This window comes from Dryas octopetala, chromosome 2 (assembly GCF_963921425.1).
Source record: "Dryas octopetala chromosome 2, drDryOcto1.1, whole genome shotgun sequence".
Classification (NCBI taxonomy): domain Eukaryota; kingdom Viridiplantae; phylum Streptophyta; class Magnoliopsida; order Rosales; family Rosaceae; genus Dryas; species Dryas octopetala.
This window is the reverse complement of record NC_141367.1, coordinates 276,397-348,485: the sequence shown is the minus strand read 5'-3', so window position 1 is coordinate 348,485 and position 72,089 is coordinate 276,397. Positions and strand designations below refer to the sequence as shown.

The following is a 72,089-nucleotide window of genomic DNA, read 5'->3' as shown; positions in this document are numbered from 1 at the left end:
AAGATCAATCGTGCAAAAAATCGGCCAAATCAAAATTCATCTACCCGTTCGATTATCATTAGAAAAGCCACAATCGTTCATAAGTTCGACCACCGTTACCTAACTTCTACAACTCTGATTGGGCCGATTTTTTGCAAGGATGATCTTTGAGTGGGGAACTAAAAAATGTACGGTTCGGATCATTTGAAACATGATCGAGATGTGAGCTTCTATATATATAAATACACTTGAAAAGTATTGTGCTATTAACTTTTTCATTGAAACCTTGTCGTTTCAATAATTGTGAAGACCACAACGTGATTTAAATGATCAGATCCGTTCATTTTCTACGTTTATACTCAAAGATCAATCCTGCAAAATATCATCCCAATTGGAATTCATCACCCATTCGATTATTATTAGAAAAATCACAATCGTTCATAAGTTCGACCACTGTTACCTAACTTCTATATCTCTAATTGACCCAATTTTTTACTGGGATGATGTTTGAGTGGGGAATTAAACAATAAACGGTTCAGATCGTTGGAAACACGATTAAGATGTGAGTTTCTACATATAAATACGAATTATTTTTTCTTAGCCTATACTCTTGTAAATAGGCAACAAATTCTTTTTTTCCTTGCCGATAACAGTAATGGGCAACGAACGACACGTTGCCTATTATTTGAAAGTTGTTGCCTATGTATCGTTCCATATCTAATGTTCAATCGTTGCCCATGACCAACAATTAATTTTGCGGCGTTGCCTATTATTCTGTTGCCATTCTAAGTTTTCTTGTAAATAGGATTTGTTGCTGATGAGTTTTTCAATACCAAATTCAGATTGGTTGCCTATGTGCAACTATTCCTTGCCTATTCCCAGAATAGGCATCGAATTTTAATTCCTTGCCTATTATTTTGTTGCCTATTTTGTTGCCTATTCCATATTTTCATGTTCGTTGTCTATTATAGAGTAGTCGTTGCCAAAATTTATAGACAACAAATCCAATTTGTTGCCTAAACTCTTGCAAATTCATTGCCTATACGCATAGGCAACACCAATAACAGTCGTTGTCTATTTTATATTTATTATGGCGCCGAAATTTCCCGCCAAATGAATAGGCAACCACTTGAAAACAATAGGCAACGACCTTGTCGTTGTGAAACTTCACGTCTCTTTCCCGCCAAATTATAAGCAACCCCCTTTTTATTTCCTTGCTTATTCTCATAATCAGCAACCAAAAAATTGTTGCCTATTCTATATAGTTCGTTGTCTATTAATTATCCAAGATTAGGTACAAGGTTGTTGCCTATGTAGAAAAATTTGTTGCCTATTCACGTAATAGGCAACGAAATTAAAGGTGTTGCCTATTATTCCGTTGCCTAATCCCAAATTTCTTGTAGTGATTATAACCCATAATCATCCCAAAATTCTCCAAAAACTCTCTGTCATCTAAAAACTCTTCAAAAACCCCCTAACTATCCCAAAATTCTCCAAAAACCCTCTGTCATCTAAAAACTCTTAAAAAACCCCCTAACTATCCCAAAACTCTTGCAAAACCCCCTCCCTAACTATCCCAAAACCCCCTATCATCCGTTACTCTTCATGAAAAAAACAATTGCAATAAAAAAATAATTATAGTAAAAAATCAAGTGGCATCCACCCAAGAGGGCCCCGCCCACCTCTATTAGAGAAATGGTATATTAAGATGGATCAGATGGTACACTTAGATGATCCCCTAGTATGACCCTAAAAAAAAAAAAAAAAAAAAAGGGAGGTGCTATTTGCACTCCCAAAAGACATCCTGCACTCCTCCTTTATTTTTTATTCTTTTTATTTTATTTTATTTATTCAATTTTCAAATTTACCTTCACTTTTCTTTCTATTTCTTCTTATCATGCCCCCCCCCCCTTCCCCACCCCCTTTTCTTTCTTTTCATTTTTTCTTCCTTTCCTCTCCTATCACTTTCTCTTCCCCGACTCTCTGCAACTCTCTGTTACAGATTACTCTCTCTCTCTCTCTCTACAACACTCTCTAGAATTTTTTCAGCCTCCTCCCCTTCTAACATTCTAGACCAGCACAACTACCACAAAACAACACAAAGTTCACAAACAGAAAAAAAACGTCGTTGGCTTATCAGCTTCGATTCATGAGCTACGGTGGTCCGATGATCGATCCAAAGGCACCAACATGCTCAAAACAACGAGAGGATCCAATTGGGGGTGGTCCGACCTTGCATCGCTGCCGGGAACAGAAAGTCAACGGTGGAGCCCGACGGCCTTTCCCTTCGAATCGCCGACGTCGCAGCTCAGATGACCAAATTGAAGGTGCCAAGGGACTCGCCGTGCCGAGGGGGGAGAACCCAGTGGTTCGGCGATGCAACATGGCCAGAAATGGCCCAACGCCGGCGTGGCTGGCTTTTGAAGCTGATGAAGACCAGGAGAAGGGAGGAAGGCGCTCCCTTTGCCGGGGAGATCGCTGCCAAACTCGCCAGAGAGAGAGAGAGTTGGAAAGATTCGGGGAAGAGAAAGAGATAGGAGAGGAAAGGAAGAAAAGAAAAAGAAAGAATATGGGGTGGGGGGTGTGAGCGTGAGAAGAAGAAAGAGAAAGGAAAGTGAGGGTAAATTTGAAAATTGAGAAAATAAAATAAAATAAAGAGCAAATTACAATTTAGTACCTCAACTTTACATGCTATTTCAATTTAGTACCTCAACTTTAAAAACTTGCAAAAAAGTATCTCAACTTTCATTTTGTGTCAAAATAGTACCTCCATTAGTTTTTCTGTCAAATAAACCGTTTTATGCTGACATGGCAGGGGTATTTTCATCTTTTTTCCTAAATTTTAAAAATAATAATATTTTTAAAAACTTTTAAATACAAAATTTTTTAAAATAATTAAAATAAAAAAATTTCATAAACTAAAAAAAACATTTCCCCCCCTCCTTCCCCACCCATACCCACGTAGAACCACCCTCATCCTCTTCCCCTCCCTAGCCCGCCCCCCATCCCTGCCCGACTCGCCCCCTGCCCTCCCTCCCTCCCCCCCACCCCACCCTCTCCCCCTCTCTTTTGGGCAGCCACCCCATCCCCCTCCCCCAGCCCCAACCCAGTCGTACCCCCTCCCCCCAACCCCAGCGTCGTCGCACCCCCCAGCCCCAACCCCCGTCACACACCCCGCCCCTACCCATCCCCATCCCCTTCCCTTCCTGCTCCCACCCAGCCCGCCCCCAGCCATCCTCCCCCCTCTCCCTGCCCGACCACCCCCAATCTCGTCACCCCTCCCCCCCTCACCCTCCTTACCCAACCCCAACCCCAACCCAACCCCCTCACCCCTTACCCAAACCCCCGACCATCCCCCTGATCTCCCCCCAATTTTTTTAAAAATATTTTTAAAGGTTTTAATTATTTTAAGAAATTTTTTATTCAAAAGTTTTTAAAAATATTATTATTTTTTAAATTTAGAGAAAAAGACGAAAATACTTCTGCCACGTCAACAGATAACGGTTTATTTGACAGAAAAACTAACGGAGGTACTATTTTGACACAAAATGAAAGTTGAGGTACTAAATTGAAATAGCATGTAAAATTGAGGTACTAAATTGTAATTTGCTCTAAAATAAAAAAGAGGACTGCTATTTGCACACCCTTTTTTTCCTTTTTACACACCCTTTTGTAAAAAAAAAAAAAAAAATCAAAAACCAAAGGAAAAGACACACTCACCCCTCACCCAACACACCCCTTATTCTCAAAAAAAAAAAAAACAACACACCCCTCATTCTCAGCCTCACCTCGACCACCTCCCCTCCTTCACCCGACCCACCCACCCAGCCCCCTCCCTTCCTCCCTCCTTCACCCGACCACCACAAGCAGCACCCGACCCTACCCCCAACCTCCTCATCTCTCTCTTTTCTTCTCTTCTCCCTCCCTCCCTCCCTTTCTTCCTTCGTCTCGCCTGCAACACCAATGGCCGAGCACATCGTCTCCAGTTAGCACCCGAGCCCCACCCTTCTCCGAGCTCGCCTGCAACATCGCGCCTCAACCTGCTGCAACCACAACGAAGCACCACTGCCAACAAAAAAATCGCAGCTGGTTCGGCGGCTATATCCTGAATGGATCGTGGATGTTCGGCGGCTACCTGGCGAATAGGTTGTGGATGTTGGATGGGTGGTTGCTGAAGGAAACTCAAATTTTCTGCAAACCAGTGCTGAATGAAGGAGAAAGCAGAGAGAGAAAAGGAGGGAGGGATGAGAGAAGAAAAGAGAGAGAGGAGAAGGTTGGGAGTGGGGTCGGGTGCTGCTTGCGGTGGTTGAGTGAGGGAGGGAGGGGGCTGGGTAGGTGGGTCGGGTGAAGAAAGGGCTGATGAGGGAGGGCTGCGTGGGTGGGTGTGGTCGGGTGAGGGAGATGAAGGGGCTGGGTGTGTGTGTTTTTTTTTGGGTCTGTTGATGGGGTGTGCAAAAGAGAGAAAATGGAGTTGGTTTTTGGGTGTGAGAAGGAGAGATCTGTCTTTTCCTTTGATTTTTGATTTTTTTTTTTACAAAAGAGTGTGCAAAAAGAAAAAAAATGGTGTGCAAATGGCAACCCTCATAAAAAATAGAGGAAGAGTGCATAATGTGTTTTGGGGAGTGCAAATAGCACTTGGAAATAAAAAACAATTACATTAGAAATTAATTATAATAAAAATAATTACAGTAAAAAACCTTTACAAGAAAAAATATTAAAATAAAAAATAATTACAGTAAAAAAACAATTACATTCAAATGGATGTCAGGAGGTTTTGGGAGAGTTTTGAAATTGCAGGGGTTTTGAAAGAGTTTTGAAATAGCTAGGGGTTTTGGAAGAGTTTTGGGGATGACCAGAGAGTTTTAAGATAGCAGGAAGTTTTGGGAGACTTTTAGGATGACTAGGGTGTTTAAAATTAATGACTCTATAAACAAACCATAGTTAGTCTTTTATAAAACACACACACACACACACACGACTCTATAAACAAACCATAGTTAGTCTTTTATAACAAACTCTCTCTCTCCCTCCCTTCCTCCCTCTCTTAATACACACATATTAAACAAATTTAATTTTAATTCATTTAGTTTTGATTGAAGGGCAATTTTGACAATTTAATTAATATAAACATATTAAATAAATTAAAAAAATGAGAGAAGTGTAGGATTACATTTTGGGAGTGTGAATAGTGTCTCCCAATAAAAATCTTACTAATAATTAGGATAGAGAAACTCATCTAACAATAAAATATTGAGGAAATTATAAAAATAGTCCATTTATTGTTCCATTTGTCTCGGTTAGGTACACGATTTTTTTTTTTCGCCATTTTGATCTATGAACTATCTGACATTTGCCATTTGGTCCATTCCGTTAAAATGTCATAAACGGACGTTAAATGAAGGGGCAAAATGGTCCATTTCGTCTCTTGTTTTCCAATTTTTCTTCTTAATTTTGACCCAACTTCTAACTATCAAATCTCAACCAAATTTAGCAAACTTATTCCACAAAGAAGCATCGACTTGGCTGAAAAGAAGTGGCTTGGGTCCTCACTTTATTCTCGAACTCATATATGTATAGAATTGTAAACCTATAGAACAATATCAAGAGTAATAGTCGTGTTATAAAAATAATAAAATAGAGATAAAAGTATTCCAAAATTGAAGGTTAGTATTCTCTTTTCATAGGTCCTTTATTTATAGGCTTCAGTAATGACTTGGGATGAACATCCAAGTCTCCTAGTTTTACATGAAGTAGAACTCCTACTATTTATATAATACATCAGAAAATAAGAAATACATCAGATTAATACATTTGACATCCATCTAATAATAATATTTATAACAAAATATACATTATATAGAGGCCCATTCCGCAATATTATATATAATCTATAAATATGAGGCCATTGCATATTGTATCTCAACGATCCGAGCAATTTATTTTGTAGGTTTCTATTCAAAATTCATCTCTATAAAAAAAAAAAAAAAAAGCAAATCGAAAACAATTAAGATATATAATTTGATTAAATAAATAGACGGAAAAAATGTTTTCAAAAAATACTTGAAATGATGACAATTTAATTAAACAATTAAATGATTTTTGATTTACCTAATTTTTTACAAAAATGATTCTTCTACGAAAACTTAAAAAAAAAAAAAGACGGTTCTAATCATTAAAATACAATGTGAATTTGGCTCCACAAGAAATCCCTAAATAATTTTATTTAAAGAATCTCTCAACGTAAGCCAAGGAATTAAATTTCGAAATTTCGTCGAAAATTTCGTTTTTTTAGGGTGTCGAAATCGAAACACATGTTTAATAATTTTTCGGGAAAATTTCGCCGAAATTTATCGAAATTTATCGAAATTTATCGAAATTATCGAAATTTTCATATTTTCTATTTTCTCCAACTTTAGAAATTTACCAAAAATAGCTCAAGACTCCAAATAATTCACCGAAAAATTCTACGAACTTGTATTGATGAGTACTAGTTTCCTATAACCTCAAAATAGTCAAATTGCTTTCAAAAAAATTATGAAAAATCCTACTCTTATAATTTAACTCTGAAAAAAATAATAATAGTCAAATTCTTGAATTTTCATTTTCTAAAATTCATTTCCACACAACTAAGCTCTAGAACCACAACCAAAGATCTAAGTTAGTTAAAATAAATTTAAAGAAATTTCTAATTCGTTTAAACAAACCTTAAAACAAATTTGAAAAATTTAAGTAACAAAATTACCATAAGCCAAAATTTGGGTTGTTACACTTAGTGAAGACAAAGCTTGGCTAAGTAAGAGACACGGGAAAAAAGGAAGGAAAGATAAAAAATAAAAAAAAGACTGAAGAGAGAGGCACGGGGAAAAAAAGTAAGGAAAGAAAAAAAAAAAAAAAAAATGAGGGGGGGTTTGGGGCCTTTGGGCAATTGGAAAGAAGAAAAAAAGTTTGAGATTTCTTTTAGTCATTTTAAATCTTAAACTTTAATACATTTCTATATAAAAAAATAATTAAAAGTATCTTAAAAATATAGAGTATATAGGGTTTAATGTATAGATTATAGAGTATAAAGAGTATTAGGGTATATAGAATATATAGAGTAGTAGGGTTTATATTTTAGTGCATAATTAAATTATACAGTATAAAGAATATACTAATTTTGTTTATTCATTATACTAATTTTATTTAACAGTATTTGCTCCAGTGCGCATTATATTCACCTTATATCACATGAAACCTACTCTATAATTTGATTTCTTCAATGTTTTTTATCAATTTAGTAGATAATATGTTAAATAAACATATGGTAAAGTTTCATTCAAAATTTCCGTATTTTGATAGCAATTTCCGTCATTTCTATCTAATTTCTGTCGAAATTTAAAAATCTTCGAAATTTCCGTCGAAATTTCCATCAAAATTTCCATCGAAATTTCTTCGAAACTCGAAATTTTATTCATTGACGTAAGCTCCCTCATATTTTATAAATATAATTTATCATATATCCTAGTCAAACTAGAATTAGAATACTAAAATATATATATATAATATATAATATTTATAAAAAATATTAAACGAGGATGAGAACTTTCTTCCCCATCCTTGAATCTGTGTTGAAGAATAAAAGAGGAAATTGCACAATTGGTACACTTATTCTTTGGAAAATTTCATATTGGTCCTCAATCGTTTTTTGTTACTTATTGGTCCACTAACTTTATGACGTTTCCCAATGTGGTCCAAATTGTCAAATTAGCAAAAATGATCGTATATTTTAGTTATGTGATGTGCACATGCATGGAGCACTATTGTGGTCCTCTTATTATTCATGTAGTTCCATATTGATCCACAAATACTGCTCCATGCTAAAATAGACGGTCGTTTGTGCTAATATGACGGTTTGGACCACAATGGAACACGTCAAAAAGTTAATGGACCAATATGAAAAAAAAAATCATAGATCAATATGAAACTAAGTGAAAAATAAGTGAATTAATGCAACAATTTCCTCGAGAATAAAATTATCCCCATCTCGATTTTTGTCCACCAAACCCACCTCATTTGGGGTGGAGCCCCACGGAGATCGAATTTGGCGGGAGAATTGCCATCCCTATTAATACATGACTGATTATCAAATAAAAGGTTATTGGGGCGATGATACTACATAGGCCGAAACCATTGTAATTTAGCCCAACCTGATATAGTCCTATTAGGCCTGGAAGTCTGGATAACGGGCCATAATGTCTTCAGCATCCTCCCATGTAGCAGCCTCAATGGGTGGACCAGCCCATTGGATAAGCCATTCGGTGACTGAGCATTCCTTGTTTTGAAAATTCTTCTCTCCAAAATTTTCTTAGGAAGATGTGGAAACTTGTACTCAAAACAAAGCCAAACCAACAAACTAAACCTAAACAAAAACTCACACCAGAAACCAAGATGAACAACAAACACAACAAGCAAAGCAAGCACAGCCAAATAAATCAAACAAGGTCACACATATCTATTCTGAAATCCAAGATAGATTGAGCTAGAGAAAATAGGGAGGAAAGGTTTTCATCTATTAACAAAAGGCACCAATACAATCTGAATGTTTTTCTTGTGTGTGTCGGCTGCTGGCTCACAAAAAGATCAAAACACACACACACACACACACACACACACACACACACATATATATATACCCATAAGACATAAAGAGGGTTAAGGTGTACAAAAGGACAAAAGACATTTAGACAATGAGTTGTGGGGCAAGACAATGACATATCAATGGCTGAGATTTGTTTACTTTCTAACAGCCTCCCTTAAACCAAGCTCAGCCAACTTCATCATCCCCAACATCTGCTTCATCTTAAAAAATGCAGCAACCTTAAGTGGCTTTGTGAAAATGTCAGCCACTTGCTCCTCTGATCGACAATACTAAATTTCAACTTCTTTTTCATTCGCCAAGTCATGGATGTAATGCATCTTCACATGAATGTGCTTGGTCCTCCCATGGAACACTGGATTCTTGCTTAATGCAATGGCTGACTTGTTGTCGCAAAATATGGTGGTTGGAGTTCTTTATTCATTCTCCAAAGAACAAAGCATTATTCGTAGCCACACTGCTTGAGTTGCACAACTGGTGGTTGCATTCTACTCTGCCTCTGCAGTGGAAAGGGCAACACAACTTGATGCTTCTTAGATGACCATGATACAACACCATAACCAATATCAAAAGCATAACTTGATGTACTCCCTGCCTTTTCAGTGTCTCCAGCCCAATCACTATTTGTATAGCCCACAAGTTCAATTGAACCATTTCTTGTATAGAAAATCCCATCATTTTGAGTGCCTTTAACATACCTCAAAATTCTCTTGGCTGCCTGCAAATGGGATTGGCGAGGGAATTCCATAAAACTGCTTATAAGACCAACTCCAAATGTAATATATGGTCTGGTGGCAGTCAAATAACGCAAGCTTCCAACTAGTTGCTTGTAATAGGTGGGATCCACCAAATCTTCAGTTCCATCCTTCTCCAACTTCAATCTTTGTTCCACTGGAGTCAACATAAGCTTGCAAAGACTCCATTATGAACCTCTCTTTAATACATCTCCAGCATACTTTCTTTGTGAAATAAAGTTTTCTTGATTATTTTGCAACACCTCAAGACCAAGGAAATAGGACACGAACCCCATATCTGTCATCTCAAATTGAGGTGTCATAGCCTCCCGAAATGTGGCCATCAACTTCAAATTTTTCCTTGTAACAATGAGGTCATCCACATACAAATATACAATAACAACATCTCCCTGCAAATTAGTTTTGACATATAGAGTGTGCTCATATGGACACCTTTGAAATCCATTCTCTAAAAATTAAGAGTCAATCCGGGTGTACCATGCCCTTGGTGCTTGTTTAAGCCCATACAAAGCCTTTTTCAGCTTGTACATTTTGTGAGCTTGCCCTTCTTTCACATACCCTGCAGGTTGCTCAAGATAAGATATACCTCCTCCTCAAGAGTTCCATTCAAGAAAGCAGATTTCACATCCATTTGAAATATTTTTCAAGCATTATGGGCAGCAAGAGACACAATCATTCTTATAGTATCAAGCCTAGCAATATATAGGTGCAAAAACTTCCAAATAATCAGTACCTGGTCTTTGCTTATAGCCTTTTGCTAGTAACCTCTCCTTGAAGCGGTCTACTTCTCTATTTGGCCTGTACTTTGTCTTGTACACCCATTTGACACTGATAGGCTTCTTTCCTTTAGGAAGTGAAGTGAGCTCCCATGTATCATTGTTTTGAATGGCATGAATTTCTTCATCCATATTCTTCATCCAATTTTAATGACGGCATGCCTCATTGAATGTGAGAGGATCACAATCTGCATACAAAGCAAAATTCACCAATTCTTCTTTTGATAAGTCATTGTCATTATCTATTTCATAGTCCTGGAAATGAGCTGGAAGGTGATGCTCACGTCGTGGGCGTTGAGATGCAGCTGCTTGTGGAGCTTGAGCTGCTGGAGTGTGAATCTCTGCATCACTTTCAATTTGTTCTTCATTTTCTTCAACTATTGGCACACATGTTAGTGGTGTGTTTTCTTCCATAGACCAATCTCAAACCTTTCCTTCATCAAAAGTCACATCTCTACTCACAATTACCTTATTTGTAATGGGATTATATAGCTTGTATCTCTTTGTGACAGTGCTATACCCAACAAATATGCACTTCACTGCCCTTTCATCAAGCTTTTTTCAATTTCATCTAGTACATGTGCAAAGGCAATGCAGCCAAATACTCTCAAGTGTTGAATATTTGGCTTTCTCCTACTCCACACTTCATATGGAGTTTTTCCATCAACATTTCTACTTGGTGACCTGTTTAGAATATATATATGCAGCACACACAATAGCTTCTGCCCAAAAGGTTTGAGGAAAATTCTTCAATTTCAATATGCATCTCACCATGTCCATAATTGTTCTGTTTTTTTCTCTCCACGACGCCATTTTGCTGAAGCGTGTACCTTGTTGTCAATTGATGCTTGATGCCACTTTTCTTCAAAAAATCATCACAAACAACATACTCTTTGCCCCGATCAGTTCTCAACACCTTAATCTTGTTCTCACTCTACTTCTCAACATAAGCCTTGAAAATTTTAAATGTATCACAAGCTTCAGACTTCTTTTTCAAAATATACACTCATGTCTTCCTACTAAAATCATCAATAAATGTAATGTAATATTTTTCATCTCCAATAGAAGAAACTTCAACAGTACACAAGTCATAGTGTATGATTTCCAGGGGCTTTTTGGCTCTAAACACATTTCCTTTGAGAAAAGTGTCTGTGTTTTTTACCAAGAACGCAAGTCTCACAAACTTGGTTAGGAGCATGAATCGGAGGCAAACTAGATACCAACTTATTGCTAGCAAGATGGTTCAAACTAGTAAAATTCAAATGACCAAACTACATATGCCACAACCAATTATCACTTTCACTCACAGAGTTAAGACAAGCTAAATTTCCACAATTAACATATAGAGGAAACAAACGATTTGAAGTCATGTTTACCTTGGCCACTAGTCCCTTTTGACCATCATTTATGGTGTAAACACCATTGTAAATACGCACATTGTACCCCTTCTTGGACAGATGCCCCATACTCAACAAGTTGTGACACAAACCAGGGACAAAGTATACATCTGATATAGTATTGAATTAACCATCCTTCTACTTGATAGAAATCTTGCCTTTTCCTTTTACTGACATCTTTGCAACATTCCCAAATGTAATCTCTGATTGCACAAACTCATTTAGTTCAACAAACAACTCTTTGTGGCCACACATATGATTGCTGCACCCTGTATCCAAAAACCACTTGCTTTTATCACTATCAGTTACAGCATTGAATGCCAACAACAAGGTCGCCTCTCTATCATCATCATCCTTTGCAATTTTGGCCTGAAACTCTTTATTTTCAGAGCTCCTCATTCTGCACTCATTCTTATAGTGCCCAAATTTTTGATAGTTGAAGCACTTGACAGAAGACTTATCACGTGGTTGGTTCCAATTCCTATCTCTTCCTCTTCCTCTTCTTCCTCCATAAGCATTATGTGACCTGTTGATGCAAATTTCCGTAAGATAGATGCAACAACTTAGAAATGGTGACTTGGCTGATCCGAAGCCTTGCTGGATGATGACGTGAGATCTTCCTGTATGAAAAATGAGGTCAAAGGAGATGGACCGGTGTGGTACCAGCCAAACACGCTCCGATGATGGAGTCAGTGATGTGTGTTTGATGATGTTTGAGTATAGTGAGGAAGAACAAGGGATGAACTTGGGAGAATGGGAAGAACAAGGTAAATGTTCTCGGTTTTTTCTCAACAAGTTGGGTATGCTCTCGGGTGAGTGAAAGTTTTGTGTAAGTATTTGTCTGGTGATGGATTGATAGCTAGATCCTTGATTTTGTGCATATGAGTTGGTATATATAGGCAAAGAAAATTGTAATGAGTAAGTTACCTGCATGTGGTTGGCTGGTTGAGAGAGATCCACGCGTTCGGTCGTGAACAGTGGCATGCACAGCTACCCACCTCCTTTGCATTCAATGCAGCATTGAATGCAAGTATGGAAGGTTTAGGTGAACTGCCTCAATGGTCATGAATGTGAGCTGAGAAGTCTCATTTGTCAGAAGATCTTGTCAGGTGCATTTATGTAACGCCCCAATCCTAGGGCCCAAAAATATACTGAAACTTTATCCTTTAAAACTCTTTTCAAAGAATGAGCCATGCACTTAACATAATAAATAAATACATTTGATAAATCAGAGTGTGAGCCCAAAAACATGTATGTAAAAATCACTGTATAAAATCAGTTAAATCAAAACAAAGTGGGTCCCACTGTCTCAACTTCTCCTCACTGCCTCCTCAGCCTGCTTAACCTGCAAAACATTAACCACACTCACCCTATCTAGGGTGCACCGGGTCATTCAAACAATTAACCCGGTAAGCTCACTAGAGCTCGTATGAATGAAATGACGTAAATATTTATCCTTGATAAGAATTCACAAGGCCTCAAAATACTATTGTCAGTTATCTCAATTTACAATCCACAAGATATTCGCAAAAAATCCAAGGCGTAACTAATTAATCCTCATAAATCCGAAATTCTTCAATCACCTAATGTTCCATCAATAATAATAATTATACTCTGACAAATCAATTGCCTAACCATCGACCATTAACCTCAACCTCAATCATTGACATCCTAATTAATATCCTCAATGCATGGACACCATCATTTCCGTCCTCACGATTCAAGCTAGACTTTACTAAGACCTAGCAAGCAAATGCACACAAGCAACCAAACAACCATCTATCTAATTTCACACACTTCGTTTCTTGGAATTTCTCCAGCTTTATAACTACTTAAAAAAATATCGTCTTTCAAAACCATTTTTAAATCCCCTCAACCGTAAATCAAACTCTGATTGAATTTATCCTTGGAAACTGATATCTCGAAACACTTATTCTTAAAACTCACATCATTCTCGTACCTGTACTGTAGACAATGTCCTGGCCACAATCCCGCCCTCGGGCAGGCCCATATCCTAGCCATAATCTCGCACATAGAGGTCATTCTGTAAGAGCAGAACCGTATCCTGGCCACAATCTCGTACGGAGGGGTCTCTCCGCACAAGCAGGCTCGTATCCTGGCCACAATCTCGTACGGAGGAGTCGTTCCCCACGAGCAGGCTCGTATCCTGGCCACAATCTCGTACGGAGAGGTCTCTCCGCACGAGCAGGCTCGTATCCTGGCCACAATCTCGTACAGAGGGTCACTCCATACGAGCAGGCTCACATCCTGGCCACAATCCCGTGTATTTTACACAGGCAGGCTCGATCGGTCAACACGTGCATTTACACAGCAGTCTTTAAATATTCTTTTCTAAATTCTCCTTATCAAACCCACTCATCAAAAGGAGGTGTCTCTCCTCAAATCACAACGTCTTAATCATCATTGTATAAATAATCAATCATAACAAAATCCACTCACTGTTTACTTCGAACTACACCGAAACCTTTCCGAGATTGATTCCTACTCACGACCCTTCACTTGTTTGTCACTCAAATCATACCAATACTTTCTCAATACCCAATTCGATCAAATCGGTATAATAATCGCCTAATCATCATTTATTTACTTCGACAATAAACATTTCTTTCCTAATTCAACAATTATCCTCAGGACAAACTCTAAATTTCCAAATTTATTTCCTTAACCTCAGATCCTCATCAATTCATTCTCATGATCCAAATCCTACCCTTAGTCTTCCTAACATAAAGCAACAAACACACAAAACAGATCATTCAATAACAGTACTCTACATTACAATCCAATAAGCATCATTCACAGTTCCACTGCTCGGATACCAAATCCGGCAGCATAACGGCATCGGGAATGAGATTTCCCGAGCTCGTGTACCTGTTAGGACCAGACAACCAACTTCAATATATACAGAAATTTCACAGAATTCTCCAAACAACCTTCGAGGGTTTCCTAGAAGTTCAATTTAGGCAAAAAGAGACAAATAACCGCTGACCCGCCGCCACAAGTGGCGGAGGCAGTGGTGGCAGCGGCGACCGATCCTAAAACAAATTGGTTTTTCAACTAAAATCAACCCCAATCAATCTAGGCACTTCAATTGGACCAAAAACAACTCAGAATTCATTCAAATATGCTCAATTCAAGGTAAACCCGAAATGGGTACAATCCTTAAAATTTCAATCTCCAAATTCTCAAAATTGACACGCAAGAACAAGGGGAAAAGAAAGCCCATACCTAGAGGATCGTTTTCCAAAACTGGACCGACGGCCAAAAGTTGCCGGAAATGGCCGAAATCGGCAGTGGAAGCCGGCGGACTTCTCAGCCACGATCCGCCGTCGCGAGAGGTTGTCGGAGCAAGGAGGTGGCACGACATGACTCGCCGTGGACTGGGGAAGAAGACCCAAGTGATCGCCGCCCTCGAACTCGCCGGAAAAGTCGCGTCGTCGTCGGAGAACTTTGTTCAAAAATCGCACCGTTGCGCCGCCGTTGCGGCTGGGTTGGCTGATCGGACCTCACTGTGAGGTCGGCGGCGTGGAGACGAGTCCAACGCCGGTCGGCTCGCTGATGTCCGACACCGGACGACCGAGGAACGATGAGAGAGAGAGGTCGTGGGGAGAGAGAAAATCGGGGAGAGTGAGAGAGAGAGAGAGAGAGAGAGAGAGAGAGAGATGCGTGAGAGAGGAGAGAGAGAGAGTCCCCCTAAAAATCTGATTTTTTGGGTTTTAAAACCTACTTTCGTAAAAATTACAAGTTTGCCACTCACTTCATATGTCCGTATCTTTCAAACCGTAACTCGAATCGACACGTGCTACGTGTCTGTGAACTCGTGGACTCGAGACCTTCCCATCAAGCCTAAAGTCAAATTCAGAAACCCACTAATTTTAAAAGTCAACTTTGGGTCAAGCCCAATTTTAAAACAAAAATTTAAAATTTAAATTCAAAACCTTTTATTTCTCAAATAAATTCCCAAAATATATATAAAAAAAAAAATTCTTTGGAACAAAATACGAAGTCTCACACTTTAATCCCCCACTACGCCTTTAAATGACCAATACGAATAAAAATAAAAATTTTAATTTCTAATGAAATTTTGGTCGGGTCGTTACAACCTTCCCCCCTTACAAAAATTTCGTCCTCGAAATTTAGCATATATCGTAATAGACAAGTGATGCCCAAACTCGTACCTCCTATCGGCCTCGCTGATCCCTCTATTGACCATGTACCGACGTGACTATTCCAAGTCTTACCACGCTTCCGTTGCGCCATTCTGATTATTCTTCTGCGCCCAAATTGTAACTAGCAATATTCAAAATAAAATTTGATCACAATTTTCAAAATCATTTGTGAATACATCCATCAAACCATTCCTTATTCCAATTATCCAAACTTCCTGAACATGATACGAAAATCTCCGAATTGATCTAACTCCACATTACCATCCGTCGAGTCATCATCAATCCTTCCAAAAATCATAGGCCCCAAGTTAAGAAAGGTTAGTGGAATCACTACAAATTTCCAGGTTCATTCTTAAATTCATTCACCACTCCACACGCTACCAACGTACCAAGTACTCCTTCCTTCTTTTTCTTTTATCAACACTACTTGTATCCACTACCTTAGGATTGTCACTTTCCAAATGCTTTCTACCTCTTTAATTTCCTTTTGTTGTAATTAATAAATTTCTAAAGTAATACCCCTTGAACCTTTGTTCTCTAACTAATAAACTTACTTCAACTTCAAACTCTTCTAAATTCAAACCTCTTACTAAGTTTCCAACTTCCACCTTTCCTGAACTTGCTGAGGAGCAGAGAGGCGATGGCATTGCAGGGGACATTTCGCAAAACTTTCTCCAACATTTTTCATGGCTCAAATAAAATACTTTTCTGAAATCACTTGAAAATCATTTTCTTTCTCAAACTAGCTTTCACAAACATTTTCTGAACTGATTTTCTCAAACTTTCTGTAACATCACCATTCCTCACCCGGGCAGTGTGAGATCACTCACTTCTCCTCACCTGGTAGCTCGCCACTGCCTCGCGCAGCCGCCCACTCAGGGTCTTGGTTCCTGGGTCTTGCAATCCACACACTTCCGGCCGGGTCTAGCTCTGATACCATCTGTAACGCCCCGATCCTAGGGCCCAAAAATATACTGAAACTTTGTCCTTTAAAACTCTTTTCAAAGAATGAGCCATGCACTTAACATAATAAATAAATACATTTGATAAATCAGAGTGTGAGCCCAAAAACATGTATGTAAAAATCACTGTATAAAATCAGTTAAATCAAAACAAAGTGGGTCTCACTGTCTCAACTTCTCCTCACTGCCTCCTCAGCCTGCTTAACCTGCAAAACATTAACCACACTCACCCTATCCAGGGTGCACCGGGTCATTCAAACAATTAACCCGGTAAGCTCACTAGAGCTCGTATGAATGAAATGACGTAAATATTTATCCTTTATAAGAATTCACAAGGCCTCAAAATACTATTGTCAGTTATCTCAATTTACAATCCACAAGATATTCGCAAAAAATCCAAGGCGTAACTAATTAATCCTCATAAATCCGAAATTCTTCAATCACCTAATGTTCCATCAATAATAATAATTATACTCTGACAAATCAATTGCCTAACCATCGACCATTAACCTCAACCTCAATCATTGACATCCTAATTAATATCCTCAATGCATGGACACCATCATTTCCGTCCTCACGATTCAAGCTAGACTTTACTAAGACCTAGCAAGCAAATGCACACAAGCAACCAAACAACCATCTATCTAATTTCACACACTTCGTTTCTTGGAATTTCTCCAGCTTTATAACTACTTAAAAAAATATCGTCTTTCAAAACCATTTTTAAATCCCCTCAACCGTAAATCAAACTCTGATTGAATTTATCCTTGGAAACTGATATCTCGAAACACTTATTCTTAAAACTCACATCATTCTCGTACCTGTACTGTAGACAATGTCCTGGCCACAATCCCGCCCTCGGGCAGGCCCATATCCTAGCCATAATCTCGCACATAGAGGTCATTCTGTAAGAGCAGAACCGTATCCTGGCCACAATCTCGTACGGAGGGGTCTCTCCGCACAAGCAGGCTCGTATCCTGGCCACAATCTCGTATCGTATCCTGGCCACAATCTCGTACGGAGGGGTCGCTCCGCACGAGCAGGCTCGTATCCTGGCCACAATCTCGTACGGAGGGGTCTCTCCGCACGAGCAGGCTCGTATCCTGGCCACAATCTCGTACAGAGGGTCACTCCATACGAGCAGGCTCACATCCTGGCCACAATCCCGTGTATTTTACACAGGCAGGCTCGATCGGTCAACACGTGCATTTACACAGCAGTCTTTAAATATTCTTTTCTAAATTCTCCTTATCAAACCCACTCATCAAAAGGAGGTGTCTCTCCTCAAATCACAACGTCTTAATCATCATTGTATAAATAATCAATCATAACAAAATCCACTCACTGTTTACTTCGAACTACACCGAAACCTTTCCGAGATTGATTCCTACTCACGACCCTTCACTTGTTTGTCACTCAAATCATACCAATACTTTCTCAATACCCAATTCGATCAAATCGGTATAATAATCGCCTAATCATCATTTATTTACTTCGACAATAAACATTTCTTTCCTAATTCAACAATTATCCTCAGGACAAACTCTAAATTTCCAAATTTATTTCCTTAACCTCAGATCCTCATCAATTCATTCTCATGATCCAAATCCTACCTTTAGTCTTCCTAACATAAAGCAACAAACACACAAAACAGATCATTCAATAACAGTACTCTACATTACAATCCAATAAGCATCATTCACAGTTCCACTGCTCGGATACCAAATCCGGCAGCATAACGGCATCGGGAATGAGATTTCCCGAGCTCGTGTACCTGTTAGGACCAGACAACCAACTTCAATATATACAGAAATTTCACAGAATTCTCCAAACAACCTTCGAGGGTTTCCTAGAAGTTCAATTTGGGCAAAAAGAGACAAATAACCGCTGACCCGCCGCCACAAGTGGCGGAGGCAGTGGTGGCAGCGGCGACCGATCCTAAAACAAATTGGTTTTTCAACTAAAATCAACCCCAATCAATCTAGGCACTTCAATTGGACCAAAAACAACTCAGAATTCATTCAAATATGCTCAATTCAAGGTAAACCCGAAATGGGTACAATCCTTAAAATTTCAATCTCCAAATTCTCAAAATTGACACGCAAGAACAAGGGGGAAAGAAAGCCCATACCTGGAGGATCATTTTCCAAAACTGGACCGACGGCCAAAAGTTGCCGGAAATGGCCGAAATCGGCAGTGGAAGCCGGCGGACTTCTCAGCCACGATCCGCCGTCGCGAGAGGTTGTCGGAGCAAGGAGGTGGCACGACATGACTCGCCGTGGACTGGGGAAGAAGAACCAAGTGATCGCCGCCCTCGAACTCGCCGGAAAAGTCGCGTCGTCGTCGGAGAACTTCGTTCAAAAATCGCACCGTTGCGCCGCCGTTGCGGCTGGGTTGGCTGATCGGACCTCACTGTGAGGTCGGCGGCGTGGAGACGAGTCCAACGCCGGTCGGCTCGCTGATGTCCGACACCGGACGACCGAGGAACGATGAGAGAGAGAGGTCGTGGGGAGAGAGAAAACCGGGGAGAGAGAGAGAGAGAGAGAGAGAGAGAGAGAGATGCGTGAGAGAGGAGAGAGAGAGAGTCCCCCTAAAAATCTGATTTTTTGGGTTTTAAAACCTACTTTCGTAAAAATTACAAGTTTGCCACTCACTTCATATGTCCGTATCTTTCAAACCGTAACTCGAATCGACACGTGCTACGTGTCTGTGAACTCGTGGACTCGAGACCTTCCCATCAAGCCTAAAGTCAAATTCAGAAACCCACTAATTTTAAAAGTCAACTTTGGGTCAAGCCCAATTTTAAAACAAAAATTTAAAATTTAAATTCAAAACCTTTTATTTCTCAAATAAATTCCCAAAATATATATAAAAAAAAAATTCTTTGGAACAAAATACGAAGTCTCACACTTTAATCCCCCACTACGCCTTTAATTGACCAATACGAATAAAAATAAAAATTTTAATTTCTAATGAAATTTTGGTCGGGTCGTTACAATTTAAGTATGGCGATTTGTCCCAACGTGATCTTCTTTGGAATGGCAACGGGGAGCCGAGCCGACCCGAATGCATGTCTTTATGTGTATACATAAAGTCCATGTGTGATCGGATCGGACATGGAGTTCCTAACCGAGCCGATCCAGTAGGTAGTGATCCCTCCGAGTCGTAGCTGGTTGTCGCTAGAACCCGAAAGGATGTTCCCTCGGCGCCGAGCCGAGCCGAACCGGGATGACCATGGAAAGATGAACACTCAATCTTTTGGAAGACCCTCGGTTCGGGTCAGACCGGACACGGAGGGCTCGCCGCGGCGATCTGGTCTGAGCTAACAGAGGAAGTGCCGAGCTGCGTGATGATGTGGAGGTCGAAGTTTGACTACTGAGAAGTCAAACACTGAAGCTGGGTTTGACCGGCCACGTGTCCAGCCATGATTGGCTGTTGGATCGGTGTGGGTTTATCCACAAACATGACCCTCTCTTATAGCTTGAATTCCAATTTTTGGAATTTGATCGTGCCTCACTACGAGAGTCCTCATTCTTCTCTCTTTTAAAATTCAGCTGCACCTGCAATGCTTCTTCAACTCCAACCTCAGACTTTTCACTCAATTTTTCCTTTTCCTTCGATCATTGCTCATAAGCTTGCAAAGAACCCATTAAATCATCAACAGACATGCCCTTTAAATAATGTGACTCTTCCATGGCAGTCACTTTTCCTTCAAATTGATCTGTAACTGTCCGAAGAATTTTTTCCACAACCTGGGTTTCTTTAATATCCTCACCAATGGTCTTCATCTGATTAAAAATGTGCAAGGTGCGTGAGAAATAATCTGAGATGGTTTCCTTCTTCTCCATTTGAAGAAGCTCGAACTGTCGTCGTAATGTCTGCCACCAAACCTTTTTCACTTTATCTCTCCCCACATAGCCCTTAATCAGCCCATCCCATACCTCTTTTGATGTAGTGGCATGGGCAACTTTCTCATAGACCACGGAGTCGATTGCACCAAAAATATACATCAAAGCTATGCTATCTTTCTTTCAATTTTGAAGCAACTCCTCTCTCTGATTCTATGCAAGCGTCGCTTGATCTCCTGGGTTTGTGAACCCATTCAACACAACTTCTGTGTAGGGGTCGGCAATGGGCCGGGGGCTGGACTCGGGCTTGAATTATAGGAGCCCAATAGGGCTTTCGAGCCGAGCCAGGCCGGGCTAGGCTTGGGCTTTAATACACAAGCCCAAGGCCCGCCCATCGGGCTTTGGCTTGCGGGCTTGGAGGGCCGGATCGGGCTAGGCCCGAACGGGTGGCCCAGAATGGGCCCAAAGCTTGTTTAGACACATATATATCTTCAATAAAAAAAATATATGATTTTTGCTATGTTGTGATTTGAACATGAGGCCTCACATAACAAACTTCAACTCTCAACCAACTGAACTGACTAGTTTATTTGTCAAGTTTGTGAATCATAACATATTTAATAGCTCTTTCGTTTGTTTACTTCAATAAATTATTAATATGTTTATTAAGTTATTATATAATATTATTATGTTAGTAATAGTGTAATGCCATAAATAATAAACTTTTAAAATTATATACAAGAGTAAATTGCACCGTTGGTCCAGTTATTTTCACTTTTTTCCCAACTTAGTCCACGATCTTTTTTTTGTATCATTTTAATCCACTTTCTTTTCAAATTGCGCCTAATTAGTCCATTCCGTCTATTATTTGCTAACTGCCGTCAAATGCCCACACGTGACCAACATGTGAGGCCCATAATGGTCTTTTCCTCCCAGATATATAGTATCCCTAACCTTTAACCTAATTTCATCACGCCATTTGCATAATTTCCACCCGCCAAATGAAGTTGATGCTTCCATCCTCTTTCTTCTATTCAACCCAGTAGATAGGGCTACCAAAACCTCAAAATCTCTCCACTTCTTTGTCCTTCGTTATGTCATCCTACTCGACATCATCAACTCACAGCGCCCATGCACCAGGTAGGTATTGCGATTGCGGAAGGCTTGCCGTTGTGAGGACGAGTTGGACGGAGTTGGACGGAGTTGAATCCGGGAAGACAGTTTGAGACCTGTTTAATACCAAGGGTAAGAAAATTTGGATAATGGGTAAATGTAATAATTCAAATCGAATGGGTATTGGAATGGGTATTTTTCTGTGCTAGCAAATTGTTTTTTTTTTTTTTTTTTGCAACGAAATGGAGGATGCAATTTTTTTAACTGGGTGGACCCTCCGATGTGCCCACGTTGTAGACAAGTGATGCTGAGATTGCGAAGAAGGATTGATCCACTAGAAGTGCAACTTCAATTGCATCGGAGAAGGGAGAAGATGCTGCGGCTTTATTTGATTTGCTCTTGGGTTTTCTTCTTTATGGTGATGGTAATGAAATAGAAAATAGCTTGTGGGTATGCTGTTTTAGGTGGTTGTGTTAAGTGATGTAGGTTGTGTAGAACTAAGAATTAACTTGTTTTGTAGTTGTATGGAACTAAGCACTAAGAATTAACTTGTATGGTAGGAGTGATTTTGGTTGTATTCAACTCCTCTGTTTTGGAAAGCTCAGTGCAGGGAAGCAAAATGTGGTGATATGATAGTGTTTTGTAATATAGATTTGGTGCATTTCTTTAATGGTTTCAATGAAATGGCAAGTGACATTTTATATTCAACTGGAAGGGTAGCAAATATATACAAAACTACCTCCAGCAAATGTATACATTTGATGTAATGGTTTTTTAAATGATTTGAAATGAATGGTTTGAAATGATTTTTGTAGCAAATATACACATTTGATGTAATGGTTTTTGAATTTTTGTCTCCATGAAAATATACACAAAAACCACTTCCAGTTAATGAATTTTGTCTCCCAGAAAATATACACAAAACTACTTCCAGCAAATATACACATTCTAATTGACCAAAAATGCCAATACCATATTTCATGCACCATAAGTATCCATCAAACATCCTTAGTACAATTCCATCAAAACACACATTTTAAGGCCTCAAAACACATTACAGCAAATGGCCTTAAGCTAAAATTACATCAAATGCAACATTTAATTGACCCAAAATGCCAATACCATATTTCATGTGCTACAAGTATCCATCAAATATCCTTACTGCAATTCCATCAAAACACACATTCTAAGGCCTCAAAACACATGTCAGGCTAAACAAAATGCACATTTAAATCAAAACTCATAACATAGAGTTCAAAATCATTTCAAGAAGCACGAACACCAATCTTGAGTCAATGTTCATGGGCTTTCCAGAACCTGCCCCTTTTTCCATTCCTCCCTTTGCCTCTGCCTCCATTATCAAATACAGACATAGATCTTCCTCTACCCCTTGCAATGCATCTTCCTCGCCCTCTCCCTCCATTATCAGATGCATACACAAATCCTCCTATTCCCCTTGCATTGCCTCTTCCTCGCCCTCTCCTTCTCCCTCTTGTCATCTGCCAATTCAAGCATAATCAACAACATGAACATTTATTTCATTAAGAAATCAGTACACAACTAATATCTCTTGTTTACCCTTGAATTATTAGGTGGCTGTTAGGCTTGAGAAGGGTGTGATTCAGTTGCTGGTTGGGCTTAGGCTTGGGATTGGTCATGTGATTGTTGATGTTGACCTTCGGCCTGCATAGTTACACACAAGACCAGATGGTACAGTTTGAAAATCGCATTAATATTAGGAAAAAAAAAACTTCATGCAATTTAACAAACAACAAACCTGCTGGTTGCTTGAGCTCCCAATCTCTCTTTTACATGTCCTGGTGTTATGATTCTCTCCTCCACACTTACTGCATCTAATGGAAATCCACAACCTTCTCAACTTGAGTGGTGGTGCTGGAGCCATTGGATTTGCATTTGAATTTTCAGGAATAGGATGTGTGGCTGGGACTTCACCTGGTCCTTTTGTTCTTACCATTTTTGGCCTCCCAGGTTGTTTTTTGAATGGTGGAGGCTCAAGTTTGTCATTGGCAGTGATTACCCAAAGATCCATACTTGGCATGGATCTTATCATAGGATCATAGGCATCTAGGTAATATTTTTTACTATAACACTCATTGACATAGTCAATAGGGTTTTCCTCTCGGTCCCAAATGCAAGCAATTGCATGGGAGCAAGGAATCCCACTAAGATCCCACCTTCTTCAGCTGCAAGTCCCTTGCCTAAGATCAACACACATCCTTGTCCCACCAGGTGCTTCAACCTCAAATTGCTTATCTCCTGCAATTTGAACACTCTGCATTCGACTGTCAGCTTTTCTCTTCTCCATGATCTTCAAGATTCTTGGGCCAACATTAGTCTTCCAACTTCTACAAGCTGCTCGCCTGTTCACCATCCTAAGCATGAGATAATGTCTAATTCCCTCAAGTAAATCTAGTATTGGCTTGTCCCTTGTGTTAAGTATAGCACTGTTAAAACTTTCACACAAATTATTTAACAATAAATCACACCTTGTCACAGTCCCAAAGTGTGATCTACTCCACTGTGTTGCAGGTTTAGCATTCAGCCATCCCCAAGCTTTGTCATTTAATCCCCTCATCTTCTCCATCTCAACCTTCCACCATGGTACACAAGTTGCTCTAGCAGCAACCCACAAGGCATTCTTTAACCCCAACCCTGGATAGGTCATTTTAAAGTTATTATGAAGATGTCTAACACACATTCGATGTTCAACATCAGGTAAGAGTTCCTCTATTGCAGGAACTAGACCCTTTTGCTTATCACTCATGAATACCCAGTCTGCCCCCTTGTCAATCTTCAAGTCATCTATCAAAATATCCAAAAACCACTTCCATGAGTCCTTATTTTCAATTTCTACTACTGCATATGCCACTGGGAATAATCCATTGTTAGGATCTACACCAACTGCTGTCAGTATTTGACCAGGATATGGACCCTTTATATGAGTCCCATCAAGGCCAATCACCCTCCTACATCCATTTAAAAACCCATCTTTGCAACCCTTCAAGCAGATGTAAATCCTTTGAAATACTTTTTGGCCATTAGGTGTCTCTCTTGAAGCAATCTTCACTGTCGAACCAACATTGGTTCGTTGCAACTCAGCTGCATAATCATGTATTCTTGCATACTGCTCTTTGTAAAATCCCTTATTCAAGACACGAGCCTTCTTCTTAGCTCTATACGCTTTGTTCTTTGAGACAGTGAGGCCAAAGTCCTTCTTGACTATATTTTGGAAGCTTAATAAGCCCCAATCAGAGTCATCTCTCAACCTCTCTTGATATTTTTCAGCAATCCAGTTGTAATCTGCATGCTTAAGTTTTCCAGAAGTGGAACAATGGTGCTCCATCTGTAGGGTCTTGATCACCCATGTATCAGAGCCACCCTTCTGAGGGTGGCATCTAACTTCGAAGGGACAGCCCTTTGTGCCAACATAAACTGCATTCAACCTTATCCTATCATTTCTTACAAACTTTAATTTTCGGCCATTTAAGATCCCCCATTCCTTAATGAACAAAATTGCATCAGCTTTGCTTGGGAAGTGTTCTCCTATTTCCATTTTTGGATCTTTCAAGTCTGTCTCTTTATTGAAAACTTTGAACTTTGGAATTTTTTTCTTCACTTTCTTTTCACCTTCACCATCAGTTGATGACTCACTGAGACTCTCAAGCTCATCAGATCTCTCACATTCATCTGATATTTCACCAGCATCGTTAATTTCATTCAGAGGGTCAATTTCTGGGTCAATCTCCTCCTCAAATACATCATCATCACTATCTTCATCTGAGAACTCATAGTCACTATCTACAAACTCATTGTCTTCATCACCATCATCAACATCCACATCATCTTGCTGCTCATTCACTGAACCAGTACCTTGTTCATTATGTTCCTCATGATCTGGCCCATCCCTTTTGCCACTCACTGCACAATTATCTTATTCATTCACAGAAGCCTGTGTTAGAAGGTTGAGTGTATCAACATCATCTATACCTAACTCATACTCTGCACCATGCAAGCTGGGCCACACAGTAGCAGACTGACTAGCATCAATATCATTCCTTGATGTAATTGGCCCTTCGTAATAGACAACAGCAACCCTAGATGCTGGTACCTTTGCAATCATTGTAAGCACTTGACTGTCAGACCCAAGATACAGAAATCCAGCTGGCCCATTAATATTTGGATCCTTGTAGTACACTTTCCATTTATTGGGCTCGATCTTTTTTCTATTCACCTCATAGCCCAACTCTTCACCAACCTTCATAAGGTCCAATAAGGTCTGCTGAAAGGTAGTCTAGCCAGCAAACAAAACCCCCCTTATATCCATCACCAATAACCTTACCACCATAGTGGATTTCTAATGTCTGCCCATCAGGATCACCTGCAAACATAGTCAAAAAAACCAAATTATGAAATTATGAGTTATATTTGATGGTGAAACTATTAAAGTCCTTGTGGTTCCACATAAAGCAAATGTAAACCACATAAATCCTAGGTTGTGGACCAAAGATAGACCTTGGATTGAGGATATATAGGAGTTCCTAAATTCAAATACTTAAACATTTAATGAATAAATTCAACACTCAAATAAGAAAAATATAAAATTCTTACATAGTCAAAATTCTTATATAAGCAGTTCATCACCCATCAACCAAAATTGAAAACATAAAAATAAATATAATAATACAAAAGAAGAGAAGTGTGTTGTTTGAATGGGAACACTGAAGATGAGACTACACATGTTAAAGGTTAGGTATTATAAAACTATGGAAAAAACAAACATTGAGGACCACACCACAGTTAAAAAATGTAGATGTGGCAAACAATTCCATCCTTTTCCCTCAAAAGATTCGCTGTAATCAAATGCCCAAAAGATTCCAGATGAAAAGGACACAAAAGTCATACTGACAAATACCCTAAACCCACCCAAAACATTCACAGTAACCAAATACAATAAACCCACAACCGAATACCATAAACCCACAGTAACCAAATACCATAAACCCACCCAAAAGATTCGCAATAACCAAATGGCCAAAAACAAAATGTAATTGCAGTAACCAAATGAAACCTAAGACAATTCCATACTTACTGTAGATGGGATTGTCTCCCTCCATTCTAAAATCAAGAACCATGCTTGATAAATGCCGAAAATGGGATTAACCCTCTGATTGGATGCCTCAGATGCCCAAATTCCAGCAAAAGGCGCGAAATTGCTTATCTCCTCCAAAAACCCTAACCATGATGAATAACAATGTGCTTAACTCAGCTTTAGGCATTCCTGTTGGGAGGAAAAGACCATTATGGGCCTCACATGTTGGTCACGTGTGGGCATGTGACGGCAGTTAACAAATAATAGACGGAATGGACTAATTAGGCGCAATTTGAAAAAAAAAGTGGATTAAAATGATACAAAAAAAAGATCGTGGACTAAGTTGGGAAAAAAGTGAAAATAACTGGACCAACAGTGCAATTTACTCTTATATACAACATTACAACTATAATAAAACATAAATGTACATATGTTTGATTATATATATATTTTATTACATATTTTTATAAATAAACGACGCAATTGTGTTTTCAACGATCCGAACAGTTCAAATTTTAGTTCCTCACTAAAAGATAATTCGTGCAAAAAATTAGCTCAATCAGAAATATAAAAGTGACATAACAGTGGTCGAATTAATGAACGATCGTGATTTTTCTAATGATGATCGAATGGGTAATTGAATTTCGATTTGGCCGATTTTTTGTAAGGATGATCTTTGACTATGAACATAGAAAATAAACGGGTCAGATTGTTGAAATCACATTGTGGTCTTCATAATTATGGAAACGACAAGATTTCAACAGGAAAGTTATTAGAATTATAATCTTCAAGTGTATTTATATGTAGAAGCTCACATATCAATCGTGTTTTCAACGATCCAAACCGTTCAAACTTTAGTTCCCCACTCAAAGAGAATCCTTGCAAAAAATTAGCTCAATCGGAAATGTAAAAGTGACGTAACGGTGTCAAATTAATAAATGATCGTGGTTTTTCTAATGATAATCAAACATTCGAATATGTAGATGAATTATTAATTTGCCAATTTTTTGTAAGGATGATCTTTAACTATCAACATATAAAACGAACGGTTCAGATGTTGAATTAATGAACGATCGTGGTTTAATAACTTTAATTATAGTTGTATTATAAAAGTTTATTATAATAACTTTAATAACTATAGTTGTAAATTTATAATGTTGTATATAATTTTAAAAGTTTATTATTTATGGTATTACACAGTTTACACTATTACTATTTACTAACATTATATGATTATAGTATTCTATAATAACTTAATAAGCATATTAATAATTTATTAGAGTATACAAACGAAAAACCTATTAAATATGTTCTGATTCATCAGTTAGACAAATAAACTAGTCAACTTAAACAAATAAACTAGTCAGCTCAGTTGGTTGAGAGTTGAAGTTTGTTCTATGAGGTGTCATGTTCGATTCACAACATAGCCAAAATCCTATATTTTTTTATTGAACATATATTGTGTGTAAATGAGCTTTGGGCCGGGTCTAAGCGGGCGGGCTTCGAGCGACTAGTGGGCTTTAAGGGGATGGCCCAAGCCCAGCCCAATGACTATTCGGGGCGGCCCAAATTTCGGTCTAGATCGTGCTTCGGGCCCAATGGGTCCGGTGGGCTTCGGCCTAGCTCTGATACCAAATGTGGAAACTTGTACTCAAAACAAAGCCAAAAAAGCAAACCAAACCCAAAGAAAAACGCACACCAGCAAACTCACACCAGAAACCAAGATGAACAACAAGCAAAGCAAGCACAACAAAATAAATAAATCAAGGTCACACATATCTATTCTGAAATCCAAGAGAGAAAGTGGGGAGGAAAGGTTTTCATCTATTAACAAAAGGCACCAATACAATCTGAACGTTTTTCTTGTGTGTGTCGGCTGCTGACTCACAAAAAATCAAAACACACACACACATATATATATATATATAAACTCAAAACCCATAAGTCATAAAGAGGGCTAAGGTGTACAAAAGGACAAAAGACATTTAGACAATGAGAAAATGACATATCAATGGCTGAGATTTGTTTACTTTCTAACAGTCCATAGCGAGGAATCAGTGGAGTCAATGGGGGCTAGTGTTAGGGGAGGCTGTTGAAGGCGGAAGGAAAGTTCTGGCCGTAACATCGCGGAGAGAGTTTGTGGCATATGTGTTAACGATGAAATGTTGTTGATACGGCTGGAGCTTGAGGTAAACCCAATGCCCCTCTAGGCAAAAGAGAGTTTGGTTTAGTCCCAACAATTGATCGCGGTCATGGAGAGCAACATCAACATGAACATCAGTAGATCAAGGGATGTCATTACTAAGTCCGACGAGGTTGCCATGGACCCCTCAACCAAAATAAGATGAGGCTGCCTCAATCCAACGCTGACGGTCTACCACTTGCAAGTCTGGTATTGTTACAAAGAAGAGAATCCGGTCCAAGTCCAAACAGAAACATTTGAATATAATTGTTACCATTGACGAATTGATGAGGATGAGGAAGGACTGAAGGACGGGCACAAAAGAAGCTGCATTTTTCTTATTAGAATACAACTAAGCAAAAGGAGTCAATGCATAGCAAGACATACAAACACATCAATTCTCTTCTATTACTCATTCAACGACAGATATTCATCAAAATAGAGATTCAAAAACCAAATATTTTTAGTAACACTTCCTTTTCTATCTTAAGAAAGAAATAAAACCTGATAAATACACAAGGCTACAATATAATCTTCTCTCACCTCTTTTTGTCCTTTTCCATTTCCTTTTCTTTTCTCTTTATATAGATAACTGTTTTCTTTTCCAATCTTTTCTTCTGGGGTCAGTCCGCTGTCATTGGTTGCGTCATGCAACACCTGAAACGGGCCTTACGAACAGTTGTCATGATCTCAGTCTCGGCATTCTCAAGCATTCTCACAACTTCGGCGAATGGTGGCCTGACATCAGGATCAGCATCCCAGCATCTTGTCATGATCTCACGAAGAATAGGTAAGCAGTCACTGGGAACGATAGGGCGGACACCCTTATTGACAACTGCAAATGCTGCCTGTACTGCTGTCATGTTCTGGAATGGAAGCATCCCTGTAATAAGTTCCCAAAGAACAATCCCAAAGCTATAAACATCGACTTTCTGGGTGTAAGGCCTATGCTGGATCATCTCCCTGCACACAGACATAAGATAAAGCAATGCACTCAAGTATCCCACAACGAAAAAGTAAGAAGTTTGAGAAATAACCAATAAGCAATCAGCAATGATACCAGTTACAAGCAAGGATTAAAATTTCGGATTGGAAATTTCGCGAAATTTTAAATTTCAACAAAAATTAGACAGAAACGACGGAAATTACTATCAAAATACGAAAATTTTGAATGAAACTTTATCATATGTTTATTTAACATATTATCTACTACATTGATAAAAAACATTGAAAAAACCAAATTATATAGTAGGTTTCATGTGATATAAAATGAATATAATGTGTACTGGAGACAAATACCGCTAAATAAAAATGAGTGTGTCTTTTGGTGTGCCCATTTATAATTTGTCTATACTCTCTAATTTGTATAATTTGCAAAGACATACATAATTGCATAATTTGCCCACTCTAAATTATAATTTGTATAATTTGTCCATACTCTCTATCCATATTCTATAATTCCATACAACAATAAATCACCAATGTGTCAACGCCTCAACGGGAAGTAGCAAGCTTACTCAAAATGTGAATTGTGCGGAAACTTAAGAATCTCATGCACTATTGTCTAAGAATTTACAAGTAGTTATTAATTCTTAGTTTTTTCCTTAATATGGATATTTTGCATAGGGAGAAAGGCTCAAAATAATTGATTCACAGACTCTGCTAGTGATGTCTCCATGTCCAGACTTTTGCTAATTGTTGTGTCCAACATTCAGAGTCAAATGTCAAAAAGCAAGCGTAATGTTCATGCCAAATATTTATCCTTACTTTTGTAATTGTACAGAGTAGTCAAATGTATTCGTATCTTCCATCTTTTCTATTAAATGCAGTATTTCTTATTAGATCTAATTATTTTCAAGTCTTTACTTATTAGTTCTTCACATGCTAATCTTGGTTGGCCTATTTATCTTTTACCTTCTACTTTAACTAGTTTTTCTTTAGTTTTAGGTGCATCTAGTGATCCACGTTGCAAGTGTCCATACCACCTAGCCTACTTTTTCTTATCTTATCACTTATAGGTGCATCCATGCCAACAAGTTATTATTATGAAACTGCATGCATCCAGCTATGATAAACTTACAAACAAGTTAGTGATGCAAACTGGTTCTAATTACTAAGCTATAGAGAAAAAGAAAATAAATGATGCAATAATACCAATAATTAATGTGGTACATTTTCATGGCATACATTGATTCCCTAAAGGCACAAAACAAATGAAGTAGAAAGAGATATATTATGCTAGTTTAACAGATACCAAATCAGAGAGCAATGGCACAACCACAAACAGTAACTTAGATGACAGGATTTTGGTTTTCAATCTAACTGGAAAGTAGGATACTAAAGTCACAACCTGAATAATTGAAAAATGAATTTACACAAGAAGGCCAAACATGACATAGAAATTAAAATTGAAGAAAAAAACATTGAATGAGACAGGTAGAGCACATCAGCCAAAATTACTTCAGTCATCCAACTGGCATATATTTGAGAGTCACTACTTTCCATTGAGCTAAATTTCATGTACTTTTCAATCATTTGCATATATTTATCAATGCTCAGTTTCTATTACAGCATTTTCTTCTTTTCCTAAGAAACTTTGTAACAAAAAGTGTATCTATGCAGTATGCACACATTAGCAAAGAAACAATATCCACATTCTTTTACAAACAACATTCAATTGCTCAATTGTTGCTAAGTAAGTGTATTCTCAACCCAATCCAACATCCATCTCCTACCAAACTTAGCATGCAATACCTTAGTATACCATTTGCACAAGCTTTGGCCTCCTAGACTAACATAATTGGACATTTTTATGCCATTTCTTTGCTAAAGATTGAATCCACATAATGAATCAGAGCACATGGAACCATTTTTTATCTTTCTGCCAAGAAAAAGTATGGTAGACTAGCCAATAAATGTTCAGTTCTGAATTTGATCAGAATGAATTGCTAAAATTTCGGATTTAATATTGTAATTCTTATTAGTTTGACTTATCTTTCACATACGTCATAACTTCTTTACATCTTCATAGATGTGATGTGTCCTCTTGAATAGTGATAATAAGAATAAGGCTAAATTACATTTTTGGACTCTGTAGTTTGGCCCAATTTTAACTTAAATACATATAGTTCAAAATGTTGCAATTGTACCCCTATATTTTGGTTTAGTTTGCAATCAAGGACAAAATCTCAACTATGTCTATTTTTTTATACAAAATTCTGACGAGGCAGTGCATGAGAGGGACTTAAGTATAAATTGGAACAAACTATAGGAACCAAAAGGCCCTTGTTCATGCTCTCACGTGTTTCCTCATCAAAACTTCGTTAAAAAATTAGACAGAGTTGAGTTTGTTATTGGTTGCAAACTAAGCCAAACTACTGGGTACAATTGCAGCTTTTTAAACTTAAATAACTTAGGTGAAAATTGGACCAAAGTACAAGTACGAAAAAATGCAGTAAGAATTATACTAGTCATCAGAAATTATGATGCTAGTGATCTGAAAATGATTATAAGAACAAATCATTTTTGAATCATACACCAATTTGTAGATTGCACCAAATCTTGGAGTGTAGGCCCACAACATATAACAAGTTTAAAAATGTAAAGCAGTCATTCATCTGACATATCATACAGAATAGAACAACAAAGGAAATTTACTGATATGACAGATACAAGAAGAAAACTGGTTTTTATTGTATTCATAGGCCCAAATAAAGTCAATTTTATCAAGTCCATATTTATTAATATTGGAAGTTGAGGTTTAATTATTATCATAATTTAGAGCTTTAATTATGAAGATATAATAATTATGTAATACAGTTTGTTATTGGGGTGTTTTTAGGTCATTATGGGATTGCCTATATGAACAAGCCTTATTGTACCAGGGTTTCAGAATTTGACATAATGATTTTAAAAAATATTAAATTGAGTTTACCCCAAGTTGCCTCTCTTTCTCCTCTATCTCTTTCTTCTCTTTCTTCAACCTCTATTTAATATACACCTCTCTGTTCTTTCTGAATTCCCCTCCCGATTTTGCATCAATTGGAATTAGACCCCAACTTCAAATCCATATCGCCATGATACAGATCAATATGTGCCACTTGTCACTAGCACAAACACACATGCATCATATGTCACTATCTTAACCATAAGTTTCTTCTCCTTTTTCAAGGGTAGGGCGACTGTAGTCCCCCAGAAGCATCATGGAGAACAGTTGTAACACATGCCCTAATGAGCTAACAGAAGTTCCAAATTCTTAACTTTGAATTCACCTAATTCACAACCCAGGCATCCCTGTCACTTGTCGGCACAAGATGTCATCATGCACCACAACTATGCCACCGCATGACCACCATGCTCCAAACGCCTGTTTTTTGACCCAAACCTGGTTCAATATCCTTTCCTTTAACTATGAGTATCTTGGGAAAAAAATAATCCTTTTTTTCAGGGGAGGGGAGGGGACAGTGCCATAAGTCAAATTCTCTTGGTTACTATTCATAACCATTATGTATCTACTACACTGTATCTGTTATCACATTTCTTAAAGTAGATCAAGCCTTGATTTAGTATTATTAATACAAAAGGGTTGTTGAAGCTAGTAATGTGTTAAACGGATGTTGTATTTATGATAGTTTGAATAGTTTCTGTTGGAGAATATTTAGGCTTACAATAATGAGTGTTTCAGGTACTTCACCCACCCTAGTTTACTTTGGTAATAGAAAGCATCTCAAATTGATGTGAAATTTTACAATAATTTAATTGTTAAATATATATCATCATTCGGTAAGAAATTTCAAGATGGTCTAACTGTTGAAATATCTATGAATTAAGTGCTTAGATTGATGAAATCCGTTATAAACAAATTAAACAATATTAAAGAAAAAACCTATTACACGGAAAAGAATTATCTGATGTAATGGATACAAATATTTTTGATAAAAGGAAAATATTTTAAGCCCATGATGAAAAAATTGAAACTTTTTTGTTTCACTGAGAAAAATTTAAAATAACTAAAAAACATAGGCTAGGGTTGCATGGAACAAGGCCATGATTGCTCTGATAACATAGGCTAATAAATTTGGTGTTCAAAACCAAGAAAATATGACATTGACGACAAGGAAGCTGAAGCAACATTTCAAAGTAGAAGAGAACACTATTGAGAAAGTTAAACCATTCTGCAACTATTTATGTTTTATATTTATTATGTGTTATTTCAATTATTATGTTTCAGTTTCTCAAATGACATATTCATTTAGGAAATATACTACTATTCTATCCATTTTTTTCTGTGTGATATTTTAGGAGATGTTTCAGTTTCATTGTAGAGGAAGAGAAGATTTGAGAGTTTCTGGGTTTTACTCCAGAGATGAATTTCTTGTCCACGACGTGTACATTTTGTTCACTTTGATTAGTGAAATTTTGTTTCGCTTAAAAAAATATTCTATCCCATCCTTCTCTCTATTCTCTCTAAATTTACTCCCTGCCTGCCATGACAAACTCCAACATATAATCATTTTGTTTCCATCAGAATGGTCATTAAGAATCATAAAGTTGTCGAAGTCAAGAAATCAAGAAGTAAATTACCAAACCTAGATGACAAATGAAAGGCATTAAAGATCAATAACTGCTACTCAGATTTAACAGGAAATAATATGCCCACAATGGGACACTCCAAGGATCTACCACTCAAAAATTCAAAAAAATAAAAATAAAAAACACACAGTCAACGACTGTCACTTCAAGAAAAATACCAAACCAACACCACAAGGAAAATACCATAAGAAATACCCCTTAAGACAAGGGAGCATCACTGACATAGACACAAACACATACAGTCAATGACTTTCACTTCAAAGAATGAATTTATTTTTTTTGGTGAACAAAGAATGAATTTATTTTACGAACACCAAGAGCCTTAATGTTTTGCGGCTTTTGCCCATTATGGAAAAAGAGAACTACCTAAAATGTTATTGAAACTATTATAAGCAGATATTGGAATACTTCATATATGAATTTTCAGATCATTCTACACAATTTGATTCTGATTCTAGTCGTTTGGGCAAGTAATCTCCAAAATAATTAAATTTGAGAACTTCCCAGACAAGCTAAATCTCAAGAAAATGCAAGCAGAAAATGAATTATTTGTCCACCAACAAGAGGGAAGGCAAGATTGTACACATTCTAAAACCACTACAAATTAAAATGACCACTCCTACACTCACAATGGGGGATTCCAAGGATCAACAACTAATTTATTCAAAGAAAAGGAAGTGTGTTTTTGCTGAATCAAAAACATCAATGAAAATGCTAAAAGAGATCCACCTTAAGAACATGGGAGCATCACTAGCAGAGACACAAACACATACAAGTCAATGTCTATCATTTCAAAAAAACATAGCTCATATCTAAATTTTATGCTAGAAAAAACATTCCCATCTATGTTACAGCAAGTTGCAGTTAAATATTTCACTTAATTTATGCAAATCTTCCGTGCACTGCCCATATGCACCTTTTTGAAATGGTAACCAGCACAAATTTTTGTCCTAGACTACCAGAAAAAAATATTTAAATGCCAAATCAGAAACCAGGTACATATCTACTAGAAAGCAATGAACTAGGAAGCACCGATACAGGCACAGATACGAGGACACAACATGACATGACACATAAACAGGGCTAATTTCTAAAAAATAGGACACAGAAACGGCAAAGACACATTAATTAAAATAATATGTATAGAAAAAAATTTACCTATAGAGTCGTTCACTTATTTTCATCCTAAAACTCAGAGCACCTCAACCTTAAAAATATACATATACGCTGATACCTACAGAGTCATTCATTTATTTTCATCCTAAAACAATACTCATTATACAAGAGGGCAGCTCAGCCAGGAGCATCGAGTTGCAGTGGCAGCCCCAATTCCCAAAATTTGACCCATACTTTTTTTAAAAATTCGATTGGATCCATTTAAAATTTGCAAATAAGCCCCTGCCATATACCAAACGTGTCCTTGCCAGGGTCGAGAGCATGTCCGAAGGTCAAAGTTGACAAAATGTCAACCAACACTCCAAATCACATGTCTGGCACATGTCGGTCGCGTGTCTTTAGTGTCCAACACGTGACATGCGTGCTCCCTAGACAATGAATGATAAACTACAGCAGATACCAATTATCAGAAGCCAGAAGCCAGTAAACACTTGTATCTTCAAATAAGACAGAAATTAGCTGTACAAATTCAAACAAATTTCACAAATTGAAATCAAAGTTGTCTAACTGAACACAACGCTGAGAATTGAAAAGGAATAATTAATAGATCATCCATGCTAAATATTCAAAGGGCCATGAAATGGGCACTTCAAAAATAAAAATAGAGTGGAAAGGACAATGATAGGCCAAAGGATAAGATGTCGCAGATAAAGAGTAAAAAAGTCTTACGGAGCCATCCAGCGGTATGTCCCAGTCTCCGGTGTCATTCCTTCAGTCTGCACCTCAATACGAGCAACCCCAAAATCAGCAATTTTTATTGATTTGTCTGAAGAAATCAACAGGTTGTCAGATTTTAAATCCCTGTGAATCAGCCCAAGCCCATGAACATATGCCATCCCCCTCGCAACATCCAAAGCTTGTTTGACTGCTAATTTCAACGGAACTGATCGGTTCTGCCGCTTCATCAAGAACTGTCTAACTGAACCACCCTTGGCATATTCCGTAACAATACACCATACCATTGGTTTACGGCAGGCACCAATAAAACGAACTATGTTTGGATGCTTCAATGTGGCGAGCATCTTGACTTCCTGTTGAAACTGTTGCTCCATCACCTGAGCCCTTTCTGGGTCATTTTCTGGCCTCTCCAAAATTTTGATAGCAACATCCTCACCATTGTAAGTACCTCTATATAGCTTTCCAAAAGCACCTTGTGCAAAAGCTTCACCCATGTTTAACTTCCTTAAGTCAATTGTCCACTCCTCATAATTCTCAAGCCCCTCGGTCACAGTATTGCTGTCCATTAGAGCTCGAGCAAGCTGATCGTCACTCAGAGCATGTGTGACTCTTCCTCGGCGGTTAACACTCTGTTGAACAGAATAGTTGTCATTTGGACGTCGCCGCAACCCTTGGTGGTTCAAGATGCGAGTGTGGGAATCATTAGTGTTTGAAGCAACGCTGCTGTTATCTATAGACATGGCAACAGAGCCTCCATCATTGCTAGTTTGCATACTATCAATGGACATGTTGGTACCCTCACCCTCATGGAGTTTGTGGTAAAAGCCTTGCGACAAATCATAGTAGTTGTTGTCATGGTTGTTTAGACCACCTATAATCCCAGGGAATTTGGCACCACCCTCCAACATTTCCTTCTCCCGCAGAAAAGCAAAACCTTCTGTCAAAGTTGCTCTACACCTCCCTGTGTTTACTTGTTCAGCATCACAAGTTTCAAATTTCAGACTCAACAACTCTTTTTATTCTCAAAACCCTGAAATCAAAATTGACCGACAAAATCTTTTGCGTATCAATCATACGTCGATAAAAAACCAGCATTGGTTTTTCTTTTGGAAATAAAAATACAAATTACTACAATTACGAAATTATTACCATGTGTGGAAATTGAAATTGTACACTAAGCAGTGTGACAAGACTGAAGACTCTCAATGACTAAGCAGCACTAAGGGCTGAATTCCCAAGTTTAAGTGAAACGCAAATGGTAACTTTTACCTTGATTCAAGCCAAATCATCTCAATAAAGACTTTGGGACAGAATACAAGAAAATAGTTTTATGGAAAATTATTAATTATTGATTGATACAGGATACAAGCAATCATAACAATTTTCCGAAAAAGAACACACCCAAAATCAATTTCAAGAATTTGAACAAAATCCGCAGTTAATTCTCATAAGAAATAAGTTCTAGGAAATCAAAAGTTTAGAAAATGGGAAATTTATTCTGAGCCCCGAAAACACGAGCTGTCAGCTGAATTCCCTGAGCTACGCGGAGAGCAAAGATGGAAATTCAGCTATTTGATAATTCGATCGATTAAGTAATTTGTCAATACGTACCTCAATCTCGACAGTTAGAGTCCGATTGAAGAGAGATCGAATGCAATCGACCACACACGAAACAAAGACCCCTTCCTCCCCAGTCTTCCACTCTTTCTTTCTTCTATCTCTCACTTTCCTTTTTTCTTCTTATTTTAATAATATTTAGCATTTTTGACATTTTATTACACTAAGAAAGTCTTGGGTGTGAACAATCGCACCCAGTCTCTCTCTTAATTTAATTCCATTACAAAAAACTATATTTTTCATTTAAAAACACTGCAAAACGCGCTTTTTTTTTTTAATTTATTAATGACCAAACTACAGTAGATAATTAGAAGATCATACTTCAGCATATGCTACCTTAAGTTCATAACTTGCAAAAGTATCTGTCACCATATTAGCTTGTGGATGCACATGTTGTAGATGATGAACCGTGCAGACTAAGCAAAATAATCGAATATCTTGATAAATCATGAAAGTTTTCCATAGCATAGTAGCTTATGGATTTTAGATTAAGATTTTTGAGCCTCTTCAATATAAAGACCGATGTAATTATTACTTGAAATAATTACATGTACCTCACTTACAACTAGTCTATGTAATAACTAATACCTATTAGAATTAGTTAAGTTTTAGGTCACTTTCTTAATAACAAGGAATCGGGACCTTCTTGTAAAGCGAAGAGCGAGGGTTAAGGTCTTTACGAACGAGGCTAGCCAAGGAAATGTGAGGCACTTCTAGAAGCTCTGAGAGCCTTTCAGCGTACACGTGCTTCTTGGCGATGGGGCTGCCTATACATGAACGCCCTGCACTCTTCTCACAAGACCGAGTCGTTAGTGTTCGCCATTGGAGCTGAGGCGAGTTGATCGTGGCGCGGTGCATGCTCAGCTAGGTTGTTGTAGTAGTAGTAGTCGTAATCGAGATGCAACTGAGTCGTTGCGGTGCAGGAGAATCGGCTCAAAGTGAGTCGCAAAAGCCGGTACAGAGGCAGTGCGAAGGCTACAGCCATGGTGGAAGTTAAACGACGTAGTACGATCATGGCAGAGGGAGGGATGGAGGGTGGGAGGGAGAGTTAAATGACATAGAGTCGATCAACCACGATTAGAGCCGATGATGTATGGCGACAGATCGGAGAGTAACGAAGGCATGCAACGGATTGCGTGGAGAGTCAGAGCAGCAACAATTAATTCATGAGCAGCAACAGTGGTAGAGCAACTAGCAGATGTGGGTGGCGAGTGGTTGGGCGGCTAGCACTGGCTGTGATAATTCCATGGCTACGTTACCTTCTATTTCAAAACACTTTCACCGATTAAAATATTGAAATTGCAAAATAAACAAATGAACTGAAAATGTGAACTAAAACTACGATTTTTTGAGTTTGTTAAGTGCATCATACAACTAAAACTACGATTTTATAAAAGTATTCTCCATAACTGAAACTGCGAGTGAAACTGAAACTGTAGTGAAAATTGAAAACTGTGTGTGTGTGTGTTTCAACCTAATCAAACCCCCCTGTCGTGTGTGTGTGGTGTGTATAAGTTGAAAATTAAATTTGTCGTTGTTGGTAGGATGATGTTACCTTAAAATTAAATTTGTAAGCTTGAATGCTTTTGGTTGGGTTGTGAGTACCTTAAATTTAATGGAAGATGAGCTGTAAGAAAATTATTTGATTTGAGTGGTTTTGATTAAATTATAATTTTGTTAGTACCTTATAATTAATGGACTCTATTACTTATATCCTAATGAAGTCCTTCATAAAGTGTCATTACTTCAACTTGCATGGCATTCATTACCCTTAAATTATGCATAGCAACTTTAATCAAATTGCCTTATGGAGCGATAAGTACAAATTTAGAAATTGACGGTCCATTTGGCATTGAAAATTTTTATCCAAGAATCTTTTTAGAGCCAACACCAAATCTCATAATAGATAGTTATCCTATATGAGGATTAGGGATTTTATGTTGAAAAATAAGTTTAATTCTGTAATTTCATATGTACCATAATGGCTGGATGACTAAAAAGATAAGTTTTTATTTTTTCATTTTTTTTTTTTGCTTAAAAAGACAAGTTTACCCAAAATTAATGTTGTAAATGTCCGTAAAATTTTATGTGAAGATTATTAATATCATAGTTGGCATAGGAGTAAGACTAGTGATTTGTGTTTTGCTCAAAGGATAAAAAAAAAAAACCAAAAGAACTCCAATCATGATCTAGATTTGAAATTTCAATGAGTTTTTTGTTGCATATATGAAATTTCAATGGTGGACAAATGGCTAACATTGATATTATGGTCAACACATAATCAACAAATGGTCGACATATGGTGGTGCTGTAATCGATTCATCATGTTTATTTTTTTTCTACTTTTTTTTTTTTACATTTTTGTTAAAGTCAATTTTTTATTTGAAAGAGTGCTGCCATGTCGACCAGTTGGTGACTAAAATGGTGTTTTGGTCTAAAAAGTGTAGAAAAAAGTTTAGTTTTGGAGCTGAGAATAAAAAATGTATACATTTAATTGGATTATTTTACACAAGAGAAAATTACAAATTTAGTCCACTTATTTTATAACTAATTTAATTTTAGTTTACGATTTTTTTAAGTTATGTTTTGGTCCACTAATTATTCCACTTGTTCAATAAAAGTCTAGATTTGTTTTCTCAAATTTGATCGGCTTTTACTCTATCAAATCTCATCCAAATTCAGAAAACATATACTTATTTTAAAGCTATACATCTTCTCTTTATAACTATATAAACATTATTCAAATCGGGATTTTGGTGGGCCCCACTTGCATTTCCTTTCCCCTCCAAGTTTAGTAAACATGAAAATGAGAATCATTCCCATTCCCAACTATTAAGTAAACACATGAATGAAAATGTGAATGATTCTTAAATATTAGTAAACACGAGAATAAGAATCATTCACATTCCCTCATTCCCATTTCCTTGAGGTAAACATGCCCTAAACCTTTTAAAGTTAAACTAAGGACATGAGGAGGGGAGGTGTATGTGTAACCCTGAATGTGGGGAGTTTCTTTTTTTTTTTTTTTTTTTTGGCCATGAATGTGGGGAGTTTAAATATGTATCAATATGAATGTGTCTAACCCCAATTTGGGGAGTTTAAATATGTATCAATATGTATCTGCATACATATTTACTAAAACTTTTAGCCTATTGACTATTTTGTTTGTAGATGCAGCCCGATTCAAACAAACAACTCATAAAGAGTACTTAACATTTGAAGAATGTATACAACAATTTTTGTGGGTAAACTAGAGGCCTAAGCCAAAGGGCCAACAAACAAAAGTACCAACAACTAGCAACGGGAGCCTGAAAGAGACACAATAAACACATGGATTATAGTCTTTGTAATTACAGACAGAGAACTTATATGAGGATTTAAAGCGCTTTTTAAGATGCTTGTCAAAAACTTTTAATAGAACAAGTGTGGAGCGTAAGTGTAGAGGCAGAAATGTTGGACCCGGTCGTGTTTACAAAATAGGTAGATATTTGCAGTTGTACAAATTCCAAAAATCCGACATGCAAAGCAAAAGACATATTTCTTCATATATATGCAAACATGAATTCCTTTCCTCTCCTTTGAGTTTTAGTCCAAAAGTTGGGCCACATAGCTGGAGGTAGCCCTCCCCTTTCCTTAACCTCTCCCTACTCTCAAAATTTGAGACGCCTAATTAGCATTTTGCAAGGGGATAGTGGTTTAGCCACCTTGCAAGTGAAATGAATAAGTGCTGTGCTTGTACTGCTCATAAACAACTACTGCTACAACTCACAGGTCAACCAATGCATCTGCCGGTGCTTCTTCCGGAATCTGTGGAGAAAGAAACAAAAATAAAATTGGAAAATCTATCTTTTACCATGTTCATATCATGCTTTGGAATAATCAACAGTCATTTACAGTTTTAAGGAAGAGAATATTCATCTTACTAGTATTTTTTCACTATCTTTTCTTTTTCTTTTTCTTTTTCATTTTTTGAGTTATAATTCTCAATACAATAAATTAAGAATATTATCTAATAATCGTTGACTCAGTAAAGGAAGTACTTTATACATTAATAGATGTCCCATGATATGAAGAGAAAAAGGAGAAAGAGTTAAGGGAAGAAGACAAGTATTAACAAAACTAAAGGGAGTGTCCCCAACTGGAATTTTAATGGATTTTAAAGAATTTGCAGATTTCATAGAATCCATCAAAATCCAAGGGGAATTGGCTGGAATTCCCATGGCCTTTGTTATGTAAATAAAATCCATCCAAATCCACCAAAATTCATCACTTAATGAAATTCATGAGTTTTTAAGAGAAATCGATTAAAGTCCAAGTTAGGGACACCTAGATTTCTATGGAATCCATTAAAATCCTAACTGAGAACACCCAGATTTTGTTGGACTTTTAAAATCCATTAAAATCCGAGTTATGGACACCCCCCTAATATTTCAAATCATGCCACTATTTCTTATTATTTATTATTTTAAGTCATGCATCAACAGTATATAAAATGCTAGCTTATTACCTCTCCAGGAGTCCATTCCTTTTTCAACCAAATATTTGTGTCCCCAGAAATCTTTTCTCTTTGCATATTATTTCTGTAGAATCAACAAAAAGCTAAAGATAAATATAAGTAAATTACAAAGTTCAACGTACAGAGATAATTGTACAGGAGGAGACTACTAATATATGAGAGAAGTAATTTGAGGATACAGATACCCAAAAACAAGGTGGTGGAAATTTAAGGAAGAATAACATATCATGTTCAAGATAAAATGATAAAAGAAAAATCTACATGAGAATACTTATAATGCATGATGCAGTGAAAGTGCTTGGATAATCTATGAGATGCAGGCAGTATATATATATATATATACACACACACACACATATATATGGAAATCTTCTCTTGCTAGAGATAATATCATCTAGAAACTTAAGATGCCTATGTTACCAGAGACAGACTGTGAATATGGACCATTGTTTAGGTTAATTCTTGCCGGAATGTGTGGTCTAGATTCACATCACAGTCCGACAACAATACTGTGAATTTAGATCATTGGATAGGTTGACTATTGACTGAATGTGTGGTCTAAATTCACAATCTAGCAACATAACAAATTTTTGTTGCCAGACTATTTGGTAAGAGAAAATTACCCGTAATAACAAACAAAACTTTTATAGAGAAGGTATAAAGAGGGTACAAGAAGAGATGGACAAGTAATCTGTCTTATAAAAGAAAACAAAAAAAAAAACCAATTGCACAACAAACAGTAGTTACAGTACACTCCCTCTCAATCAAGAGATGCAAGCTAGCTAATAAGTCTCCGCAGGATCTCCAAATGCAGGCTACCTAATGGAAATCCTAACAAGACTTACTACCTAAATATTACTATTTTTATATGATTATATTTGGTTTCCGTTATTCTACGGATTCTAATTATGATGTTATTTGATTTTATTTAAGTTTCTTTTTACTTTGCACTGGCCTCTATAAATAGGTCCATGTATTTGGGTTCAGCAGACTGCTAATGATGGGATCAAGATATTATTGTAATTTTGCCTCCCTCTTAGTCCTCTTCTTCTCTCCCTTCCTTCTCTATCTCTCTCTTATTTTATTTAGGAGTAGTTTATGCTTCTTTTGAAACCTTCCTATTTTGGTATGATTTGATATGGCTTCCATTATTATGGGGATTTTAAGTATGTTATTATTTGATTCAATTGCTTCCTTTCTAATTTGGACTGGCCTCTATAAATAGACCTATTTATTAGGCCTCAGCAAACTGCTTGATAAGAATATTATTGCGATTTTGCCTCCCTATTAGTCCTCTTAGTCCTATCTCTCCTCTCCTTGTCACTAGCATCTAGGGTAATGGTAGTAAAATGAAAAGTCCAAGCAGCAATCAGGTAAGAAAGAGAGTGCTACAACAGAGAATTTGTTGGGAATGATGTGACTATTAAGATCTAGTGGATAGTATGGCTTTAAAAAGGGCTGGGCAGTGGTAGGAACTCAAGTCATTTGGGAAAAGAGTTCAGATTCCATTATTTAGATGGAAATTAAGGCCACGTATAGTTGAACTGTAAATACAGGTTGTAGAATGAATACGCGTTTATCAATGTCGCAAACAGTCTCCTGTGTTGGATAAGAATTCACAGATGGATAAGATTATCATCAACTGCTTTCTTCATTCCAAAAACAATCGAACAAATAAGACTTATTTCTAAAAGATATAAAATATAAGAGAAATTTTTTCCACAAACTTACACCAACTGAACTTCCGTAGTTACTTGTCCAAGTGTGTTTGAAGCAGAGTTAGGCCCATCTGTAAGAATGGGTGACTGGTTACTTGTTGCACTAGGAATTTGTGCCGACACTGCTAAAGTAGAAAATGGGTTGCTTTCAGGTCTCACCACACCAGTGTTACTGAATCCTGTACTGGAGGTAAGAAAACTTCCATGTGTACTGACAGGAAATTGGCTGCCAAATGAACCTACCATATTACAGTCAGAACAAACACAAAAGGCATGCAAAAAGTAATGGTATCAACATTTTTTTTTACAAGAAACACAATATGAAAAAAAAAAAAAAAAAAAAAAAAAAGATACATTTAGGATGAATGAGAAAGTCCATCAAATCCCATAAACATTGTCAAGCAAGAACCTAAAAAACGACGAAATCAAATATCTCTAAAATGTTTAGATAAAGATGCCCAAAGAGAAGCTAAGGATTTAATTATATCCCAATGTATATTCACATCCTCCCCCTCCCCCTCGACCTCATAACCTCTTATTCCTTTCCAACCAAACAGATCACATGAGACCCAAAATCACACACCTCCATAGAAATGGTATTATTGAAATGCATGTGAAAAAAACATAAAAATAAAAAAACCTTACCAACGTTTCCAGATGGAAAATTGTTTGTCCCAAATCCACTTGAAGTCTGGCTAGAATTAGCAAAAGGGTTCGGCGGTGCAAAACCATTATTTGATGGTGCAGATGGCCTGAGAAAGAATTGCAGTGGAGGTTTATAAAGTCCAACAAAAATCATGGAAACAGCATTTCAGGAAATTAATAAATATCTTCAACAATTATTGACCTATGTAGTTTAAATATGAGAAGTGACACTTGCCTTGGTCCAAACCCAACGTTGAGGGATGTCCCCAATTGGCTAAAGCTCGAAACTGAAGGAGGAGCACTATTTTGTGCAGTCTGCAAGAATGCATTTGGACTAGCTGAAGGGAAAGGGTTTGGGCTGGCAAGAGTAGAGTTCAGTGGAACTGCAGGGGACTTGCGAAGGTTCTCAAACTCAACCAACTTGCTATTGAGTAAATTTCTCTCTCTTTCAACCTGTACAGAATGCGTTTATGAGCAACACAATTTTAATTAGAATATAATGCAATACCACCATTCTCATATTTCTTATTACTTTGGACAACAATCATAAGTGCAATTTTAACATAAAACAGCAACACAGAAGCCAGGGCTTTTTTTTTTTTTTTTTTTTTTTTTTTTATTCTTTTTGAAAATGGTAAACCTAGTAAACTTCCAAAACTAAGGCCCACCAAGTATTGTTTCCCACACTATCATAAAGGTTGCATTTCAATTCTGGCAATTTACTCTCTGCAGAAACTGATCTAGCACCTGGTCTTAAATTCTATTTCTCCAAGCCAAATTCAAGAACCAAACAACCACTGTGAAGTAGCTGCAGCCACTAACCATGCCTGAATGGATAAGGATTTCTTTATTCTTGACTCTTTAACTAGCCTTTAATTGTTGAGCCATAACCCTTAATGAAGAATTCAAATGAATGAAAATTGAATGTTAATCAAAGCTGTCATTGTCAGTTTGGAAAAGAAACCACAAGAGAAGAATAAATTCTGTTCTTCACTTCTTTGTTTGTGTATTTTGGAAGACAAAAAAAAAAGCCAAAAGATTAGCTCATATTCCTTATGTTCATATCTGCTTAAACAAGCTGCAAGGAATCGCTATTGTATGTGATGCTGATCATGACATGTAAGGTCATACAGAGAAAGAAAAAGAAAAGGGAAGCCAGTACGCAATTGCTATCAAGATATCATTTCCATTTATCTTCTTATAAGAAAGGCTAAAGGTACAATTGCATAAGACTCTTGGGCCACGTTTGTTTTACTGTGTTAGTTAGGATTGTGTTAAATATCACCTCTATACTGTGTTTGGTATCACACGGTGCTAGTTTAAGTGGGATTGCATAGCACCAGTTTTTCTTAAAACACCCACTTAGACATCCTTATATAGCACGGTCCGTGAGACATCCTTCTATAGCACGGTGTGAGACAGCGAGAGTGAAGCCTGTCTGTCTGCAATCTCGTCATCTCCAAACTTAATTTCTAGCTCTCTCAGTCGAACCAATGTAATCCCAGATACAAACAAGCAATCCAATGTAAGGAATTCACATAAATCAATCAGAAAATACAAAAGAGTATCCAAGTATCTTCTCATCAATCAGAAAATACAAAACAAACCAAAATCCCAAATACAAACAAGCAACCCATTAGACCCATTTGGCGAAACAGATTGAAGCATCCTTCAGATCGCCGTGATGTGGTCCGGAGCCAGGTCTGAAGATGGGTGGGCTGCTGCTTCGATCGACCCGCATGCCGATCGACCTCCCAAAGCTGAGGGAGGGGGAGTGTGTGCAGGAAACGGAAGGAAAGAAAGGAAGGAAGGAGAAAAGAAGAAAAAAAATAATCTGAGGGAGGGGGAGGAACTCGGGTGAAAACCAAGAAGAAAGAAAAAAAAAACAGAGAGGAAGAAGAGAGAAGAAGAAAGAATGGAAAAAAAAAAAAGGGAAGGCAGCCTTGTGGGCTGTGCGCATGCGCAAAGAAATAAAAAGGGAGAAGTAAAAAGAAAAAAAATGATGAATGTTTTTTGTAAGTGGGTGTGGGGCACAATGTAATAAAAATATAAAAGAAAAAAAAAATGTAAATGAGAACAAAAGAAAGTAAAAAATAGATAATTAAATTTTTTTATTAATTTAAAAATTAAAAGTAATTATAGCATAGTCCGGTCATGCACCAAACAGATGACAGTGTGTGTTAGTTTATCCAACTTCCTAATCCGATACAGCACCAAACACAAGATAACACTTAGTCCAGCTTACTCCAGTCCAACACTATCCAGCACAATCCATAAGAATAGTCCAGTCCAACACAGTCCAGCGTACCAAACGTGGCGTTGAACTTTTATTATCCTAGCCTTTATCTTTTTATTGTTCTCTTCTTGGTGTCTCTTATCTAGTCTGAAACATACCTTTGATTTATTGATTAGGTTACAAAATTGCAGGCATTCCCTCCAACTTGTATGGAAGCATGCATGAGGTGCAGTTCAATGACACATGCATGAGGTGAAATTCAATGACACACAAACATAACTATAGATACATGTGAGCATTCAATTATAGAAGAGCTAATTGTGGTATATTATCTTACTATCGACTGCAAGTTCAACCCACGCTTAGCATCGTCATATGCTGCTGCCCTCAATTCTTCGTAACTAATATCGCCAACAATGTCACAAGGAGAACTGCAAAAAAATGAATCCAAAACTTAGTGCATGGTTGGATAGCCCAATTAATTTCCATCATTTCATGAAAAGGAACAAAAATTATGTAGCCTGAAATTCATAGACATAGAAAAGTGATTATGCCCTGTAATTTTTTTAATAAAAGATTATGCCCTAAAAATAAAACATAAAGAAAATTATGTTTCTCCTTCAAATTTTTGTTTAGCTTTTTTTAATAAAAGATTATGCCCTGTAAATAAAAGATTAATAAAATATATTTTCTTCTTCTTCTTCTTCTTCTTCTTCTTCTCTCTCTCATTCACCCAAGCAATTGGAAATTCCAATGTGAGTAATTGTGAATAATTTTTATACTAAATCTGACCAATTAAAATTGTGAATAATTAGTATCAGTAAAGCCACTGAATTGATTCTATCGTCTATGATCACAACATGAATTTCCTATTCTCTAATGTGCATTACTTTCCCACTTTCTCACTGTTATCAAATATATTATAAATCTTTAGATTAAAGGGGGCTTTAAAATATAAAGACAAGCAAACAAATGGCCAGAGGAAGGCTCAATGAAAATTTGAAACGAAATGAACAAAATACCTATAAACAAAATAAAAAGAAAACCCTTTATTATACAGCTTCAAAGACAGAAATTTTCTACACTAAGCAACAAGATATAAGCTACCAAATAACAAGAAGTACTATTAATTAGTTTACAATGACTCTAAAAGTATCATACTTCCTGAATCATCCATAACTCCCATGGAAAACTTGGTTTTACCACTGGTCATACTGCCAAAACCTTAGATTGCATTGCAAAAATAAATAAATAAATAAATTGAGAAACAATGCCATCAAATAAAGTTTTGAGGGTCAGAAGTCATGCTCGACACAAATTAGAGCTGCTAAAAAGGGATAATCCAGAAGCCATTTATGGTTTTTATATATTAATAAATATGTTTAATTTTTTTTTCTAAGAAATTCAAATACCAAGTCATTACACAAGTGAACAGAAGTTGAAAAACTTTAAATGCAAATTACTTAAACATACTTTTTCCAGTGACCATAACATGTAAGCTTCCAAAGTGGCCTCTCATGCTCCAAATCTTCATTAATTATACTTCTGCAAGACTCAGGATCTGTGCACCTTCAGATACAAGGATTCACATGTGGTTAGATACGTGTACTTAAGTGCTGAATCAGAAAACAGAGAGATCATACACCATCAGGCAATAACTTACTTATGATTTGCTGCCTGGGACTGGCTATCAGATTTCCGAGATGAAGAGGCAGCACTACCAGTTGCCGAAGAGACACGAGTCCATTTGTTTTCAAAAGGCTGAGCACAAGTAGATTTCCATCAGAGATAAGCATAATATTATGATAATTCTTTATTACCATTAGATGATGCATGGAGAGTTTTCAGATTGTTAACTTAAGAAAATTACAAAACCAACTTCAGTAGTAACCACAAGATTATGAAATTCTTTTTAGCATTAATTGATGCATTGAGAGCTTTCAGTTTGTTAACTTGAGAAAATTTTTAAAAAATCTTGTCTACTGTAAATCTCATTGTCAACGATGATGGAAATGTCTTAGTTACGATAACAAAGACTTTTTTTTTCAATCATAGGTACAAATCTAATAAGGAAATAAACCTTGAACTGGTTCTGTTTGGAACCAAAATCAGCTGCTCCTTTTAACTGAGAGTTGTTATGAACACCAAATCCGTAAGGATTGGACTTTTGCTGTTGGTCTGAGCCAGATTGCAAACCAAATCCAAAGCTATTGGACTTTGGCTGTTGCTGAGTCACATGAAGATATTTACACCTATCTCCAAAATGACAGCTGAAAGAGACAAGGTGAATAATTATATAACAGAGTATCATGTAAGCACAAAACAAGCACATTTTATGCTTTGGAACAAATACACAGCTAGTGCATAACCGATCAACTATGTGATGAAATGGAAAATAGAGGCAAAATAAAATATAAACAAAAACAATTGGGAGAAAGAACTTTGAATGAATGAGACCAAGTATCAGCAAAACAAGTGACTTAGGTTAGCACAGTCCCGCATTATCTAGGTACTTCTGAAATGTGCAGTATAAAAACGCAAGGGCACCCTTTCAGTGTAAGTGAGCTTTCATGAACAAGTTCTACTCATGGATTGGGATCGTCATATCTTGAATCCGGCATGGAGGGTTAGAGTCTCTAGCCCTAGGGCTAAGGGGAAGTGTTAGCATATCCTCACAACACCTGATTACCTTTGGAATGTGAAATGCATAAATGCATGGGCACCCTTTCCTTGTAAAGACAGTTTTCACGGATAAGTTGTTAATTAGTTCAACAACTTCAAGAGCAAGATATTATAAATCAACAAATTCTTATTCTAATAATTGATCGAAGATAGTCAACCTAACAGAAAGTTAAACATGTGATAGCCCAGTGAACATGAAAGGAGAAAAAATATTATGAAAGGGGACGCATAAGGTCCTCATCAAAATGAGTAAGAAAAGTAAATGAAAGAAAAATAGAAGCTAGCCATTGGAGAGGCGGCCTAATTAACTCATTGATTAGTCCTCCAGTACTTTACCTATGGAATCGTCCAAGATTAAAAAATTCATAAACCCAGTAATAGTACACTGTGGCTGTTCAAAAGCCAAAGGATCAATGTCCTCTGTCAATCATCTCTTTGGACATCTAGTTTGAACTTGCTAAAAACCGATCAAGTCAATACAACTCTAATTGATACAACCAAACCAGTCAAGGCCTTGAGCTTTTGTATTTGAACTTGATGATGATATTGCGGCCTGCGGGAATGTTCAACCAAATTGGGCAGCCATTCTTATGTTAATAGATTTATAAATGTCCTCCTATGTCCTAAACGATGGCCTTTGATTAACTAATTGAGGGTTTTATAAAAGAGCATGTAGAAACTGATTATTGAAATAAAAGATTAAACTTTAATCATTAAAGCGTGGACTACCCTGAACAGTTGAAACAACGACCGACTAAGACTAAGCGAGAGAGAGAGAGAGAGAGAGAGAGAGAGAGAGAGAGAGGACCTGCCGCGCTGAAAGTATTTGCAGGGCTCCCTCTTTACAGGCATCCCTGCAAGAGTTCCTGAGTGCCAATTGCCAAATCTCGCTTTCTGTCTTCACTCCTCACTCCTCACTCCTCAGCAACGCCTCTGATTGACGTCAAAGAACGACGTTTTGCCCGAAACCGAAACAGCAATTGCTAAGGCCGCCTTGTCCTACAATTATACCCAAAGTTGGTGACCCAAAAATAATGTCAAAATTTTGGGTTGTCTCAGCCTTTTTCCCATTTATTATTATTCTATTTACCTCTTAACATTGTTCAAATTCTCACTTCACCCCTGATTTTTTTTGTCTCAAATTATCCATGACGTTATACTTCGTATCTCATTTAATCCGATCCGTCAAATTCGTCAATATCTCTCACTAAAAATACTTACGTGGCATGCATGTATGCAGAAAAATTAATTAAATATTATTTTAAAACATTAATATATTAAAAAATTCAAATTTTAATAAAAAATTACAAAAAAAAATAATAATCAAACACTCACCCAAAGAGTAAAATTTCAGTTTCGAGAAAAGTTTTGCAAAAATTTCGATTTCGACAAAATTAGACAAAAACAACATAAATTGCTATCAAAATACATAAATTTTTAATGAAACTTGACCATATTTTTATTTAACATATTATCTACTACATTGATAAAAAAAACATTAAAGAAACCAAATTATATAATAGGTTTTATGTGATATAAGGTTAATATAATGCGCGCTGGAAGCAAATACTGTTAAAAAATTGGGTCACTAATTAATAATTATATAATAACATCTCAAATTTATTTATATTACAATATTAAATCATGAATTAAATAAGTATTCAATAAGATAAATATAATGCGTGTTAGAGGAAAATACTGTTAAATAAAAATAGTTCATTAATTAACAATTACATAAAAATGACCACTTTTTAAGGGATATTTAATCATTTTGAATCCAATTGTCCTTAAAACATATGTGGACAAATAAGAAAATGACATGTATTATTATTTTCTAAACCCCTTAACCCAATAACCAAACACAATCCAAATAGATTGTGAGATCTCGAAAAAGTTAATTTATAATTTATTTTGGAGTAAATAGTGATTTATTGATAATTATCTTGTTAATTTGGAGATATTAGAAATTTAGAATTTTTTTGAGGAATTTTGGATGACAATAAATGAATTTGAAGTCGTAGAAAAATAAGATTTATTGAGACGAGCTCACGAGATTTTATAGAACGTTTTTCGAACCTTGAAGTTAATTTTGGTGAGTTATTTTGATTTTAAGTGATTACAACGTGCCATTAAAGAACAATAAAAATTAGGAAAGGCTCAGTCTTGATTTTAGTCTTGTTGGAAAGGTCTCGGGTCAACGAGCGTGTAGATGCATACGAAACGTGTTTTGGAGTTGCAGACAAACGAAGGTTGAGGGGTATTTTAGTCTTTTCACCAACTAGGGTTTAGTATAAAAGAAACTCAAACCGAAAATTTATATGTCATTCTCTCTTCCAGCCGCCACACACACACCAGACATCATCTCTCTCATATCTCTGTCTCTCGCCGTTCATCTCTCTCTGAAACCCACTGATTAACAGAACTTCCTCTCTCTCCCCAACCTCATCTTTCTCTCTCACCGTTCATCTCTCTCCTAAACCCACTGATTAATAGAACTTAATTGCTATCCATTAAGAGTCTAAGACAACCACATGGAAAGGATGTACGTTGTGCTTGCGGGCTATCCATTAATGTTGTTGCTACCCACTGATTAATGTTATTGCTATCCATTACTCATGCTAGGGGTGGGCACGGTACGGTATGGGACGGTATGAGCCCCATACCGAAATTATTATTCGGTACGGTATTGACATTTTTAAAACTGGTACCATACCATAATTCCTTGCACTTTTATTCTTACATATTAATTGTCAATCATTTGCTAGTAATTGTCTAACTTTACATTGTAAATATTTGGTTGTATAGAATTAGAAATCACAAACAATAATAACATAGAATAGAATGCAGTGTGCACTGAGTTATTCAGTTACAACTTACAAACAAGAAATATTTTTTCCCAACCAAAAGATAAAACAAAACCCAACCTGACAGTCCTCAAAGCCAAAATAATTAAGCCTTATGGCTTATTACAAAGTACAAACAGTCAAAAACAATAGTAGTACTTAAGCCTTATGGCTTATTAGTTATTACAAGTAGTCAACACAAATACACAATGGTAGTTAGTACTTTAGCCTTATGGCTTATTACAAACAACCAAGACAAATACACAATAGTAGTTATTAAAAACAATAAACACTACTTAGTTAGTACTTGCAGGCTGCAACATCACCAAACAGTCTACACTATTTTTCATTTCTCTTTGCCCAAATAGCCACTAATATGGCAACACCTAATTAAAAAAATATTAAATAATTAAATTAAATATAATTTGGTACGGTACGGTATATTACGGTATTGAAAGTTTCATACCTATATCATACCAATTTATAATTGGTATGGTACGGTATCGGTACGGTATGTAATCGATATTGTTTTTTTGTATAAAATTGACACGGTACAGTATGGTACGGGTTCAGTTTCGATATTTCGATAATAAATGCCCACCCCTAACTCTTGCAGACCAACGGATCTGGTGGTCAACAATCGAATTGGTGGTGTTGAAACCAAAAAACATCATGAAGAAAGAAGAAAACCGCCCTCATACCTAGAAATCCCACCCTCATGCGATATTTTCGCCGAAATTTGGAGAATTTTGAACGAAAATATCTTGGTATTTTTATAAAATCTCCACCTCCTAAAAAAACGAAATTTTCCTCCTTGCACTCACCCCCACCCTCCATTCCCGATTGGCAATGCACCCACCCCCACCATCTGCATCGGCCAAAGATGGGCTGCCAGCTTTGGTTGAGAAAGTTGGTTCTGGTTTGGAGTTCTTAGATCGCCATCTTCCCTACCAACAAGTTGAAGTGGGTCCCAATAGGGGTGGTGTCGGTTGCCGAGGTTGAATGGGACTGGGGTTTGGGTAGAGCGGGTCTAGTCGGGGTGGCATTGGAAGGGAGGACTCAGATGACGCCGTTTAAGGTGACTTCAGTGAAGTCTTGGGCAGATGGGAGGTCGGTGCTGTAGTGGGGCTGCCGGCTGGTGTTGGTGGTGAGTCTGGCCGATGCAGATGGTGGTGAGGGAGGGGTTGTAGATGGTGAAGATTGCAGATGGTGGTGGCTGCAAAATCACAGCAGGGGTAACGGTGGATTTGACGAAATCGAGTTAAGTGAGACAGTGAGCATAGCGTTAGGGGTAACTTGAGACCAAAAAAAAAAAGTCAGGGGATAAAAGTGAGAATTTGAACTATGTTCAGGCAAATAGAATAACAAGCCTTATAATTATAACAATAATGCTAGTTGTCCCACATTTTTTTTCCCACATTTGTATCCCACTTGATGTGTTATTACTTTACTGGAATGATATTTCCTTTTTCTTTTTTAGGTTTTATTTTTTAATTTTTAGTGTCCAATGTATGAATGCCATGTGAGATGGTATGAAATTGTGGTATAAAAATGTGGTAAGTGTAGCATTACTGTAATTATAATATAGGAAATAAACATTTTTGGTTTCCCAGTTTTACGCCAAAAATATATTTAGTTTATGTGGTTTTAAAATTCGGTATTTGTTTTACATTGTTTGCAATTTTAGGATATTTTATAACCCAACATGAAAAATTTTTCAAATTAAAACTAATAACTAGCTTGTATAAACTCGCAAGTTTTACTAAAAAATGACAAAATTTCATGTATGTAACATTCAATTTAATTTTCAAACAAAAATTGAAATTGTTAAAATTGTCATATATTGCAAATAACATAAAACACAAGCACTAAATATTGTATGTGGTTTTGAAACCAGACTAAAAACGTTTTTATCCTTTAAACTATACCTAAAATTGATTGAGTGACCTTTAATTTAAAATTTATAAGAGAATGAGGGGCAACTATGTGTATTTAAAAATCAAAGAGGAGGGGCCACTATTAAATTTATCATGATATAATTACATACTAATTATTCTATTAAGAGGGATTTGTAATATATTAAAGGGAACCATAAACGGTGGGGGGCCATGGACACTAGTCTAGCTGTGGCTCTGTCTTTGATCATCTTTATACCCAATCTAAAACCACTTTATAACCAACATCATTTATCCTCCCCACTCAACTCTAACAAAAAATTAAATTCACTAAAACACTTTGTATATTGATGCAAATATGTGTAATATCAACAAACAAATGCTCAAATCGCGCTTTGGGCATCTTCAAATAAAGTGTCCAATCATTCTTTCGAGTTTTAACGAAAAAAGTTCTTACTTTTAAAAACTAGAATCGGGATATGTTAGGCACACTAGGTCCGAACATATTGAGTGACGTTCGGCACACCAAGGCTGAAGACGTTGAGTGACGTTTGGTCACAAGCCACCGAATATAAAGAAGGACATTTAGTAGTCATTAGTCGAACGCTTCCCCAAAATTTTCAAAAATAATTTTTCGATTGTTCCACGTCGAATGTTCCTAAACCAGTTTGGTATGGTGGCGTCTGGAGTGTTCAATTCACTAGTGTCGAACAAAATACAAATTTTTTATTTTTTCGAAACTCTCCCCATTTTGTTTAAATCCAACATGAAACAGTTAGGATTCATAGTATTGTAGCCCAAACACAAATTAAGAATATAATTCTTCCCTCGAACTCCCCCAGTGGTATTCGTAATGTAAAGCTAGTCTAAAGTAGATTCAGGATTAGGCCGGTGGGTGGGGTAGGAAGGTAGATGATAATAAAAAATTCTTTATCCTATTCTGCTAATTCTCTTCTTGTTGCACCATGTCCAAGCTTGACGATATCAGTGGAACAAAAGTCACCATCGGATTCAAAGAATGAACCTTCCTTTCAAGATGTATGTCGTCCGACCCAACCTCAGATTCTTTCTTCCCGACCTATTTGACTCTCTGGCCACAGTTATTTAGGTGGTGTTGGGTGTTGCTATAGAAATAGTTTTATAATTTTAATTTTAGAGTTGGGTGTAAAGAGTGTGTTGGGGATAAAAATAAATAAATTAGGTCTAAATAGAATTACTCTTTTTCTCTTCTATGTACCCTAACTACTCTTTACACCCCAATTCTATTTAAAAAAATTTCTAGTTATTTTATTACTGAGAATTGCTATATAAACACTCATTTTTCTCTCATTACACACCCCTCTCTTTTATATAATAAAATTACAGTTTGAGCCCAAACTCAAATAACCATAAAGGACAACCTACCCCAACCTAACCACCTGAAGTCTTGACCCCACCTCCCACTGCCCTCCCTTCCTTTATCTATCCCTCATTCTCTCTCTCCCTCTCTCTACCCCTCTCTCATTCCCTCTCTGTCTCTTTCTTTTATCTCCTATGTCCCTCTCTCTCTACTATGTTGCAACAGACCAGAGAGAGGGATAAAGGAAAGAAGAGAGAGAGATAGAAAGAAGAGGTAAGAGAGAGAGGGAAAGATATAGAGAGGGAGAGAGAAAAAGGAAAGGGAAGCCGGTAGGTTAGACAGCTGTCAACAAAGGCGACGAGTGGTGGGGTCGGGGGCTATGCTAGGTTTTTGTTTTTTTTATTGTGTAATAAGGGTATTTTAAAAATTTTAGGGGTGTGTATCGAGAAATTGAATAAATTAAAAACAAAAAAAAGTGTGTGAGTTGAGAAAAAGATGTGCAGGGAGAGGAATAAGGGTGTTCAAATAATAGCCCTCTTAGTTTATTAAAATAAAATTACCTTTATGCCCCTAGACTATTGGGAATTTAGGATGGTTTCACATTTTCACAGAAAAAACAAATCAAACCATATTGCCACTTGAATTTGTAATTTGTTGCAATAATAAGCCTACATCTTACTTTGTCCGCTGTTTAATTAGTATATTGAATATTGATTGCAGGTCAAACACAATGACTAAAATCATAGTTACCAAGAAGAAAAATGCCAAATTGCAATTTTAGTACATATAATTTGGGTCAAATTCCACTAAGCTACCTATAGTTTCAATTATCTCAATTTTGGTATTGTAGATTACTAATTATTTTAATTGTGCTCCAATTTTTGAATTTCATCAATTTCTTTTGACCTAAAAAAGTTCTAATTTACTCCATCACGTGCCCCTTTCTTTCCCTCTCTTTCCCCCTCTTTCCCCCTCTCTACAAGAAAATTAACGGGATAGAGACAGAAAGAGGAATAAAGTGGAGAAGAAAGAGATAAGTAAAGGGTGGTGAGAAATAGAAAGAAAATGGATTGTTGACCGAAGGGAAGGTAGAGTCGACTGGTGAGAAGGAAGGGAGGAGAGGTGGTGGGTGGTTGCAATGGGTGAGGGAGGGTTTGGGCGTTTTTGGTTTATTTATTTTTAATTGAATTTTTAGTTTTTTTTTAATTTATTACTTTGTTTCATCCATAGAGTATTGACATGTCTTCAACTTATGAATGGACATGGATCGTCTGCTTGGATTTTGGGTGTTAGGATCTACTTGACTTTCAATACAAAGCTGCCACATCACTATAACACAATCTAATGGTTAAAGAATTAACACCTCAAAAGAAAAAAAAAATATACATATATATATATACAAAAAAATTAATGTTCTGACATAGGAAAGAGACCCATCTATGATTTGGGACCGGAACTCTAATAATCTACAACTACTTTCACCAACCTCACCAGGCTACAACATCTCAACATCTCAAGTTGTAAAATTTGAAGCAACTTCAAATCCATTTATGTTATGTGCACAGTAAACCATTTAGGACTCAAATTCTTAAACATATTCAAAGCTTTCACACCCCACCATTCAAACTTGTTAGTGAACGACATGTTGTAGAATTAGGTTCCTAGCCCAGTTAGGTTTCTTATATGTTAAGATTGTATTACTTTGGACTCAAGTCAATCCCTTGTACATGTGTATTATAAATACCTCTTGTAAATTACTTTGTGAATTAATGAAAATAGTTTGCTCACATGGTATCAGAGCAACTAGTCTAACCACACCTCAAATCTAATTTTTCTTTCTTTTCCAACCCTAGCTTCAAACCCTAGCTGCATGCCTCCTCCTCTTCACGCCAATATCTCACCATGTTGACTTTTGATTCCTCTTATCCCTCAGGTCCTAATGTCGCCTCCTTCCTCAAACTTACAGACTCCAACTATCTCCTTTGGTCGACTCAAATGCGATCATTTCTCATTGGTCATGATTTATGGCATTATATAGATGGTTCTTCTACGGCTCCTCCTAAAACCATCCCTTCCACTGCTCCTGCTACTGATCTTTTGGTTAATCCAGCTTATACATCTTGGTTCCAAAAAGATCAACTTGTTATGAGTTATTTGACGTCTACTCTTTACGAGCCCATCCTTGCCATGGTTGTTGGGCAGGAATCTTCCAAGGTTGTGTGGGACTGCCTTCAACATCGACACTTTTCTTAGAAATCCATTGCCAATGCAGCCACCACTCAGTTTCAACTTCTCGGCATCAAGAAAGGTAGCAAGTCGATTACTGAATATCTTCAACAGGTCAAGATTCTTGCTGATTCTCTTGCTGCGATTAAGCAACATATCTCTGATCCTGATCTTGTCACTGCTACACTGCGTGGTCTTGATTCTAACTATGATATGCTTGTCACTGTCATCCTCAACACTGATCCCTTTTATACTTTCTCTGATTTATGGTCTTGGTTTCTTTCTTTTGAGTCCCATGCTGCCATGTAATCTTCTATGATTGATTATTCTTCTCAAGCTCATGTTGCCCAACAACAACACCAAAATCAGTAGCAGCAGTCCTATATGCCTCGGCAAGCACCATCAAACCGTGGTGGTAGTGGCAACTGCGGTGGCGGAAGTGGTAACCGATGTGGTGGTGGTCGTTGGGGTCGCAGACAAGGGTGCGGTGGTGGTGGCGGTCATTACCAGCAGCAGTTTATGCCGTCATGAAATGGTACGGGTTCCTATTGCCCTTCCTACCTTCCTCCTTAATTCTAGCAAAGTTCTACTGTCCGTAGGACTTGGGTTCCCTCTTTTGGTATCTTAGATGCTGCTCACAATCAATGGTGCTCCACTTGTTCCACCAACCAACATACGGCTCATATATGTCCACATAGGCATTTTGGTCCAGACTTCCTTCATACTGCTGGTTTTCATCTAGCTCTACCAAAACCGACCTTTCTTGAGATGACTTGGATTTCTGACACTAGCGCCACATATCATATGACTAGCAATCTTGTACCCAATTCAACTCCATATGGTGGTAACAATAATGTTCTCTTGGGTAATGGTGATACCATTACCATAACCCAGATTTTACTATCAATAATGTTTTTCGTGTCCCTTCTTTGCATAAAATTTTACTATATGTTGCACAATTCACCAAAGACAATTTTGTTAATTTTTTTTTTCTGATCCTTTTGGTTTCCAAATTACTGGCCTCAAATCTGGTTTACCTCTTTTTCAGGGCCCATGTAGAGATGAGTTATACCCTCTCTCTGTCTCGTCTCCACAAGCTTTAGCTGCGTCCCTTTTGTCTTCGGTTTGGCACAACCGTCTCACCCTTCGTCTTCAATTCTTCGTCGTTTAGGCTTTAGTTTAGGTTCTAATTTATGTAATCAAGACTTCTTTTATAAGAGCTGTGCTCTAAGCAAGTCTACTAGGCTTCTTTTTTCCATTAATAATAAACGTGCCATGTTTCCATTTTATTTAGTTCATTATGATGTCTGGATATCTACAATTTCGTCTCAATCTGGTTTTAAATATTATTATTAATTACGGATGATTATTTGCGTTACTCTTGGATTTATTCCATGAGGCGCAAATCTGAGGTCACTATTCATTTTCACACATTTATTTCTATGGTTCGCAATTCTTTAATTCCTCCATTAAGTTTCTTCAATCTGATGGTGAAACTAAATATGTTAACCATGAATTTTCTTCCCTTTGTCGTTCTTTAGGTATTCAACACCGTCTCTTTTGTCCCCAGACACCTTAACAGAATGGTCTGGCTGAGCGAAAGCATCGCCATATAGCTGATATGACTCGCACTTTATTATCTACATGTCATGCTCTACTCAGTCTATGGGTTGAAGTCGCTATCATTGCGGTTCACCTTATCAATATTCTTCCTACACCGGTGTTGTCATGGTTTAGTCCCTACTTTCTCTTATATCCGACTTCTCTTAGTTATTCCCACCTTAATTAGAACCTTTGGTTATGCATGTTTTCCATTTCTTGGTAATTATGTTTCTAACAAACTAATACACCGTTCCAAAGAATGTGTCTTTTTGGGTTACAGTTTGCAACATAAAGGCTATCGGTGCCTCGATCTGGTGACTTAACGAGTCTACATCTCACGGCATGTTGTGTTCAATGAAGTTAGTTTTTCTTTTGCCAAGCTAATCGTGAACTCTTATACTCCTTTAGTTGAGCTTGAACTTAGTCTTGTGGTTCCTCCACCACCACAACAGCCGCTTCACCAGCACACGATGAGCCTGCTAACAATGATGTTGCACCTCCTACTTCACCACCTTCACCATCTCCAACTGTAGCTGCAACTACTACACCCGTGGCTCTTCCTCCACTGCCACCTCCCACTCATTCCATGACCACGAGGCTGAAGGTTGGCATTGTCACTCATAAAATCCACATAGATGACATAGTAAGATATCCTTTGATCCAAGCTCATGCCACTCTACTTGCCTCTTCCACTCTACTTGCCTCTTCCACTGAGTCCACATACTTATCCCAAGCGATTAAATTTCTGGAGTGGCTCAATGCAATAAGTGAGAAATTTAATGCTCTCATAAAAAATCACACATGGTCTTTGGTTCCTCCTTTTAGTTCTCATAATGTAATGGTTTGCAAGTGGGTGTTCCATATCAAACGCAAATTAGATGGTTCTATAGAGAGGTATAAAGCTCGCCTTATTGCCAAGGGCTTTCACCAACAGCCTGGTGTTCATTTTTATGATACTTTTAGCCGGTGGTCACACCAGCCATTATATGTACCGTGCTCAGTCTTGCTCTCTCCATGGGGTGGTCTATGCGTCAAATTGACGTCAAAAATGTATTCCTCCAAGGTTACTTAAATGAGGATGTATACATGGTGCAACCTCAGGGATTTGTTGATCCTTTGAGACCTTACTTTCTTTGCAAATTACACAAGGCACTCTATGGCCTCAAACAAGCTCTGCGAGCTTGGTTTTATCGTTTCAGCTTGTTTCAGCTTCGCTTTGGGTTCTCTCAATGTCGCACCCTAAATCCCAAGTATGCGATAGAGACACCTACCTTGAATGCCCCATGGAAATTAATACAAATAATTTAGTATTAATTCCCCAATAAACTCAAGGCGAGTTAAGCCTTTTGTTTAAAATAAACCATATTGGATTAGAGTACTATTGCACAATAGGATCTTTTAAGTAAATAATATGATCAAAATAGATAAATAAAATTAACCAACCCGCTAGAGTGAAATAGTTAAATCAACACCCTAAAACCTTTTCCAATGAAAGTTTGTTTTCCAAAACACTAAAATATTTCCATAAAAACATTTGAACACTTCAGCTACAGCAGTATATGGGAAACATGCATAAAAACCCACAAATAACAATACTTAGATGGTCGATACACATTAGGTACTACTACGACTAGCTGTAATCAACGAAACAGCTACCATAGTGAGAGTGTCATGGTCAACAGAGGTAGAAATTCTCAATTGAATAACAATACTACCCGCCACTATCAGTTATGAGCATCTCCTTCGCACAGGCGCACGCGCAACGTAATTCCTTGGCTAGACCCTTCACAACTTAAATGATAACCCTTCTAGAAGTCTTAGGGATTTGAATCCAAGGTTATTTCTGTAACCCTTACTCTCAAACTCATCATACTAAACATAATAATAGCATGTTATAACAATTTAAAATATCACACACACACAAAGTCCATAGTCAGGAATGTAAGATAAATTCTCATACCTGAAATCTAATGCTCTTCACGTATTCTTTTCCACAACCTTCCATGTTTGCGTACGGTCCTATCTTGGCAACTTGAAAATCAACACATCGGCAACTAGTCAAAACGGCAACCTTAACCTCGAGATCTTAATGATTTGGGTAGCTAGATAACTTGGAAATCCAGAAAAAACATTTTTCGAAAAAAGAAAACAAATTCTAAGTTAGGGAACGATAACGAATACGAAAGACTGTATGACCTTTTCTTTAGTCACACGTTGCTAGTTACTAGTCCTAAGTGGACCGAACTCTATTTTTTTGAAGCTAGTTAAGGGTTTACAAGTTTCAAGTTTTATCTTAAAGTCAAACCACTTGACTAATTGCTTTAACTCAAAGCAATTCCACAAATTAATTTAGATTAAACCAACTTAATCTCTACAATAGAAATTTACTAAATCTTGCATGCTATTAACCTTTAATTAATCAATTAAATCTCCAAAATAAAGCTAGGTCTGCTTAATTAATAAATAAATCATACTTAATTAATTTAAGCATGCAAAACCTAAAATTAAAGCTTAAGAATAAAAGGGAAATATTAGAATTAATACTTACTCGGTTGTAGACTTCCTTAGATAGACTTCTCCTCCTAGAGCTTGCTCTCCAAAAGAAAACTTTTAAACTATGAGAATTTTCTTCCCTTTTAGTTTGTCTCTTCTTGATAGACTCCCAAAAAAACCAAAGAGTGAGTATCTCAAACTTCACTTGGTGGTGCAAGTGAAAATAAGGGACAAGATTCTTATTATAGACACTAGATGGTGGGAAGAAGTTGTAAGTTTTCAATATTGGACAAAACACCTAAAAACACACTTACAAGAGGGTAAAATCAAATTGGGCAAAAAAATACTCGGCCAGACTACTTGTATGCAGAGACAAAACGAATCTGGGTTGCCCGTTTAGAAGACACGCAGCTCAGCATGACCTGGTTGGCTGGTGACCGATCTTCACCCGAAATCAATGGCTGAGATTGGCTGGGTTTAATGAGGCTAGCTATATGGTCCAGATTAAAACAAACGGAGCGATTCAATGTGCCACATATCACGCATGCAACTCACCGTGAGCTTACCTGCTTAGCTCTTTGTCAGCGCGCTTGGACGAATGGCAACGCGCCACGTGTAACACCCCAAATTTCATTGGTTTTGGGTTAAAGGTGTTACTAGATTATCTAAATTAGTTTAGTACTAATTATAAGTTTTTGAGACACAAATGTGGATTTATTCCACAAGTTGGTTTTATAAAACATTTATTTCATGGCTTAATCATTATGCATGCACTATATTTATTACTTGATTAAACAGATTTGCTTGTGTACTAAAATGATATTTTTGGAATCACATGCATGCCTACACTTGTATATTTGTTTACTTGTCTAAATTGATATACATGCACCTACTTATGCATTTGCTTAACAAAATAAATTGTTGAGACACTTGGGTGATCTTTTCGGAACACATGATTGTTTATGCTTGTATATGACAATGTGATTGATACCTACACTTGACTAGTGATAGATTTAACAAGTAGGAATACCAAGGGTTGAAAGTTTGACCTTTGGAAACCCTAGAGTTAACCGACCTTAGTAACTAGGATAAGAATCCTAGGTTACTTAAGTGAGAGATATGATATGTGATCTTAGCATGGGATGGTGATCATGACTAAAGGAAGGTTGAGTGTATTTTCGGATTAGAGAAAATAAAAGGGGAAAATATAATGATGAGTTTTAATTAAGTGGATTAAAACAAGGAAAGACCTTGGATTGATAATGGGTTGTTAAGCCTAGTCCAATAGGCTAATTATTCACTTAAGTAGGCCTTAAAGGATTGGCCAGCCAGTTAGAGCCCTCTTGGGAAGCCAAAACCTGACAAAGCCTTCTCATTAAACCCTTTCCCACTCCAAAAACAGAAACATGAAGAGGTGACTGTTCAGTTTCCCTCCAACAACTACAACTTCATCTTCATCTTTATAAACCAACCTTCATTCAAACAAACTCCTTTCACATTTATTCTGAGATAACGAGAAAGAAAGAAGGAGGGAGAGAGAGAGAGATATATATATATATATAAAGAGGCTTGAAGATGTTCAAGAAGAAACAAGGATTCAGGAGAATGAAGAAGGTGCAGCCTGCTGCCTTCAAGGAAACTTGGTAAGTAACCTTAAGAAAACTAATCCTCTGAGTTCGTATGTATCAGTTCTAGGATTAGAATGATGGTGGATTGGCTAGGGTTATTTGCATTTCAAGAAAATCCAAAGAATTTTATGTTTTGATTCTTATTTGGCAAATTTTCAGTACACTGACCTCACTGCCTTGTTTTTAAATTCTGTATTTTTCTAGAAGAAATTTGGTTTTTCCATCTTAAGATATGAAATTAAATATCCTAATCTTTATTTAGAATCAAGAATCACTTGAATCCAACATGTTATGGATTTATAGTGCATTTTACAAGTTGCACTAAAAACTGCCAGTTTTTCTGCATATTTCTTAAAGAAAATGTGTTAGGTTTTTCATACATGAACTTTGATACACTTAGAATTTAATTCTGAAATTTTTACAGTAGTTTATATGCATGATTTTAGACCTTTTCCAACTCAATTTGATTCAGTATACACAAAAATAGCATTTTTGACCATATGAACAGTGATTCTGTAGAAATCAGTTTTCTAGTGTGAGATTGTGCTCTTCGAAAACCATATTTACACAACTCCAAATGCTTTGAAATTTTTTACACATGAGTGTTAACTTGTTGACTAACTATCTGTGAAAAATCTTGTTCAAATGATTTTTGTATAGGTTTTTAAAAATGACAAAGCAAGCATTGCTCTTTTGACCTTTTTAAGAAACCAATTAGGTTTGAAACTACAATCTTCCATTAATAATTTTTGTCCTATATCCTTAGGTTGAAAAAGTCACATTACACCCCTAAGGATGCCCTAGAGACATAAGGGAGCATGTTTACTTCTAAATCGAAATTTGGGTTGTCAAACTTTAAAATTTGAACTAAAAGGCTAGTTTTTTAGATTCTGCAACATACCTCTTTTGTTCATTTGACTTTTGTTTTGGTCTTAAACTTAGAAAAAGGTCTCTTTGCATTATTTAAAACTTGTGTAAAGTTAGTAGATGATTATTAAGGGATTTGGAAATTCGAGTGTAAGCTTACTTAGCCAATAAACCATCAAGTCCTAAGAAACCTTAAGTTTGATTTTGTGAAGTCAATTTCTCATTTTGTTATGTTTTGAATTAGGATTGTAACCTGCTTGGAAGTACAACAAAGTTAAGAATCTCATTCTAGGTAGGGGGAGCTAGTCCACTTAAACCTTATGTTTTGCTTATATATAGCTATATATGTCTGTGATTGGATTCTTGTGCAAATAACTTGGAATTTGAAATGTGATAAGATGCTCTGAATGTTTTCCTGTCTCCCATGTTAAAGGCAACCCAAGAAATTAAGCATGAGAATAAGACTTTGTTCTGTTAATCAAATTGTTTGCTAGCTATAAGATGAAATGATTTGGCTGCTACTGTGAAGAAGAAAAATCAACATGGTGTAACATGTTGATGACTTCAACTTGTTTCACTAGATTGGGGAGAACAATCTATTCCATAAAAGGAAATAAAGTGTTGATTTGTAAGGTTTGTAAAATTGCTTAAGATTGACAGCATGCTATTGTGTTAAACTAAATCAAAATTTGAAGGCATGTTGATAACTTCAACTTGCTTTCAAAAGAAAGAATACATGTACTGGTTTTGGTAGGGACTTAGAGTACAAAAACACCATAGAATGACTTACATAATTGGGACTACCATGTTGGAATATAAGAATGTTTGGAGTCCTAATTTTATTTTTCTAATAAGATAAATGCATGACTTTAGGCTTGTAAAACAATCAGAACTTAAAATAAAAAAGATACAAACAAACTAGTAATTAGGTATCCTAATTGGCCTTGAAAAAAGGAAATGAATTAATAAGAAGCCTGCTGTTTTAGATTTGTGTTTGACTGTGATACTCCTATTTGTATTAAAGCATGTTTATGGCTTGTGTATTGAATTAAATATAGAACCGACATTACATGATATAATGTGCATAATACACAAGTGGTTCATTAAGCACAGGATCTCCTTCATGGAGACTACCAATGCATTATATTAGCATTTATAGTTATTTGAAAAAAAAAATGTATATTCTAATGTGTTTTGAGTGTTTGGACTTCCTAATTAGAGATGAGAGGGTAAAATGAAGCTTTATCCTTGGGTTTAATTCCCTAAAAGTATGCATACAAGTTTTATCTAGAAGGTTATGTGGTTTAAGAATATGCTAGAGGGGAAGAGATATGTTTATCTGCTTCCAATGAAGGACATATCACTAGCTATCTAGACTTACTTATTAGTAGGATATGGAGATAGGGGTAATGAAAATTACAAATTAGAGACAAGTTCATTGGTTTGAACTTTGACAGGTTAGCTTTGTTATGGAGAAAAAGTATGCACTGCATGGTTGTTCTTTTTGACATGCATTTGCATTTCATGGATGTATTCATGATTAAATATGAGGTATACTGTTGTACAGTACATTGCCATGTTAATCCGAACTATATAATTATATTGTTATTTAAATACAACATGTGCTTGTAGATAATATTGAACTTTGTTGGAATTGAGTATGATTATGTTTTGCTACTACTAGTTTTAGTATCTTTTAAACATGCTAAAACTACAAAATTGTTTATCTTTGTACTTGTTTGTACTTGAGCCATTTTGGCAAAGAACCATTATTTTGATATAACCTACTTTGCTATTGAATAACTACTTTGAAATGCATGAAATGTTTTGGATTATTAGTTGAGTGTGTAATCAGCTGTTTTGGTGATCCTCATCCTTACATAATTTGTAAATGCAGATTTAGAAAAGAGAGGATGATGGAAGAGGAAAATCCCTAGTGTTGAGATCTCAACACCCCCTACATCAGATTACTCGAGTGAAGAGGAGGAAGATCCCATTATGGACAAGTATGTAACATTCCCTTCACTATTCCTTTTTTATCTTTATCCATTAGTTGAGAAATCTGATAAAAAAAAGTTGTTAAGGATTAGAATGGCTCATTATTTGTTCTACTGGTTATGAATTTGATTGTTGTTTGACAGGTTTTGTTTTAAAACCTCAACATGAATTTTCATTTATAAACTTTGTTTTAAACTTTGAGTGATTCAAAGCAAGGGTTTGCTTATATTAATCAATTCTTATTCAACTACAAACCAAGAGGGCCACCATTTTAGCAAAGCTTCTCTATCTGCAAATTATTTTACTAATGTTATAAAAGGCAAAATTTTACTCTGATTAAATTGGTATTTGTAAATGTTAATAAAGCCTTACATTGGTTATTGGCTTGAGGTGAGATTATCTCAAAATTGACAACCAATGTGGCACTGCCGCATGCTCAAAGTGACAGGCTCCACTTTGGGGTGTAACACGTTGTCAGTCCGATCTGCAATCCATTTTCATTTTCCTATTTTTCTAATTTCTCCAAACTTTGTAAATTTTCAAAAAATAGCTCAGAACTCCAAATAATTCTCTGAAAAATCCTACGAACTCGTAATAATAAGTACTAATTTCCTATAGCCTCAAAACAACAATTTGTCTTCCAGAAAAATTAAGTAAAATTCAACTCCAATGAATTTAATTCCAAAAAATTAATTCCAACTTGATAATCTCCAAATTTGTATACAAGGGTACTAGAGCACAACTCTAAGCAACTAATAGTACAAGTTAGTTACACAAAAGATAAAGGAAACTCCATTTCCTTTAAGAAACCTTAAGCTTCTAAGTATAAAAGAGTTTTTGAAAAACATATATCAACACAAGATATGATGAAAAATCCGAGTTGCTACACTTAATCACGAGCTAACTCCTCTCTCTTTATTTATCGCCACAACTCTTACGTACTCATACTTCTTTTGAATGTTGATGATGTTGTGCTCACTAGCAGCCATGATTCCCTTTTGTTCAGTTTTATCTCTCAGTTGGGAAAGGAATTTGACATCACTAACTTGGGCAACTTGAGCTTCTTAATTTCCTGGTCTTAAGGTCACCCCCATACCCCATGGCATCCATGTCTCTAAGCTTAAGTAGACTTTTGATATTCTTAAGTGCTACAACATGATTGAATAAAAACCAAGTTCCACACCAATTGTAGCTAAGCTTGTTCTCAACATGACTGATGGTGATCTCCTTCTTGAACCCACTAAATTTCGGCAGCTAGTGGGCTGTCTTCAATATCTCACAATCACTAGCCCGGATATCTCCTTTGCAGTCAACAACATCGCTCAATTCATGAGTGCTTCTCGTTCACCTCATCTTGTTGTTGGCAAGAGAATCCTTTACTACTTAAAGGGCTATCTTGGTTCAAAGGCACACCGACTTTCTGTGCCTATTCAGATGAGGATTGGGCTGGTTGTCCTATCTCTCGCCGCTCCACTACTGGCTACCTTATTTTCTTGGGCTCCACTTTGGTGTCTTGGTGCTCTAAGAAGCAGCCCACTGTATCCCATTCAAGTGCAAAGTCCGAGTATCTCTCTTTCTCTCTCTCTCTCTCTCTCTCTCTCTCTCTCTCTCTCTCTCTCTCTCTCTCTCTCTCTCGCTCTCTCCTTCCCTCCCTCCCTCCCTCCCTGCCTCCCTCTCATGCTTCTGCTGAAACAATATGGTTTACTTTTCTTCTCTATGAATTTGGGTATCATGTCAGTTTTTCGGTTCATCTCTATTATGATAACATCAGCACAACTTATATGGCAGCGAATCTTATCTTTCATGCTCGCAGTCGTCACATTGAACTTGTCGACTATCACTTTGTTTGAGAACGTGTTGCTAGTGGTAGTCATAAAATTCTCTTTGTACCTTTGATTGATCAAACAACAGACTTATTAACCAAGGGATTGTTCAAGAAACGACAACTCTTGCTATGGTCCAAACTTGTCTGTCCTAGGATGCTAAGTTTGAGGGGGAGTGTTAGTGAACAACATCTTGTAGCATTAGGTTTCTAGCCTAGTTAGGTTTCTTATATGTTAATATTGTATTACTTTAGGCTCAAGTCAATCCCTTGTACATGTGTATTATAAATACCTCTTGTAAATCACTTTTTGAATTAATGAAAATAGTTTTCTCACAAAACCCCTACCAAAAATATAAACCAATATATAAACAAAAAATCCACTCACAAAAAAACCAATAAAAAATAAAAGAGTAAACTTCATTTTAGTACCTCAATTATGCACTGATTTTCAATTTAGTACCCCAACTTTAAAAATTTGACAAAAAGTACCTCAACTTTCATTTTGTGTCAAAATAGTACTTCCGTTAGTTTTTCTGTCAAATAAACCGTTATCTGCTGACGTGGCAGGGGTATTTTCGTCTTTTTCTCCACATTTTAAAATTTTTTGAATAAAAAAAATGAGTAAACTTCATTTGAGTACCTCAATTATGCACTGATTTTCAATTTAGTACTCCAACTTTAAATTTGACAAAAAGTAAAATTTTTTGAATAAAAAAAAATTCTTAAAAAAATTAAAACTTTAAAAAATTTTAAAATTTTTTTGGGGCCCTCCCCTCCCCAGCTAGCCCCTCCCCTTCCTAGCCCGCCCCCCCTCCCTGCTCGACCCGCCCCTTGCCCTCCCCCCCTCCCCAGCTCACCCCCACCCCCACCCCTCTCCCTGCCCGACCCACCTCTCCCCCCCACCAGTCCCGTCGCACCCCCTCCCCCCAGCCCCAGCGCCGTCGCACCCCCAACCCCCAACCCCCAGCCCCCGTCGCATCCCCTCCCCCCAGCCCCAGCCCCAAACCCCCTTCGTACACCCCTCCCCTCCCTTCCCTGCCCCCACCCAGCCCCATCACCTTCCTTTCCCGCCCCCACCCAGCCCTTCCCCAGCCCTCCCCCAGCCATCCCAGCCCGCCCCCAGCCATCCTTCCCCCCTCTCTCTGCCCGACCACCCCAGTCCCATCGCCCCTCACCCCTCCTTACCCAACCCCAACCCCAACCCAGCCCCCCCGACCCTCCCTGCCTATCTCCCCCAAAAAAAATTTAAAAAATTTTAAAATTTTTAAAGTTTTAATTTTTTTAAGAATTTTTTTTATTCAAAAAATTTTAAAAATATTATTATATTTTAAATGTGGGAAAAAAGATGAAAATACCCCTGCCACGTCAGCAGATAACGGTTTATTTGACAGAAAAACTAACGGAGGTATTATTTTAACACAAAATGAAAGTTGGGCAGGGAGGGGGGGGCGGGCTGGGGAGGGGAGGGGAGGGCCCCAAAATTTTTTTTATTCAAAAAATTTTACTTTTTGTCAAATTTTTAAAGTTGGGGTACTAAATTGAAAATCAGTGCATAATTGAGGTACTAAAATGAAGTTTACTCATTTTTTTTATTCAAAAAATTTTAAAAATATTATTATATTTTAAATGTGGGAAAAAAGACGAAAATACCCCTGCCACGTCAGCAGATAACGGTTTATTTGACAGAAAAAATAACGGAGGTACTATTTTGACACAAAATAAAAGTTGAGGTACTTTTTGTCAAATTTTTAAAGTTTGGGTACTAAATTGAAAATCAGTGCATAATTAAGGTACTAAAATGAAATTTACTCAAAATAAAATTAAGCTCCTTTATGTTAGAAAATGATCAAACAAATGCAGCGGGAATTTATAAATTATATGATCATGCTTTGTATTGATATATGATACGAAATAAATATAAACACCATGAAAGGATTCATACCCTTTTCTCTAGCTTGAAACCCAATTAGGGAATGAATCCAAACGGTGTCTATCACTTGATCGTTCTTTCAAGCCACTCAAGTGAATGACCCCTAATCAGTCCACACTAAGATATAATGAAGAGATGGACTCGCTAGAGGATGGGAATGCTAGCTCTTTTATGTTTGATTATGGCTTTTAGAAACCAAAGAACATAGAATGATGTTTACTGCTGAGATTTGAACTAACTGAGAATTCAGCACTTGGCCCTTTATATAGAGAGAAGTGGAAAACTAATTTTGCACAATAGGGGGCCGGCCATTCCTAATCTAATTGGCTAATTCGTTTGCCAATTTTACTAGGTAATTAATCTTTAATTAAGTAATTAACTATTAACTATTTAATTTCAAAGCCCATCATTCTGTTGTATAGATTTTATTCTATCAATTACTCGAAAGTGCACGAACCAATCATAGTATAGATATGCAAGAACGAGGTCGTACCCACAATGATTTGAATAAAAGAAACTACTATTACTTAGACTCACGACTAACCCTAGTAATAAACAGAATTTAAATAAGGTTTGTTTGAGTTTGATTTGAATGAAAACGGTTAAAGAATGCAAGAAAGCAAAGTGAACGGTTTGTTTGAATTTTTTTATTTTTGGTTTCTGAAAACAATAAATTAAAACACTAGGGACTCGATGTCACCATAGCAATCCAATTCCATGTCTTAAATGAACACTAGTATCCAATTCACACAATTCAGTTTCTAGGAGTCATTCTTACTTTATTACGATCATCTATATGGTGTTTGGTTTTTATCAAATACCTCTAATTCATAACCTAACCATGGTGTTTAGTCTAGGTTAATTCAATCAGAAATTCATTAAGCACAAGAAGAACTTATAGAATCAATTAAGTAAACATTTAAACATGGTGTGTGCGTCAACATCTGCTCATTCATTCACAAACAATTTCAAGATCAAATATGGTGTTTACTTAACCTTGCAGTAGATAATCAGCATGCATATTCGATGGTAGCTAAGCATCAAACAAGCATAAAGATTCAATTAAAAACAGTGAATAAAAACTAGAAACATGAATTGATAAACTGGATATCATTAACTTAAAAACATGAAACTGTTTTACTAGGCTACATCTAAATCCTAGTTATGGAATTAGTTGCACATCATGGATGGAAGTACAAGAAATTTAATCATAATAGACATGACGAAATTGAACTTGAGATAAAGAAACCCTTGAAGAACCAATTCTGGTGTTGAGCATAGCATCTTTTGGCTTCTTGGGAAAGTAGCTTACGGCAAGGATATAAAAACATATGTAATCAATTTATTTTAGTATAAGGTTTTTAATTAAACTAATTAATAACTTAATACCTTAAAATGCAAAGGTAGAAAGCTTGCCTAAAAGTAGGCTTGCCCAAGATTCAAACACGATTCAAAAGGGGGAGCCAACGCCTTAAACCACTAGACCACTACTTGTTTGCGTAATTCATCGCCCAATAAATATATTTATAATAATACTAGCTAAAAAACTGACATGTATTTTTTTTTTTTTGGTGCCAAAGTTCACTTTCGATCCCTGTAGTTTGAGGTAAGTTTCACTTTAGTCCATGTAGTTTCAATT

The 72,089-nt window shown here is 36.9% G+C and overlaps 3 protein-coding genes across 5 annotated transcripts; all 3 read right to left on the bottom strand.

The window, feature by feature from the left end:
- Positions 1–20,311: 20,311 nt before the first annotated feature.
- On the bottom strand, positions 20,312–20,701 carry LOC147292298 (uncharacterized). Its single transcript, XM_086234593.1, has one exon. The coding sequence runs from the start codon at positions 20,699–20,701 to the stop codon at positions 20,312–20,314; it is 390 nt and encodes a 129-aa protein (XP_086090719.1).
- Positions 20,702–29,333: 8,632 nt separating this feature from the next.
- LOC147292297 (serine/threonine-protein kinase STY13-like) lies at positions 29,334–38,156 on the bottom strand. Of its 2 annotated transcripts, none has more exons than XM_086232442.1 (3): positions 38,002–38,156; positions 36,382–37,420; positions 29,334–29,907 (listed from the first exon to the last, which is right to left on the bottom strand). In XM_086232442.1, the coding sequence occupies exons 2-3, from the start codon at positions 37,296–37,298 to the stop codon at positions 29,568–29,570; spliced, it is 1,257 nt and encodes a 418-aa protein (XP_086088568.1). In that variant the 5' UTR covers positions 37,299–37,420; positions 38,002–38,156; the 3' UTR covers positions 29,334–29,567. The 2 variants fall into 2 exon arrangements, with proteins under 2 accessions (XP_086088568.1, XP_086088569.1); XM_086232443.1 differs by having other exon boundaries at positions 36,382–37,360; positions 38,002–38,125.
- A 3,085-nt stretch (positions 38,157–41,241) lies between these two features.
- On the bottom strand, positions 41,242–50,824 carry LOC147292296 (Zinc finger C-x8-C-x5-C-x3-H type family protein). Of its 2 annotated transcripts, XM_086232717.1 has the most exons (10): positions 50,613–50,803; positions 49,203–49,392; positions 48,786–48,883; positions 48,596–48,691; positions 47,460–47,553; positions 45,122–45,339; positions 44,887–44,993; positions 44,255–44,480; positions 42,515–42,587; positions 41,242–41,814 (listed from the first exon to the last, which is right to left on the bottom strand). In XM_086232717.1, the coding sequence occupies exons 1-10, from the start codon at positions 50,654–50,656 to the stop codon at positions 41,773–41,775; spliced, it is 1,188 nt and encodes a 395-aa protein (XP_086088843.1). In that variant the 5' UTR covers positions 50,657–50,803; the 3' UTR covers positions 41,242–41,772. The 2 variants fall into 2 exon arrangements, with proteins under 2 accessions (XP_086088843.1, XP_086088844.1); XM_086232718.1 differs by lacking the exons at positions 41,242–41,814; positions 42,515–42,587 and having other exon boundaries at positions 44,255–44,312; positions 44,401–44,480; positions 50,613–50,824.
- Positions 50,825–72,089: the final 21,265 nt, after the last annotated feature.

Bases quoted from the DNA above. Each gene is read 5' to 3' on its own strand.
- LOC147292297 (XM_086232442.1), bottom strand. From the start codon at position 37,298: ATGTTGGAGGGTGGTGCCAAATTCCCTGGGATTATAGGTGGTCTAAAC. The intron at 29,908-36,381 runs GTAAGACTTTTT...GTCTGTGTGCAG, and splicing joins ACATACCGCTGGATGGCTCC to GGAGATGATCCAGCATAGGC.
- LOC147292296 (XM_086232717.1), bottom strand. From the start codon at position 50,656: ATGCCTGTAAAGAGGGAGCCCTGCAAATACTTTCAGCGCGGCAG. The intron at 48,884-49,202 runs GTTTATTTCCTT...ACTTGTGCTCAG, and splicing joins CCAAACAGAACCAGTTCAAG to CCTTTTGAAAACAAATGGAC. The intron at 41,815-42,514 runs GTAATAAGCTAG...CTTTCTCCACAG, and splicing joins AGGAATGGACTCCTGGAGAG to ATTCCGGAAGAAGCACCGGC.
- LOC147292298 (XM_086234593.1), bottom strand. From the start codon at position 20,701: ATGTATATTTTTGGTGCAATCGACTCCGTGGTCTATGAGAAAGTTGCC.